Genomic DNA, 71,182 nt, shown 5'->3' on the forward strand with positions numbered 1-71,182 from the left:
AACATATGCTAACAAGTTGGCCATGCCGCACTTTGTCACTTCCATTTCCAAGAGAGCTGCAGCACAAGCTCTCCACAAAAGTGCTCTCCACAAAAGGGCAATATGGGCTGGAACCACTTTTGGGGGTGGGTCTAAGTGGTTTTTAAATGAAATTAATTTAAATTTTGTTGCGTTTGTCATTTCATTCTTTTTATGCCCGCCCCACCACACGTTCTGCCTCTTTCGCACTTCTTTGTGCCATTTAATTGTAATGAGATCATTGCTAATTTAATAAATACATGCATTGTTAATTCTACATAACTTTTGTGCTCACATGTCTATTTATAACTATGAACTTTCATGCAAATGTCGAGGGCTAGCCCAACTTTTAATATACAGACAATTCTATACCCTAGTATTATCTAGATAAACCACACACAGAAACCCTACTGTATAAAAAATGTTTCGATTTTGATATAAATGTCACACTTACTTGTACAGAAAATTAGCGTTTTTGATAAAATTTTTCAATGCAAAGTAAACCAACATTTGAAATGAAAATTATTTCATATACAAAGGGTCGGAAATTTCTCTAATTTTTTGCGGTTTTAAATGTTGAAGTTTCACTTTGTTACAAAAAGTAAAAAATAAATGTAGTCTTGATTATGTTCCCTGAAATTTTCGCGTTATGATTGATTCTAAACCAAAATAATTGACTATGAATAATTGTAAGATATAACTAACTTATCTATCTATTTTCTGTAAATAAAAGAGATTTTTGCTGAAATTTATTTTCCTCTATAGACAATTCTTAATCTTGAAAAAACACACATAATCTGAATACCAAGGATACCACATTCGGAAAGATATGTTCAACTTGCAATTTGTGGAAATATACCCCCTATGACTGGCTATTAAAGAGTATTAAACGGTTTTGTCTCGACTTAGGAGTGGTTAATTATGGATTTCCCTTAATTTAAATTGTCCAAACATTTGACTTATTTGACATTTGTCACATCTTACGCTGCTTGATAAATGCATACGAATATCAAAAGACTTAAGAAACGAACTTGACTCTTAGACTTAATCAAAAGACTTAAGACACAAACTTGACTTTCATACTCAATTAGATTAAACCTACCCCACACACATGCGCAGAGAACTGCTTTAAGTCGAGCCCATTACCAAGATTACGTCGTCGTCGCCGCCATCGTCGTCATCATCACCCACTCCCTTTCGGTCCGTCCTCTCTCATCCTCTCCCATGCATCTGTCTCTAGTTCCGCTTTCAGCTACCCAGAGGCTAGAAGCTTTTGCCTAGCTGCTGCGATAGATAATAATAGATTTTCTCACGCTTGATATTTCAGCCACTGAATGACGTTTGAACAATGTGTGCAACACGTTGGCGAGGTGCAGCTTACATCCATATGACACACACACACACACATGGAGCCAGTGATAAAGAGGAGGCGGGGGGGATTAAGGGGCCGGAAATCAAGCAGCGACGAGTTTAGAAATTACGTGCGGGAAAAATATTAATAAGTTACACATACGAGAGACTCTAGAGCTTGGCTCAGCTAATATGTTTATTGGAACAGAACAAAAACAACAATAAACAACCACAAAAAAAAAAAAAGGAATTACTAAAATGATTTGCATGATTTGGTTGAAACATTTTTGCAACTTTAAGTTTTCACACCTGCTGAAACGTTGAATGCTCCTCTATGCTACCGACTGCTATGTAATTACAGAGAGAGAGAGAGAGAGAGAGTTACATATATATTTAGAGAAACATCTTCGCTAAATTACGAATTACTTACAACACCCTGGGGAATCGGAATTGGCATAGGTATTGGAATTTTGTATGCATTTATGGCGCTTAGTCATGGCCAAGTGATTTTGCTAAACTAGTTTAGCCCCTTACTTAGCAATTTCCCAATGGGGGAATTCCAAATACTAAACTACAATAAGGAAAACAATGGCAAAAAAAAAAAAATACTTAATCTAATCTAATATTAAAAGTGAACTTTGCAATAAGCCGGATCTCTCCATTTTTCCAATGTATCGATAACGTATAGGTGATTCGGACAATTGCTAATTACTAATTGAATGCGCAAGCAAACGACGAATCATTCATTCATTGAGTTATTCAAATGAAATGCCAACTATGCGCGAGAGAAGCAACTTAATTCCATGAAGTGTTTAACTGAGGGATGAACCGAACGTTAAAGTCAAAATTGAACTACATCAATTAACACTTACCATCCGGTTAACTTCTTAAAGTAATTGGCTTTAGAATAAACTTAAAAGTAATTCCAATTGAGTGATTTATATTTTACATTCGAAAAGTTAGTTAAACTGTCTAGATAAATACAAATATCTGCCTTAAATTAAGTTTTCACCTGAAATTTGTTGATATAATTTCTGCAACTATCTTCCCAAAACTGATCAGATGAGAAAATGAGATTGATTTATATAGCAAAATGTGTTCACCTATATTGGCAAGCAAAAACAGCAACAACAACACTATCCCCAAGCCTTGGGAGGAGTTGGTAAAAGATTTATTACCCAACCTTGCGGCTATTTTCAGGAGCCGATATAGTTAGTTTATGACGAAAAGCACAATCAGTTGCAAGATTGCTTTTATTCATCAACTCTCAGAGTTGATGGCTTTTTAAGTACCGAAGGTGTTGACCTGTTGCACATACAAATACATACATCTCATTTCAAGTTCGAATAGTGGTTCAATTATACTCACTCTTAACTAGAAAATATCTTCTACAAAAGACAAAGACAAAATAAAAAGTAAATAAATTAAGAAAAACAAAAAAAAGGAATGAGTTTAAACTGATTTAAGTGTTATTTTATTTTTATATTGTAATACTGAAGATATATGGTGTTTATTACAGTGCCGGACTAAGTCAAAAATATTAGCTTTTGGTGCATAATACAAATTAGAAGATCACTATCATGAAAATTGACAAACATTTAGTTCTCGAGTTTAATGCAGATTAAATGAAATCATTCTAACTTTAAAATAAAATCATGAATTCTCAAAATACTTCAAACATTGACTGAATTAGAGCTTCATGAAATTAAGGTTTGTTGGAATAATTTTATCTTCTTTGGCATTATTGTGATTTCGATTAAAAAGATAACTTAATAATCAGCATGATTTACATTCATTTGGAAATTGAATTTAAAACCTTCAAAAAGAGATGTCACTTTTAAAATTGGATTAAAATTAGGCAAAGTTATAGATTTGCAAAGTTAAGAGTTTTTAAGAATTTTCACGACTTTAAAAAAAAAAAATGTTTGCCAACTTAACTATTTTACTCAGAACTATATTTTGGTAAATGAGTAAACAGTAATCAATTTTTCAGTAATCAATCAATCTTTTAGCATATGCTAATCCTACTATATGGCTATGAATGGAAATGACATTTAAAATTTTTGGGAAAAATCGATTAAGTGTGCGAATCATTTCAAATGGATTTATATTTAAAATATTTTTCTTTTTATATGGTGTATATTATCTCTTATGACAAAACAAACTTTGATATCCCTTTAAAATATTTCCAGTTGAGCTTTTAAAGGTGCTTGGCATACATGTGATCCTCGCCAGCTCTTGGGTGCATTGCTCGGCCATCAACTGTCTGGCTTTAGAATTAGAAATAGGTTAATTTGGCTCTAACACTTCCCATTTTCATTTACTTACCTCCCACCAAGCCCACTCATTTTCCAAAGCATGTCTGGCCGGACACCTGTCGCCAACGAGCTTCCATCTATCGAGCCATAGAAATGCTTTCATTTGACAATTATTTTGTTGTTGTTGCTGTTGTATTCATATTCCACACACGATTCATTTCATATTGTATTAATTTCTATACTTTTCATTGACACAGTTTGATTGCATAGTTCCAGTCGCAGTCACAATACCATGCCGCTCCCCCCTTTCTCTGTCCACCCTTTGAAACTGTCTAGACCACACACACACACACACACACACCCACACTCACACACAAAGAGTAAGGGAGGAAGGCAGAACGGAAGGGGAGAAATAGACGCACATTAGAGCCATTAGAGGAGAGACCCAACAACCGCTCCCAGCTCATAGATGGTGGAGACGAGGAAGCATACTCCAAATGGCAGTTTTTCTTTTTATTTTTTGATATTCGTTTGTCTTTAGCACATGCATCACAAAAGTATGATTTAGACGTTTATTAAACTATAAACAATGGAGGTGGTGGCGAGGCAGGAGGTGGAGAAGGCTGAGAAGGAGGTGGAGACTTGCAAGCTCCACTGTGGGAATTCAAATGAGAGAGACAGAGGGAAACATTTTGTTTTTGTTTTTTTTTGACAAGTTTATTCGTAAGTGTGAGTGTGTGCACAACAAGGGGAGGGTAGTTAGCACCTTTTATACTGTCTTTTGTTATTGTTTTTTGAGACCTGAACAATTTAATATAGTTATTCGATTCACATAGGAAAGTTTCCTCCCACAAAAAAACACAAAAAACAATTTACGAAAATTATTTGCTCGTTCGATTGGATCATAAAGCGGATATATACATACTACATATAAATTACAATGCCAACCTACATCTACATCTTACAAAGTACTAAACCAAAATTGTTTTTTAAAAGCATTCATACCCACCACTACCCCGCCCGACTGCCCGCCTGTCGCCATTTGCTACTTTACCGCCAAAAAACCATTTTTATGACCGTCTGATAAGTGATCTCGCGACATTTCCCATTTTAATAGGATCTCTGGAGCATCTCCTCACCATCCAGCTCCAGCTCCAGCTCCTCAGTCGGCTGCTGCAAGTTCTCAAGCTCCCACACACATTGAAAGTTTTTGCAGCGATCATTTGTCGTTGCATTAATAAAATTGCATTGAGTCTGCTTGCATTTGAAACAACTTTGGCGGTGGTCAGAAACAAACTCTCAACTTAACTCAAGTCGGCTCGGCTACGTTCGGTTTGGTTTTGGTTTGGTTCAGTTCGGTTCGCCTTGCCCGGGCTTAGGCATTATTAATAATGCAACTCTCGGGGTAGAGGCAACAAGAGGTCACCTCGAAAACGTTGCAAATAAAAACGGCAACCATTTTTAATATGATTGTATGTCATCTTAAGCCCACCAGCTAGCCAGCCAGCCAGCCAGCCAGTTAGCCAGTGAACTAGCCATAGACTTGGCAATGTGTTGTTGCCATTCGTATACTCAAATTATCAACATCCCAGTCAGGCGAGATTCATGAACGCGGGGGACGGGAACGGGAACGGTAACGGGGATGGGGACGATTGTGGTCAGGCCTTTTGGGTGTCGAAGACAATTTTTCATGAGATGAGCATTCTGCTGCCATATCAGGTGTGTCGGCGTCGTCTACATTGACGTTGCCCCGTGTGCCTTCTTCTTCTTTTTGTTGTTGTTGTTGTTTTGCTATTGCTGCTTCTTCTTCTTCTACATCATCATATAGTAAAGTATACTGGTATGTATAATGGGTTCGCCTAAATACTTTGGGCCAAAGCAGCAAACTTGTTCGGTGGTTTGTTAGTTTGGTGGTTCGATCGTTCGGCCAAGTCAAGTTAAGTCAAGTCAACTGGAGTCGAGTCGAGTGAAAATGGTTGATAATCCGTTTTGACAAATTTGCCTGCATGCTTAGCATTCATGGTCAGAGTTCAGGGATTGAAGAGAAATTTTCTTTAATGGGAGAAAATTAGGAATTATATATCTGTGAGCTATAATTTCTTTATTTATCAAATGATTCTTTTTTCTTCTTTAAATCACTTTTTATAATAGATTATTGAAAACGGTTCGTCTTTCTAACAGAAATACCAATTCAACTACTTGAATTCTCTCTGATTCACAATGTTTACCATTAATTGTGATTTTTTCTTTTTAATTTTAGCATTATATTTGGCGTCATTACTGGTACTTAAATATTTATGGCATGGCCATGGGAAATCTTTGGCGATCAATATTAAATTCTGCAAATTAAAGGAATATCAATTTTGTTTTTAACAATTTAATCCAATATTATTTACAATCTGTCAACGGCCAATAAGTTAATTTTGAGATATAAATCATAACAGAAATAAACAGACTCCATTGAGACAAATTATTATATTTTAACTCTAGATTGTTTAATTTACTTTCTTAGACATACTTGATTATATTTCTAAGGACAAATGTCTCCAGACAATTCACAGCAAAGATCCTAACGTCAATCTAAAACTTCAAAATGGATATGGTGGATTCACTTCAATATAAAGATGAGATTATGACTTCTTCATCCCGTTATAAATACATTTCTTTATAGCCATTGAAACTCAATGTAAAGGTAACAATGTTTTTTTTTGTCTGCCCTAATCTTAAGAAGTCAGGAATAATTAGCATGCAACTCATTGCGCTGACAAAAAAATCAAAGCCACACAAGGCAAATCAAAATTTTATACCCACTCGTAGTGGTATATAAATTATAATAATAATCATATATATGATTAATGCCTCGCCCGTTGAACAAAATCAAGATATCAAATAAATGTATGCTACTGGTAAGAAAAAAAATATAAAAAAGGCAAAATTCGAAAACCAAACAAATTCTTAATAAAGATAAACATAATGTATTTAGGTAAGACAGGAAAAGGATCTTTCTTTTACTCCCTCTCTCTCTCTCTATATATATGTATATATATACATATATCTCTCTCTATGTGTGGCTGTCGTCGGATTTCTGGGATCTTCCTCATTTTCATGAGCATTTTATGGTTCTGGTTCTGGTTCGATTTGATCGAACAATCTTTAAAAATCGCCTCACGTACGCGGCGTGAGCAAACTTTAAGTTAGATTAATCGTTGTATCCAACGGGAGCGAGAAAGAGAGAAAAAACAGAGAGAAGAAGAAATGTCAAAACGAAAGGATATGAGCATTTCCTTTTTTGAATTATGAGCAATTTCCGCTCGTCTAAATATGAAAAATATGACAAAACAACAAGAACACACAATCAAATCCAAGAAATTGCAAACATTTTTTAAAGATTTATTTCAATCAGCTTATGATTTGATTTATGTCTCAAAGATCTCTCACTCCAGCTCCCTCTCTCCCTCTCCTTGCCTATGCCACCTACTGTTTCACTACCAACACACAAGAAAAACTAGAAAAGCAAAAAACACAAGAATAAAAGGACCCTGGCAGCTGTCCTTTGTTACCCATTTGTTACCAATTTTCTTCTATCTATCTAACTGCTCGCTGTTGTTTGTCCTTAAACATAAAGACATAATAACCTAAATAGATCACTTGTTCGACTCACACCTACTTCAGGTTTCAACCTGAACCAGACCACACAGAGTCCTTCATAGTTTGTCCTTTTTTTTTTATTTAGTTGAGACTGGCGCCAGTTTGACACAAATATACCTATATTTTTTGTGTTCTCCTTTTTGTTTTTTGTGGTTAGTTTACCGGAATTTTCCTAGAAATTCTCATTGGCTATATCAATAGAGGCTGGCTGGGGTTTGCTTTATAAGTATTCTGTGATTCAAAAGTTTCGATTGTTTCGAAAGCAGACAAAAGCAAGGTTGCAACAAAAGTTGAAAGTCCTGCAGGCAAGCCAAGATGCCGACCAACATATACCCTGCAGTAATAGTAACAACATGGATCTTGGTTTCATTTGAAATCAAAGAGTAATGGAAAGTTTCTAACATGGTTCCTGATATTAATCTGATTTTAACTAAACCTCTTCATTTTCCATATTCGCACAATCTCTTTAATGCTTGTTTCTGTCTTCTGCATTTGATATTCCCTTTGGACAATTTGCATATAGGGTATTTATATCATTTATCAGGAATTATGAAAAGCAATTCAGAGCACGAGCTGCCAAGCCTGCAATTGATTCTGATTTCGTTTACTGATTCATCGTCTTTATCATCAACATCATCATCATCATCATCATCGTCATCATCATTGGCATTGTCATTGCCGTCAGTTCATTGTCCAGCCCACACTCAACAGAGAGACTCTGTCTCAGGTCTCCAAGTCTCAAGTCCCAAGTCTCAAGCCTAATTGAAAGCGCCTGCTTGGCGCGCTGGCAAACAAATGAGTCCAACGAAAAATTAGCTCAAATATATGCACACAAAACCAAGAAAAAGACTTATTGAGAAATAAGCAAAAAAAAGAAAAAAAACCATAACCAAAACCAAAACCGTCAAGAAATCTCAATAAGAAAGAAAAATATTATTCTTAGGCGACCGCAATATTTATCCAAAGTGCTTAAGCTTGCCCCAGAGCCACCGCGTTTACGCATAAGTGACTCAAAAACCCAAAAATATGGATAAAAAAATTCTTTCGCCAAATACTTGGGTAAACAAAATCAAAGCAAAAGTCAAAACCCTTCAAATTTGCCTTCAAGTTGACCGAGAAAACAAAAACAAAGCAAACAAGAAAAAAATAACACAGATGTCCAACATCAACTATATATATCGAAGTTTCAATACACTTGTCTGTAATTTTAGTTCCATACTATTTAATTGGAAAACTAATTAATGTCTGTTAATATTTTCTGAAAGTATAACCAAGTCTTTAATGAACTAATTTAAATGAAAATAGTCATTCTTGAGCTTGGAAAATTGAAATTTTTCATCTATAGGACTGAGTATTAAAAAGAAATGAAATTCTAAGAAATACTTATTTTATATTACAAAGCAATTTTAAGTACAATCTTTTGTCAAAATGTTAGAAAAAACAAATCCATTTTACATCAATCCATCATCAATATTTGATGTTCTCGTAAAATTATATTTCCTATTTCCCGAGTAAAGACCGCCAAGACTGTTCAGAAATAAATATGCAAACAAATTATTTTAATTAGTGCAAAGTAAACTCTTCGTTCCATTTCGTTAACAATGTATCCTGTATCCTGAAAGTCTGTTGACAACATTCAAAGAATTCAATCTTTCCAATTTTCATTCGAATTTATACCTACAGCCATTTAAAAGAGTATATGGCGTTTGAGGCAAATGAATCATAAATCAACAAATAGGTATGAACTAATTTAAAAAAAAAATAAAAGCAAATAAGAAAAAATATTGGAAGAAATGATTAAGGTTAATTTTTTTTGGACTGAAGCTACTTCATCAAGTAGGGGGAAGGGAAATTCTTGTGGTTTTTCATACCAATAGTTTAGAGGTCTTTTAGCCAATTGATTCCCCCACTTAATACATTTATCAACGCTCCAACAAGTTTTCATGACAATATCTATACTTAAACTTGGGGGGAGTCAATTAATTGCAATAATAATTTTTCAATGTAGAGCTTTTTGGCACAAAAGTTACTGAAGCGTCGACAATAATAATAATAATAACTTCCCCAACTTGACCCTGAAATATATTTTTATCTATGTCTATGTATATGTAGTATATTGTGTATGGAGAGCAAGTAGTCAAGTCATTAACGATCGCAAACAATGAACAATTTCAGTTTCAGATCGAACCACTATATGCATATGGCGTCTATAGCAACCCTGACGCCCCCACCAGTCAACGACCAACTCCTGCCTTATGGAAAAACGTTTATACGCATAACTTGGCTATTATTAGTGTGATCAAATGTGGTATGTTGCTGGTGTTTATACGTACGGACGGACAGACATGGCTAGATCGTCTCCGCTGTAGATGCTAACTAAGAATATATATACCTTATGGGGTCGGAAAAGCTTTCTTCTGCCTGTTACATACATTTTGGCGACTTTGATATACCATTTCACCCTATGGGTGTATGGTATAAAAATCGATTTTTTTTGGAGGGTGTCAGAGTGTGTCACCTCTAGTAAATATTTAAGCGATGAAATTCACTTCAAAAAGCAGGCTGTGAGACAAAAGAGAAGTATTCATACCAGATCAAAGTAGGCCTGATGTGGTAAATCAATCACATAAAGTCATACCCTAATTCATGTAGTAAGGAAACATCAGTTCACTTCTAGCTTCCAAGCAAAACACATACCTCTTCAGTAGTTGAAAATAAAAAAATATTTTTCTTAAAAATTAGTAAATAAAAACGAATATTAAATCACTTTAGTATAATTTCAAACATTCAGTTGAAAAGAAATGAAATTCATTTGGAATGTGCTGCTAAAAAGTTTTTTTTTTTTTTTTGGTTCTTGCCAGGAAACAGGACTATTTATGGCATCCTTGCGAGTAAGTAAAATCATTATAGCCACATCGATATCCTGGTAGCGGAAAAAATTCGCCTCCTTGGGATAGTGTTTGGCCATAAAGTCAACAACCTGATCCACCGACCAAGTGGAAACGTGTTGATTTTTACGTTCGATTCAGCTACAGGAGAAACAGAAGTAGTGTGTGCAGATAGGTGGCAATTCACTAGGCGATGAACAGGAAGGTGGCGGAGTAAGTTAAGGAGGTATGCATATGGGAGCATCGTCGGCGGCGGCGGCGGCGTTGACGGGTGGTTCCTCCTGTTCGTCCTCCGCCTGCTGCTGCTCTTCACTCATTGCATCGGAAATATGACTCGGGATGCACTCTTCGCTTTTGGCCCATTGCTGTTCTTGCTAGTATTCGGCCATGGCTGCCGAGGGAGCTTCACGACTTCCACTTCCGCCGCCTGGACCACGGCCTGGGACAGTAATTGCAGTTCCTAATCCTTGTCCAGTAATAGATCCAACTCTATTACCATTTGTCGGCTCTAAGAGTGAAGTTCGTTAAATGTATAAATTACACCACTTCGATGTCCTCGCAAGGCGAATATAAGAATACTATAATGGATGAGGCTATCTCAAATACCATTTGTCGGTCTTAAGACTAAACTTGGATTCAAGACGAAGAACAGATAGTAAGTTTATTTCGAAAATGAAATGTATTTGATTAAATTGTCAATTCTATTTTATTGCAGTTGGTGTCCTTGTTGAACTTGTATTTTCCTTATTATTTCAATACCAAAATCTATCTCAATTACCATTTGCCGGTCTTAAGACTAATGTTCGATTCAGAATGAAGAATAGGTAGTAAGTTTATTTCAAAAATGAAATGTATTTGATTAAATTGTCAATTTTATTTTATTGCAGTTGGTGTCCTTGTTGAACTTGTATTTTCCTTATTATTTCAATACCATTATCTATCTCAATTACCATTTGCCGGTCTTAAGACTGAAGTTTCGATTCAGAATGAAGAACAGATAGTAAGTTTATTTTAAAAATGAAATGTATTTATTTGATTAAATAGTCAATTTTATTTTATTGCAGTTGGTGTCCTTGTTGAACTTGTATTTTCCTTATTATTTCAATACCATTATCTATCTCAATTACCATGTGTCGGTCAAAAAAAATTAATACAACCTTCAGTAACGCAAAAAACAATAAATGCAAAATTTAGCAACGTAAAATTTCATCCAATTGAGGACGCCAAGACTAAACTTGGATTCAAGACGAAGAACAGATAGTAAGTTTATTTCGAAAATGAAATGTATTTGATTAAATTGTCAATTTTATTTTATTGCAGTTGGTGTCTTTGTTGAACTTGTATTTTCCTTATTATTTCAATACCATTATCTATCTCAATTACCATTTGCCGGTCTTAAGACTGAAGTTTCGATTCAGAATGAAGAACAGATAGTAAGTTTATTTTAAAAATGAAATGTATTTATTTGATTAAATAGTCAATTTTATTTTATTGCAGTTGGTGTCCTTGTTGAACTTGTATTTTCCTTATTATTTCAATACCATTATCTATCTCAATTACCATGTGTCGGTCAAAAAAAATTAATACAACCTTCAGTAACGCAAAAAATACAACCTTCAGTAACGCAAAAAACAATAAATGCAAAATTTAGCAACGTAAAATTTCATCCAATTGAGGACCCCAAGACTAAACTTGGATTCAAGACGAAGAACAGATAGTAAGTTTATTTCGAAAATGAAATGTATTTGATTAAATTATCAATTTTATTTTATTGCAGTTGGTGTCTTTGTTGAACTTGTATTTTCCTTATTATTTCAATACCAAAATCTATCTCAATTACCATTTGCCGGTCTTAAGACTGAAGTTTCGATTCAGAATGAAGAATAGGTAGTAAGTTTATTTCAAAAATGAAATGTATTTGATTAAATTGTCAATTTTATTTTATTGCAGTTGGTGTCTTTGTTGAACTTGTATTTTCCTTATTATTTCAATACCATTATCTATCTCAATTACCATTTGCCGGTCTTAAGACTGAAGTTTCGATTCAGAATGAAGAACAGATAGTAAGTTTATTTTAAAAATGAAATGTATTTATTTGATTAAATAGTCAATTTTATTTTATTGCAGTTAGTGTCCTTGTTGAACTTGTATTTTCCTTATTATTTCAATACCATTATCTATCTCAATTACCATGTGTCGGTCAAAAAAAATTAATACAACCTTCAGTAACGCAAAAAACAATAAATGCAAAATTTAGCAACGTAAAATTTCATCCAATTGAGGACCCCAAGACTAAACTTGGATTCAAGACGAAGAACAGATAGTAAGTTTATTTCGAAAATGAAATGTATTTGATTAAATTGTCAATTTTATTTTATTGCAGTTGGTGTCTTTGTTGAACTTGTATTTTCCTTATTATTTCAATACCATTATCTATCTCAATTACCATGTGTCGGTCAAAAAAAATTAATACAACCTTCAGTAACGCAAAAAATACAACCTTCAGTAACGCAAAAAACAATAAATGCAAAATTTAGCAACGTAAAATTTCATCCAATTGAGGACCCCAAGACTAAACTTGGATTCAAGACGAAGAACAGATAGTAAGTTTATTTCGAAAATGAAATGTATTTGATTAAATTATCAATTTTATTTTATTGCAGTTGGTGTCTTTGTTGAACTTGTATTTTCCTTATTATTTCAATACCAAAATCTATCTCAATTACCATTTGCCGGTCTTAAGACTGAAGTTTCGATTCAGAATGAAGAATAGGTAGTAAGTTTATTTCAAAAATGAAATGTATTTGATTAAATTGTCAATTTTATTTTATTGCAGTTGGTGTCTTTGTTGAACTTGTATTTTCCTTATTATTTCAATACCATTATCTATCTCAATTACCATTTGCCGGTCTTAAGACTGAAGTTTCGATTCAGAATGAAGAACAGATAGTAAGTTTATTTCAAAAATGAAATATATTTGATTAAATTGTCAATTTTATTTTATTGCAGTTGGTGTCTTTGTTGAACTTGTATTTTCCTTATTATTTCAATACCATAATCTATCTCAATCACCATTTGCCGGTCTTAAGACTAATGTTTCGATTCAGAATGAAGAATAGGTAGTAAGTTTATTTCAAAATGAAATGTATTTGATTAAATTGTCAATTCTATTTATTGCAGTTGGTGTCCTTGTTGAACTTGTATTTTCCTTATTATTTCAATACCAAAATCTATCTCAATTACCATTTGCCGGTCTTAAGACTGAAGTTTCGATTCAGAATGAAGAATAGGTAGTAAGTTTATTTCAAAAATGAAATGTATTTGATTAAATTGTCAATTTTATTTTATTGCAGTTGGTGTCTTTGTTGAACTTGTATTTTCCTTATTATTTCAATACCATTATCTATCTCAATTACCATGTGTCGGTCTTAAGACTAATGTTTCGATTCAGAATGAAGAACAGATAGTAAGTTTATTTCAAAAATGAAATGTATTTGATTAAATTATCAATTCTATTTTATTGCAGTTGGTGTCTTTGTTGAACTTGTATTTTCCTTATTTCAATACCATTAACTATCTCAATTACCATGTGTCGGTCAAAAAAAATTAATACAACCTTCAATAACGCAAAAAACAATAAATGCAAAATTTAGCAACGTAAAATTTCATCCAATTGAGGACCCCAAGACTAAACTTGGATTCAAGACGAAGAACAGATAGTAAGTTTATTTCGAAAATGAAATGTATTTGATTAAATTGTCAATTTTATTTTATTGCAGTTGGTGTCTTTGTTGAACTTGTATTTTCCTTATTATTTCAATACCAAAATCTATCTCAATTACCTTTTGCCGGTCTTAAGACTAAAGTTTCGATTCAGAATGAAGAATAGGTAGTAAGTTTATTTCAAAAATGAAATGTATTTGATTAAATTGTCAATTCTATTTATTGCAGTTGGTGTCCTTGTTGAACTTGTATTTTCCTTATTATTTCAATACCATTATCTATCTCAATTACCATTTGCCGGTCTTAAGACTGAAGTTTCGATTCAGAATGAAGAACAGATAGTAAGTTTATTTCAAAAATGAAATATATTTGATTAAATTGTCAATTTTATTTTATTGCAGTTGGTGTCTTTGTTGAACTTGTATTTTCCTTATTATTTCAATACCATAATCTATCTCAATCACCATTTGCCGGTCTTAAGACTAATGTTTCGATTCAGAATGAAGAATAGGTAGTAAGTTTATTTCAAAAATGAAATGTATTTGATTAAATTGTCAATTCTATTTATTGCAGTTGGTGTCCTTGTTGAACTTGTATTTTCCTTATTATTTCAATACCAAAATCTATCTCAATTACCATTTGCCGGTCTTAAGACTGAAGTTTCGATTCAGAATGAAGAATAGGTAGTAAGTTTATTTCAAAAATGAAATGTATTTGATTAAATTGTCAATTTTATTTTATTGCAGTTGGTGTCTTTGTTGAACTTGTATTTTCCTTATTATTTCAATACCATTATCTATCTCAATTACCATGTGTCGGTCTTAAGACTAATGTTTCGATTCAGAATGAAGAACAGATAGTAAGTTTATTTCAAAAATGAAATGTATTTGATTAAATTATCAATTCTATTTTATTGCAGTTGGTGTCTTTGTTGAACTTGTATTTTCCTTATTTCAATACCATTAACTATCTCAATTACCATGTGTCGGTCAAAAAAAATTAATACAACCTTCAATAACGCAAAAAACAATAAATGCAAAATTTAGCAACGTAAAATTTCATCCAATTGAGGACCCCAAGACTAAACTTGGATTCAAGACGAAGAACAGATAGTAAGTTTATTTCGAAAATGAAATGTATTTGATTAAATTGTCAATTTTATTTTATTGCAGTTGGTGTCTTTGTTGAACTTGTATTTTCCTTATTATTTCAATACCAAAATCTATCTCAATTACCTTTTGCCGGTCTTAAGACTAAAGTTTCGATTCAGAATGAAGAATAGGTAGTAAGTTTATTTCAAAAATGAAATGTATTTGATTAAATTGTCAATTCTATTTATTGCAGTTGGTGTCCTTGTTGAACTTGTATTTTCCTTATTATTTCAATACCATTATCTATCTCAATTACCATTTGCCGGTCTTAAGACTAATGTTTCGATTCAGAATGAAGAATAGGTAGTAAGTTTATTTCAAAAATGAAATGTATTTGATTAAATTGTCAATTCTATTTATTGCAGTTGGTGTCCTTGTTGAACTTGTATTTTCCTTATTATTTCAATACCATAATCTATCTCAATCACCATTTGCCGGTCTTAAGACTAAAGTTTCGATTCAGAATGAAGAATAGGTAGTAAGTTTATTTCAAAAATGAAATGTATTTGATTAAATTGTCAATTCTATTTATTGCAGTTGGTGTCCTTGTTGAACTTGTATTTTCCTTATTATTTCAATACCATTATCTATCTCAATTACCATTTGCCGGTCTTAAGACTAATGTTTCGATTCAGAATGAAGAATAGGTAGTAAGTTTATTTCAAAAATGAAATGTATTTGATTAAATTGTCAATTCTATTTACTGCAGTTGGTGTCCTTGTTGAACTTGTTTTTTCCTTATTATTTCAATACCATAATCTATCTCAATCACCATTTGCCGGTCTTAAGACTAAAGTTTCGATTCAGAATGAAGAATAGGTAGTAAGTTTATTTCAAAAATGAAATGTATTTGATTAAATTGTCAATTCTATTTATTGCAGTTGGTGTCCTTGTTGAACTTGTATTTTCCTAATTATTTCAATACCATAATCTATCTCAATCACCATTTGGCGGTCTTAAGACTAATGTTTCGATTCAGAATGAAGAATAGGTAGTAAGTTTATTTCAAAAATGAAATGTATTTGATTAAATTGTCAATTCTATTTATTGCAGTTGGTGTCCTTGTTGAACTTGTATTTTCCTTATTATTTCAATACCATAATCTATCTCAATCACCATTTGCCGGTCTTAAGACTAAAGTTTCGATTCAGAATGAAGAATAGGTAGTAAGTTTATTTCAAAAATGAAATGTATTTGATTAAATTGTCAATTCTATTTATTGCAGTTGGTGTCCTTGTTGAACTTGTATTTTCCTAATTATTTCAATACCATAATCTATCTCAATCACCATTTGCCGGTCTTAAGACTAATGTTTCGATTCAGAATGAAGAATAGGTAGTAAGTTTATTTCAAAAATGAAATGTATTTGATTAAATTGTCAATTCTATTTATTGCAGTTGGTGTCCTTGTTGAACTTGTATTTTCCTTATTATTTCAATACCATAATCTATCTCAATCACCATTTGCCGGTCTTAAGACTAAAGTTTCGATTCAGAATGAAGAATAGGTAGTAAGTTTATTTCAAAAATGAAATGTATTTGATTAAATTGTCAATTCTATTTATTGCAGTTGGTGTCCTTGTTGAACTTGTATTTTCCTTATTATTTCAATACCATAATCTATCTCAATCACCATTTGCCGGTCTTAAGACTAATGTTTCGATTCAGAATGAAGAATAGGTAGTAAGTTTATTTCAAAAATGAAATGTATTTGATTAAATTGTCAATTCTATTTATTGCAGTTGGTGTCCTTGTTGAACTTGTATTTTCCTTATTATTTCAATACCATAATCTATCTCAATCACCATTTGCCGGTCTTAAGACTAAAGTTTCGATTCAGAATGAAGAATAGGTAGTAAGTTTATTTCAAAAATGAAATGTATTTGATTAAATTGTCAATTCTATTTATTGCAGTTGGTGTCCTTGTTGAACTTGTATTTTCCTTATTATTTCAATACCATTATCTATCTCAATTACCATTTGCCGGTCTTAAGACTAATGTTTCGATTCAGAATGAAGAATAGGTAGTAAGTTTATTTCAAAAATGAAATGTATTTGATTAAATTGTCAATTCTATTTATTGCAGTTGGTGTCCTTGTTGAACTTGTATTTTCCTTATTATTTCAATACCATTATCTATCTCAATTACCATTTGCCGGTCTTAAGACCAATGTTTCGATTCAGAATGAAGAATAGGTAGTAAGTTTATTTCAAAAATGAAATGTATTTGATTAAATTGTCAATTTTATTTTATTGCAGTTGGTGTCTTTGTTGAACTTGTATTTTCCTTATTATTTCAATACCATTATCTATCTCAATTACCATTTGCCGGTCTTAAGACTAAAGTTTCGATTCAGAATGAAGAATAGGTAGTAAGTTTATTTCAAAAATGAAATGTATTTGATTAAATTGTCAATTTTATTTTATTGCAGTTGGTGTCTTTGTTGAACTTGTATTTTCCTTATTATTTCAATACCATTATCTATCTCAATTACCATGTGTCGGTCAAAAAAAATTAATACAACCTTCAATAACGCAAAAAACAATAAATGCAAAATTTAGCAACGTGAAATTTCATCCAATTGAGGACCCCAAGACTAAACTTGGACTCAAGACCAAGAACAGGTAGTAAGTTTATTTCAAAAATGAAATGTATTTGATTAAATTGTCAATTCTATTTATTGCAGTTGGTGTCCTTGTTGAACTTGTATTTTCCTTATTATTTCAATACCATTATCTATCTCAATTACCATTTGCCGGTCTTAAGACTGAAGTTTCGATGCAGAATGAAGAATAGGTAGGAAGTTTATTTCAAAAATGAAATGTATTTGATTAAATTGTCAATTTTATTTTATTGCAGTTGGTGTCCTTGTTAAACTTGTATTTTCCTTATTATTTCAATACCATTATCTATCTCAATTACCATTTGTCGGTCAAAAAAAATTTATACAACCTTCAGTAACGCAAAAAACAATAAATGCAAAATTTAGCAACGTAAAATTTCATCCAATTGAAGACCCCAAGACTAAACTTGGACTCAAGACCAAGAACAGGTAGTAAGTTTATTTCAAAAATGAAATGTATTTGATTAAATTGTCAATTCTATTTATTGCAGTTGGTGTCCTTGTTGAACTTGTATTTTCCTTATTATTTCAATACCATTATCTAACTCTATTACCATTTGTCGGTTCAAAGACTGAAGTTCGTTAAATGTATAAATTACACCACTTCTATGTCCTCGCAAGGCGAATATAAGAATACTATAATGGATGAGGCTATCTGAAATACCATTTGTCGGTCTTAAACTAAACTTGGATTCAAGACGAAGAACAGGTAGTAAGTTTATTTTAAAAATTAAATGTATTTGATTAAATTGTCAATTTTATTTTACTGCAGTTGGTGTCCTTGTTGAACTTGTATTTTCCTTATTATTTCAATACCAAAATCTATCTCAATTACCATTTGGCGGTCTTAAACTAAACTTGGATTCAAGACGAAGAACAGGTAGTAAGTTTATTTTAAAAATTAAATGTATTTGATTAAATTGTCAAATTTATTTTACTGCAGTTGGTGTCCTTGTTGAACTTGTATTTTCCTTATTATTTCAATACCAAAATCTATCTCAATTACCATTTGCCGGTCTTAAGACTGAAGTTTCGATGCAGAATGAAGAATAGGTAGGAAGTTTATTTCAAAAATGAAATGTATTTGATTAAATTGTCAATTTTATTTTATTGCAGTTGGTGTGTTTGTTGAACTTGTATTTTCCTTATTATTTCAATACCAAAATCTATCTCAATTACCATTTGCCGGTCTTAAGACTAATGTTCGATTCAGAATGAAGAATAGGTAGTAAGTTTATTTCAAAAATGAAATGTATTTGATTAAATTGTCAATTCTATTTTATTGCAGTTGGTGTCCTTGTTGAACTTGTATTTTCCTTATTATTTCAATACCAAAATCTATCTCAATTACCATGTGTCGGTCAAAAAAAATTAATACAACCTTCAGTAACGCAAAAAACTATAAATGCAAAATTTAGCAACGTAAAATTTCATCCAATTGAGGACCCCAAGACTAAACTTGGATTCAAAACGAAGAACAGATAGTAAGTTTATTTCGAAAATGAAATGTATTTATTTGATTAAATTGTCAATTTTATTTTATTGCAGTTGGTGTCCTTGTTGAACTTGTATTTTCCTTATTATTTCAATACCATTATCTATCTCAATTACCATGTGTCGGTCAAAAAAAATTAATAACGCAAAAAACAATAAATGCAAAATTTAGCAACGTAAAATTTCATCCAATTGAGGACCCCAAGACTAAACTTGGATTCAAGACGAAGAACAGATAGTAAGTTTATTTCGAAAATGAAATGTATTTGATTAAATTGTCAATTCTATTTTATTGCAGTTGGTGTCCTTGTTGAACTTGTATTTTCCTTATTATTTCAATACCATTATCTATCTCAATTACCATGTGTCGGTCAAAAAAAATTAATACAACCTTTAATAACGCAAAAAACAATAAATGCAAAATTTAGCAACGTAAAATTTCATCCAATTGAGGACCCCAAGACTAAACTTGGATTCAAGACGAAGAACAGATAGTAAGTTTATTTCGAAAATGAAATGTATTTGATTAAATTGTCAATTTTATTTTATTGCAGTTGGTGTCTTTGTTAAACTTGTATTTTCCTTATTATTTCAATACCATTATCTATCTCAATTACCATGTGTCGGTCAAAAAAAATTAATACAACCTTCAATAACGCAAAAAACAATAAATGCAAAATTTAGCAACGTAAAATTTCATCCAATTGAGGACACCAAGACTAAACTTGGATTCAAGACGAAGAACAGATAGTAAGTTTATTTCGAAAATGAAATGTATTTGATTAAATTATCAATTTTATTTTATTGCAGTTGGTGTCCTTGTTGAACTTGTATTTTCCTTATTATTTCAATACCAAAAACTATCTCAATTACCATTTGCCGGTCTTAAGACTAATGTTTCGATTCAGAATGAAGAATAGGTAGTAAGTTTATTTCAAAAATGAAATGTATTTGATTAAATTGTCAATTCTATTTTATTGCAGTTGGTGTCTTTGTTGAACTTGTATTTTCCTTATTATTTCAATACCATTATCTATCTCAATTACCATGTGTCGGTCAAAAAAAATTAATACAACCTTCAGTAACGCAAAAAACAATAAATGCAAAATTTAGCAACGTAAAATTTCATCCAATTGAGGACCCCAAGACTAAACTTGGATTCAAGACGAAGAACAGATAGTAAGTTTATTTCGAAAATGAAATGTATTTGATTAAATTGTCAATTTTATTTTATTGCAGTTGGTGTCTTTGTTGAACTTGTATTTTCCTTATTATTTCAATACCATTATCTGTCTCAATTACCATGTGTCGGTCAAAAAAAATTAATACAACCTTCAATAACGCAAAAAACAATAAATGCAAAATTTAGCAACGTAAAATTTCATCCAATTGAGGACCCCAAGACTAAACTTGGATTCAAGACGAAGAACAGATAGTAAGTTTATTTCGAAAATGAAATGTATTTGATTAAATTGTCAATTTTATTTTATTGCAGTTGGTGTCTTTGTTGAACTTGTATTTTCCTTATTATTTCAATACCATTATCTATCTCAATTACCATGTGTCGGTCAAAAAAATTAATACAACCTTCAATAACGCAAAAAACAATAAATGCAAAATTTAGCAACGTAAAATTTCATCCAATTGAGGACCCCAAGACTAAACTTGGATTCAAGACGAAGAACAGATAGTAAGTTTATTTCGAAAATGAAATGTATTTGATTAAATTGTCAATTTTATTTTATTGCAGTTGGTGTCTTTGTTGAACTTGTATTTTCCTTATTATTTCAATACCATTATCTATCTCAATTACCATGTGTCGGTCAAAAAAAATTAATACAACCTTCAATAACGCAAAAAACAATAAATGCAAAATTTAGCAACGTAAAATTTCATCCAATTGAGGACCCCAAGACTAAACTTGGATTCAAGACGAAGAACAGATAGTAAGTTTATTTCGAAAATGAAATGTATTTGATTAAATTATCAATTTTATTTTATTGCAGTTGGTGTCCTTGTTGAACTTGTATTTTCCTTATTATTTCAATACCAAAAACTATCTCAATTACCATTTGCCGGTCTTAAGACTAATGTTTCGATTCAGAATGAAGAATAGGTAGTAAGTTTATTTCAAAAATGAAATGTATTTGATTAAATTGTCAATTTTATTTTATTGCAGTTGGTGTCTTTGTTGAACTTGTATTTTCCTTATTATTTCAATACCAAAATCTATCTCAATTACCATTTGCCGGTCTTAAGACTAATGTTTCGATTCAGAATGAAGAATAGGTAGTAAGTTTATTTCAAAAATGAAATGTATTTGATTAAATTGTCAATTCTATTTTATTGCAGTTGGTGTCTTTGTTGAACTTGTATTTTCCTTATTATTTCAATACCATTATCTATCTCAATTACCATGTGTCGGTCAAAAAAAATTAATACAACCTTCAATAACGCAAAAAACAATAAATGCAAAATTTAGCAACGTAAAATTTCATCCAATTGAGGACCCCAAGACTAAACTTGGATTCAAGACGAAGAACAGATAGTAAGTTTATTTCGAAAATGAAATGTATTTGATTAAATTATCAATTCTATTTTATTGCAGTTGGTGTCCTTGTTGAACTTGTATTTTCCTTATTATTTCAATACCATTATCTATCTCAATTACCATGTGTCGGTCAAAAAAAATTAATAACGCAAAAAACAATAAATGCAAAATTTAGCAACGTAAAATTTCATCCAATTGAGGACCCCAAGACTAAACTTGGATTCAAGACGAAGAACAGATAGTAAGTTTATTTCGAAATGAAATGTATTTGATTAAATTATCAATTCTATTTTATTGCAGTTGGTGTCTTTGTTGAACTTGTATTTTCCTTATTATTTCAATACCATTATCTATCTCAATTACCATGTGTCGGTCAAAAAAAATTAATACAACCTTCAGTAACGCAAAAAACAATAAATGCAAAATTTAGCAACGTAAAATTTCATCCAATTGAGGACCCCAAGACTAAACTTGGATTCAAGACGAAGAACAGATAGTAAGTTTATTTCGAAATGAAATGTATTTGATTAAATTATCAATTCTATTTTATTGCAGTTGGTGTCTTTGTTGAACTTGTATTTTCCTTATTATTTCAATACCATTATCTATCTCAATTACCATGTGTCGGTCAAAAAAAATTAATAACGCAAAAAAACAATAAATGCAAATTTAGCAACGTAAAATTTCATCCAATTGAGGACCCCAAGACTAAACTTGGATTCAAGACGAAGAACAGATAGTAAGTTTATTTCGAAAATGAAATGTATTTGATTAAATTATCAATTCTATTTTATTGCAGTTGGTGTCTTTGTTGAACTTGTATTTTCCTTATTATTTCAATACCATTATCTATCTCAATTACCATGTGTCGGTCAAAAAAAATTAATACAACCTTCATAACGCAAAAAACAATAAATGCAAAATTTAGCAACGTAAAATTTCATCCAATTGAGGACCCCAAGACTAAACTTGGATTCAAGACGAAGAACAGATAGTAAGTTTATTTCGAAAATGAAATGTATTTGATTAAATTGTCAATTCTATTTTATTGCAGTTGGTGTCTTTGTTGAACTTGTATTTTCCTTATTATTTCAATACCATTATCTATCTCAATTACCATGTGTCGGTCAAAAAAAATTAATACAACCTTCAATAACGCAAAAAACAATAAATGCAAAATTTAGCAACGTAAAATTTCATCCAATTGAGGACCCAAGACTAAACTTGGATTCAAGACGAAGAACAGATAGTAAGTTTATTTCGAAAATGAAATGTATTTATTTGATTAAATTGTCAATTCTATTTTATTGCAGTTGGTGTCTTGTTGAACTTGTATTTTCCTTATTATTTCAATACCATTATCTATCTCAATTACATGTGTCGGTCAAAAAAATTAATACAACCTTCAGTAACGCAAAAAACAATAAATGCAAAATTTAGCAACGTAAAATTTCATCCAATTGAGGACCCAAGACTAAACTTGGATTCAAGACGAAGAACAGATAGTAAGTTTATTTCGAAAATGAAATGTATTTGATTAAATTGTCAATTTTATTTTATTGCAGTTGGTGTCTTTGTTGAACTTGTATTTTCCTTATTATTTCAATACCATTATCTATCTCAATTACCATGTGTCGGTCAAAAAAAATTATTACAACCTTCAATAACGCAAAAAACAATAAATGCAAAATTTAGCAACGTAAAATTTCATCCAATTGAGGACCCCAAGACTAAACTTGGATTCAAGACGAAGAACAGATAGTAAGTTTATTTCGAAAATGAAATGTATTTGATTAAATTATCAATTTTATTTTATTGCAGTTGGTGTCCTTGTTGAACTTGTATTTTCCTTATTATTTCAATACCAAAAACTATCTCAATTACCATTTGCCGGTCTTAAGACTAATGTTTCGATTCAGAATGAAGAATAGGTAGTAAGTTTATTTCAAAATGAAATGTATTTGATTAAATTGTCAATTTTATTTTATTGCAGTTGGTGTCTTTGTTGAACTTGTATTTTCCTTATTATTTCAATACCAAAATCTATCTCAATTACCATTTGCCGGTCTTAAGACTAATGTTTCGATTCAGAATGAAGAATAGGTAGTAAGTTTATTTCAAAATGAAATGTATTTGATTAAATTGTCAATTCTATTTTATTGCAGTTGGTGTCTTTGTTGAACTTGTATTTTCCTTATTATTTCAATACCATTATCTATCTCAATTACCATGTGTCGGTCAAAAAAAATTAATACAACCTTCAATAACGCAAAAAACAATAAATGCAAAATTTAGCAACGTAAAATTTCATCCAATTGAGGACCCCAAGACTAAACTTGGATTCAAGACGAAGAACAGATAGTAAGTTTATTTCGAAATGAAATGTATTTGATTAAATTGTCAATTCTATTTTATTGCAGTTGGTGTCTTGTTGAACTTGTATTTTCCTTATTATTTCAATACCAAAAACTATCTCAATTACCATTTGCCGGTCTTAAGACTAATGTTTCGATTCAGAATGAAGAATAGGTAGTAAGTTTATTTCAAAAATGAAATGTATTTGATTAAATTGTCAATTCTATTTTATTGCAGTTGGTGTCCTTGTTGAACTTGTATTTTCCTTATTATTTCAATACCATTATCTATCTCAATTACCATGTGTCGGTCAAAAAAAATTAATACAACCTTCAATAACGCAAAAAACAATAAATGCAAAATTTAGCAACGTAAAATTTCATCCAATTGAGGACCCCAAGACTAAACTTGGATTCAAGACGAAGAACAGATAGTAAGTTTATTTCGAAAATGAAATGTATTTATTTGATTAAATTGTCAATTTTATTTTATTGCAGTTGGTGTCCTTGTTGAACTTGTATTTTCCTTATTATTTCAATACCATTATCTATCTCAATTACCATGTGTCGGTCAAAAAAAATTAATACAACCTTCAGTAACGCAAAAAACAATAAATGCAAAATTTAGCAACGTAAAATTTCATCCAATTGAGGACCCCAAGACTAAACTTGGATTCAAGACGAAGAACAGATAGTAAGTTTATTTCGAAAATGAAATGTATTTGATTAAATTGTCAATTTTATTTTATTGCAGTTGGTGTCCTTGTTGAACTTGTATTTTCCTTATTATTTCAATACCAAAACTATCTCAATTACCATTTGCCGGTCTTAAGACTAATGTTTCGATTCAGAATGAAGAATAGGTAGTAAGTTTATTTCAAAAATGAAATGTATTTGATTAAATTGTCAATTTTATTATTTTAGCAGTTGGTGTCCTTGTTGAACTTGTATTTTCCTTATTATTTCAATACCATTATCTAACTTTATTACCATTTGTCGGTTCCAAGACTGAAGTTCGTTAAATGTATAAATTACACCACTTCTATGTCCTCGCAAGGCGAATATAAGAATACTATAATGGATGAGGCTATCTCAAATACCATTTGTCGGTCTTAAACTAAACTTGGATTCAAGACGAAAAACAGTAAGTTTATTTTAAAAATTAAATCTAATTTGATTAAATTGTCAATTTTATTTTACTGCAGTTGGTGTCCTTGTTAAATTTTTATTTACCTTATTATTTCAATACCATTATCCAACTCTATTACCATTTGTCGGTTCCAAGACTGAAGTTCGTTAAATGTATAAATTACACCACTTCGATGTCCTCGCAAGGCGAATATAAGAATACTATAATGGATGAGGCTATCTCAAATACCATTTGTCGGTCTTAAACTAAACTTGGATTCAAGACGAAGAACAGGTAGTAAGTTTATTTTAAAAATTAAATGTATTTGATTAAATTGTCAATTTTATTTTACTGCAGTTGGTGTCCTTGTTGATCTTGTATTTTCCTTATTATTTCAATACCATTATCTACCTCAATTACCATTTGCCGGTCTTAAGACAAAACTTGGATTCTGAATGAAGAACAGATAGTAAGTTTATTTTAAAAATGAAATCCGTTTTTTGCTTGAATATTGTCAATTCTATTCTTTTTACTGCTGTGCTTAATCCTTGTTGAATTTTTGTTTTCCTTATGTATTTCAGTATCATTATCTTTTTTTTTTTTTTTTTTTTTTTTTTTTTTTTTTTTTTTTTTTTTTTTTTTTTTTTTTTTTTTTTTTTTTTTTTTTTTTTTTTTTTTTTTTTTTTTTTTTTTTTTTTTTTTTTTTTTTTTTTTTTTTTTTTTTTTTTTTTTTTTTTTTTTTTTTTTTTTTTTTTTTTTTTTTTTTTTTTTTTTTTTTTTTTTTTTTTTTTTTTTTTTTTTTTTTTTTTTTTTTTTTTTTTTTTTTTTTTTTTTTTTTTTTTTTTTTTTTTTTTTTTTTTTTTTTTTTTTTTTTTTTTTTTTTTTTTTCCATTGCCACCACAGTCTTTTTACGGTTCTGACAGTTCCGAAGAGTTCTCTAAACGTATACATTTTGTATTGAAGTATCTCCACCTTATTAAGTCACCAAGGAGCTAAATCCATTGGCGGTGAATTAAAAGTGAAAACTTCTGGACCAAGGATATTTTCCAGACTATTTTTTTTTTTTTTTTTTTTTTTTTTTTTTTTTTTTTTTTTTTTTTTTTTTTTTTTTTTTTTTTTTTTTTTTTTTTTTTTTTTTTTTTTTTTTTTTTTTTTTTATTTTCCAGACTCATTATGTTTATGTGAAAATTTCTGAAGATTATTTCATAAAATTGTTAGATTCATATAAATTGTAGCAGTCAAATGTACAATAAAAGTTATTCTTGTTATTAATATCAGTGATCTTAATGCGATCCAATTCGCAGATGCATGGGTCATACCTTTGGGTTTATGGATTAACTTAAAATACTCCATAATGGTGAGATATCAATCGTTTATGAAGATGAACTGAACCCTGAAGTGTCTTTTAAGTTGGAGAGTAAGCCAAAAACAAAGGCCAATAAAAGATTTCGCATGAATCGAATTTCATTTTTCCAAATGTAATGCAATTGTATAGGGATTTCGTTCATTCAGTTCAATTGGAAATTAGATTTGACATGCATATCATTATGATCAGGGATAATGAGCATTGCAGTGATGATCATTTGTTATACTCCATCACTAACAGCAACAATAAATGCACAGACACATCATCATGCACTGTCCATTCCTTCTACTTCTCTTTTTACTTCGGAGCTCTCTGGTCAATAAACGACCACAACGAAAACAAACCAGAACACCAAGAACAAGAGCCTGAACGGGCTTTGATCTGTAACCGCCAAGAGCCAAGAACCGACTGAGCCCCCATTGCCCATTCATTGAAGTCGTCGCTGTCGAAGGTGGTGAAGGGGGGGCCAGGGAGAAGAGTTACTGACACCTTCTCAGTCTCTAAAAGGCCATTAGCCAATATAACAGCCACGCAACGCGGTTTGTATTGTATTTTATCATGTCTACAAAAGTCAAAAAGCCATATTACATCATAACCTTTGCCGCAGGCTAAAGGCTGAGGTTCCACCAAACTGCAGAGATGAAGATTTCGTGCCTAAGTGGCCTTTAGGGAGAAAAAAAAAGTGTTCTAATAACAAGCCAAAAAAATGAAAACGGGAAAACAGTTTTAACTGGAAAATGTATTGAGATGGGGTCGGTGTGTGAATGAAGGGGATAGAGAGGGGAAATGGAAATTGTTTGCATTTGTCAAATAGATGGGCAATCCGAAAAAAAGAGTTTCCTCTTTTTCAACTGACCGCCTTGGTGATGAGACAAAAGGGTTTAAACAACACCGGACACCCTCTCAAGTGGCTCACGATCTCATCTCTAAGCCGATGGCATCCTTTTATTTTTTGTTTTTTCAAATGGTCAGCAAACAAAGCCAAAGTCTCAATCCCAGAGTCGGAGTCACCCTTTAGAATTGTTCTAATAAGCCGCACTCTTAACCTGATCATGTTGTGCAAACAGCGGACTATCGACAGCAAGACACACCGACAGACACACGCCTAGGTGAGATCCAGTGAATGAGAGACAGAGAACGACTGAGACCAAAAAGGCATTCCGCCTAACAAGGCCATGAAAGGAGTTCATTGTGCGTTTGGTTTGGTTTGCATCGCCATCGCCCGTCGGTCACTTTGAGTGTCATAAAAAGAAAAAGAAGAAAAAAACAGAAGAGAAGAAAAACTTTTAAAAGCCTGCAAACAAAACGTTGCTCGCATTTTGTGTTGTTCAGCTAGAGCAGTTAATTAGAATGTGGATGAGGATCGTGAATGGAGGTGGAGATGGTGATGGAATGGAGTTGAAGTTGTAGCTGTAGTTCAAGTTGGAGTCGATGACGTACCATCCATCCATCCATCTATCCAGCCATCCATCCATCTAGTCATCTGGCCCATCCATCGATGAGGCCGCAAAGTGCACGCTAGACAAACAATCTGAACCCATTCCATAGCCAAAAGGCGGCTTGATTGAGTGGCTTGCAAAAGAGGCAAACTTTGTTTATGAAAAATCAAATCAAGTCATAGCCACATCCACACCATGCACCATAGACCATACACCATACACCGAGTGCAGTTATGGAGTCACGTCAACCATCAGCACCACCAGCAGCAGTACTAGGCAACAACAACAACAACAACGACTCTGCTCTCGAAGCCTTGGCAATATTTACCAAATGTCAATGCGAAAAAAGTAGAAGGTGCAATGCAAAAATACGACAAACTGAAAAATAAAACAACAACAAAATCAACGAAAAAATAAACCTTCAATAAAGGAAAAAAGTTAAATGTTATCACAACGACCATGTAATACTCTTATCCCCTATAAATATACATACATTTATATAGTTGAACTGGTAACTGAAAACAATTTAAATCTAAAATCAACGATTTACAGTTCTTTTTCATATATGGTGACCCCGACGTTTTGATGAAGAATAAAAATACGAAAACAATTTATGGCAAATTGATCGATTAAACCTTTTCGTACCCATATAGAGTTCCCCCAACTTATAAGAAATATAAAGACACTTAACTGCAAAGTTGAGTGTAAATTTTGACTTTAGATAATTACTAAAAGCAAGTTGATTTACATTTTAACTTTCATCTATGTATGTAACTAGAACTGTGAGGAATGGTGTTAAAAACTGTACCGCAAACGATCTACCGCCTTGGTTGCGGTTTGGTTGTATTAACAGTTAGTTGTGTCATTGGCAAACAGCCAGCGAGCACTTTAAAAGGGTATACCAAACACCAAGGAAAGAAAAAATAAATAAATATCACAAAACACAGGCGCAAACGATCGCGCACGTTTGGTAATGGATCACACGATCTTCTGCAGGCAAAGAATACAAAAAAAAACGTCTCGAGCCTCAAAGGCTTGAGAGACCAAAAAGCAGCCAAGTGCATGGCCTGACTCCAACTCCAAGTCCGACTGCAGCTTCGACTCTGAGTCTGGGGGTCTCTCTGCACAAGTAAAATGACATTGACAGTGACACTGCTCCAGCTTCAGCAGAAGCAACCTTCGAGTGTAGAGTGTGGAGTGCGGAGTCTCTTTTCGTGGGTTAATACGTGCACTAAGCATATCAGTTAACCAGACAATAACCCGAAAGATCGTTCGCATAAGTGTTGCGAGCTGCTGAAGAAGCTTTAAGTGTCAGCTCAGGTGATTGCTTCGACTCGAAGTCGCAGTAGAGTCCCAGTACTGAGACTGGGAGTCGGATTCACTGGTTCCCGATCTCCGTTCTCCGTTCTCTGTTCTCTGTCCTCGGTCCTCTGTTTCAGTTGAACTGGGAAGCATCAGGTCGTAGAGTGGCTAGCGAGCGATCTGTCCTAATGATGTCAACCCTTTTGGGTGCACTGTAGTATACTAGTGCAGTGCACTGCATTGACTTGGGACAGCTGGCCTAAGCCCCATTAGACTAATTTAACGAGCTGTAACATAAATTCTCTTTCGACCGAGAGCTCCCTGCTGTGGTGGTCGTTGCTCGTCGCTGTGATCATGATGATCGTGTGTGTTTTCCCACTAAAAAACAAAAAAACTGAAATAACCTACGTTGAAAATACATTTTTGACTGCTTTACGAGCTATCAAAATCACTTGAACCTTAAATCTAATTTCGTTTCCAAAATAAATAAGGGTAACCAGATAAGGAACCAACAGAGAGTAAATGAGAGAGTGAGTGAAAGAGAGATAGTGAAAAAACGAAGATGATGTTGCAGAAGATCAAGAAGAAGAATAGAAGCACAGGCCCTAAAAAACAAGCAATAACCAGAGGAATCATCTGAGACGCAAAGATAAGCATCAACGCGGAGCAGCAGCAGCACCACCAGAAACAGCGGTTCGTTAGGCGTTTTGTCCTCGTAAATGTTTGAGGTGATGCTAGCACAAATTAATATTGTGGAATTGCGGTCGGTGTGCGGTCCCAGTTAGGACGCTTACCTCGTATCTCGAACCTCAACGCTGTTGGATACCAAAAACTCTCTCAGACACACAAACACACAAACACACACATTCGGACATCAGAGGAAGACAAAAGGACATCATCAAGAGGCCAGTGAGAACAATGGGCAAATTTGTCGTAAAGCAGAAGGCAGACACCGCCGAATGCTATTTGGAGAGAAAGTCCATGGAAAAGGATTTATGCAGCTGTAACTGCAGACTCTGTCTCAGGTTTTGGTGGGTCATCATGATGCAGATGATCATAATGATCATCATGATGATGATGTTGCCCAGAGAGTCAACTTTATGCATTGGCATGCGTATGCTTTGACCTGTAAGTTCACTGGACACGCATAAGTCGAAAATGCAATAAGACAGAGACAAAACAAAACCAAAGTCACTACAAAAATGCAAAGTGACTGATCGATCGCCAGATTCCCCATTAAAATGAACCAACTGTTCGGATTAACTTGTATTATTTTTTGCATCCAAATGAAACCGATATATACCCCATATGTACGGGGTAAGAATCAGGTAGGAGAAGCAAAGCAAAGCAAAAAAAAACCCAAAGAAAAGAAACAGATACCACAAAAAGTCGGACCGGATCAGTTTGTACCTTAATCGCAGCACTTTAATCGACACGCAAAGTTCGTTTAAGTTAAATAAACGTTTAAACGAGAACACAAACGAGCCAAGGGAGTGGGCATGGGCATGGGCATGGGCATGGGCCGGAGGAAACTGAAGAACAAGCAAATGGCATGCGCTACACGCAGCAGTCGTCCAACAATAACGAAAAAGAACTGGAAGAGTGGATGAAGTAGGCATTGGCATTGCCATGAAGATGAGTTGAGGTATCTCCCTCTCTCTCTCTCTCGCCCTCTGTTTCTTTCTCTCTGAGTCGCGGACAACAACAAATGCGTGCCCCGGCTGGGTGTGTACAAAATGTTTAAATTAAGGTGCATATCAAGTGCACCAGATCACTAATTACCAGCGCCAGCTATGGAGCCCCAGAAAACGGGCAAAATCTCGACAAGCGAATGAGAGAGCATGCGAAGCGCCTCCAGAGCAGATCGAAAAACCAGCGAGGGCTGGGTTAAAGGTGGCATGAGAATTGAAATCAATAAAGATGAGCTCCAGATTGGACTCTGGATTCCTTTAAGTGGGTTAATGTTTACCTTTTGCTTTTGCGAACAATAGCAGCTCACACACATACGCACACACACACTCACACGCTGTCTTTGTTCTGTGTGTGTGTTTGTGTGTAAAACTATTTTAAATACTTTAGTATTGCTTTAAACCTAAATGTCGGAGTTAACTAAGTTTGTATACCCTTACATGTTTTTTTTTTGTTACGGACTTCCAAAGGACTTTCCTGCCATTGTCTGGAGAAGTTCCTACTGACTTTTTTGGGAATCTATTATATAGTTATCCGATTTTTAGCAAATTTACCAGAATTATGCATTACTATGTGTGCAAGTTAATTTCTTAGTTATGGGATAGTCGCATAGGGAGCTAATTATTATTCTGCCGATCCTGTTTAAGAGAGCCACACGATATAGTTGCCGATTTTGATGAAATTTGGCATAGTCAGCATTAAAAGATTTATTAAACTGACAAATATAGACACATTTTATGACAATAGCTTAGAAAATAATCAAGTTCTTGAAGCTATATGAGATGGTGTTTCGATCCGGCAGAATCCGATCTATACAATCCCTGACTAAGTGTCGTTTGGGGGGTCTAGAAGAAGTGAGCGTTAATCCAGACGGACCGAAATGAGTATATAAGCCTCGTCTCGTTTTGCTGATCAAGAATAAAAATATATATATATTTATCATATGATCGGAGATACTACCTTCTATGCGTTGCACACTTCTCAACAAAATGAATATAACCTTTTTCAAGGGTATATCAAACTAAAACACCAATACCAATAAATTCCTTACTCAAGTCAAGTTCGTTGCCAAAGTCTTTTGTTTCACTTTGGGGCTGTCAAACTGAAAAAGTGGTTCATTTGTATATCTCTCTGCCAATCAAAAAGCCATTTAGGCTAACACACACACACACAAAGATGAAAAAAGGAAAATCGACAAACGAAAAAAAAAGTATAACATTTCAAAATTTTATTGACTGTCAAAATGCAGGCGCCAATCGCGGGAGGGGAATTGGAGGAATTGGGCACTGGTTAGGGGGAAACTGGGGAGAGAAACCAATTGAAATTGTAGACAAGCGGGTCGATCAGGTTACCATAGACTGGCGCCATCCATGGCCAGGTGTGTGGGGTGTTTGGGGCACCTATTCCAGACCGTTTCTGTGTGTGTGTGTGTGTGTGTGCGTGTGTTGGTGTTAGTGTACCTGCTTTATTATCGTCATCAGAAAGAAGAAAAAAAAACAAAATAAAGATTTATATACCCATTAATCGCAGCAGCCCAAGCCAGACCAAGTCAAGTCAAGTCAAGTCAACTCAAGCACTCCGACTCCGACTGAGCACATCTTTAAAAATAGTTCATATGGCACCTGCACAGCAAAAATCTTCATTATGCTAATGCTAATGCTTTTGTAGCTTTCAAATTAATGCAGGCAAAGCATATATAATAATACTTGAGAACATGTTTATTAAATTAAATAATTGCAATATGCGAAATGCAAAATGAAAAAAAAAATATAGAAAAAAAATTTACATTTTGCATTTGAAATTGAAATTGATATTGAAATTGACAATGGCAATGGCAAAGTGTGTTCTTCAGTGTGTGCTTAAGTGTGTGTGTGTGTAGAAAACAATATTATTGACACATTAGAGAAAAAAGGGGAAACATGTTTTAATAAGAAATTATGCAAAAATTTGCATAAATCAGAAACAAACAAACAAAAAAAAAAGCAACAAATTCTTCGTTTCTTTATTTATTTAATTGTTCGTTTTTTTTTTTTTTGCTAAAAGGCAAAGTCAGCAGTTTTAACAAGCATCTGAAGTCCGGTAGCGACCTTAATTACGTACGTATATATGTATGTACGGTCGTCCAAAAAGAAGGCTCAACGTATACATAAAGTTGGGGAGGAGGAGTCGTTGTTGAAATGGAAGTTGGTTAGTCAAAACAAACTATGTAGATACATTTGTATGTATGTATGTATGTATATGTTGTTGGGGGTATGTCATATCTCGTTTTATTGCCATCGTTGCAGCCAGAATGTCAAGTGGTCGGACAGACGGTCATTCAGTCAGTCAGTCAGTCAGTTAGAATGTGTCTTTAGTTGAAAGTATTTACGAGTTTGCCAAGATTTAAAGAGACAAGATCATTATTATTGCCAATTGATTGGAAGACGACTAGCAGCAAATGTTAAAGACAAACTTTCAACTCTATCTTATACACATACATATATTCTCTAGATATTTGAAGAGCAGTTCTTTTGTTGAATAGGAGTAGGTGTTTTTATTTTTGGTTTGGTTTTGTGTTTCGTATGACTGTTTAATAAACTATAAAAATAAATTTAGAAACAATGACGACACAAAACACTTTGGAATGCCAACGCGCTGAGGCAGTTAACAATTTGTTTTTTTTTTCAAATACAAAACGCACAATGGCGTGCGCTGCCTGCCACCATGAACCCCCTTACTCCCCTTTTGCCATCCTTTTTTGCTGCATGAATCTCATCATGCATATTGATGGCAAACGAATATATATAAGTACTATAAACTTTACTTCTGTTACACCTTCAAAAAAATGAAGCCCCTTGTCAAGCAATTTTCCATTGTTTATAGGCGTCAAAAAGTTTATTTTATTTACAATGATCGTGGACAATGGAAAATGAAGAGATACATATATATATTTTGCATCCAATGTTCCTGCATACTTATTTACAGTAGTTCTGACACTTGTCATTTGGCTCATTCATCATGATGGTATGTATGTGTGAGTGTGTGTGTGTGTCTTGGGTGGGGGATGTGGGTCTTGGGATCCTCTCTACATACAATCCAAATGTCAACTCGTCGGACAACTGCCTAATTAAGTGATTAAAATTCTGTTCAACGGCATGGCGTATGACTTTTGTATGTGTTAATATAAAGTTTATTATTTGAAGCAGCACGTGGTTGTTGGATCGTTTGTCTGTGCTTCATTTGGGGTGTATCCAACATCCAACAAACTAGCGGCCCATATATGTATGTATGTATGTATGTATGAATCGAGGAGACGACTTAGGCCTAATGCTCATGACCATAGCATAACAATTGCTTACAAAAAATAAATATCTGAGCGTAACATTTGTGGCATTTTTAATTTACAACAATCTGATTGCAGGCCAGACACACACATACACACAAACACACACAGTGTGTCTTAACGGCTGCCTATATTGGTTTTATTATCACAACGGATTGAATCGAATCCGATCGTATCATATTGGATCGCTTAGCACTTGCAACAAAAAATGTTTGTTGATTGAATTTATGCCAAAAGCATTTTACATTTCTTACCCCCCCACACCTCACTATCCCTCTCTCCCTCTCTCTCTCTCTCTCTCTTGGTATTTCTCTCTTGTTTTAATCACATTTGGTTATTGTTGTTGTTGTGTTGGTATTGGCCAGTGATAGAACACGCCCATTTTGATTGAATAATGAAGCCAAAGGGGGCACATAAAAGCACCGCTTGGCGATTTGGATGAAAGATTAAAATAACTCTGATTTTCAATTGACGAATGACAATGGAATACTTAAAGAGCCAACCAACAATATGTATGTACATACTTTCATCTATATTTTAGAGTCCAGATTCTGCATTAGCCATATTCTTCTTCAGATATCAAAGAGCCATAGCATATATAGCTTCAAACTGATTCGAAATCATGGATCTGTTACCGATATTATATTTATATATCTTCTTTACTATTTGAGTTCTTTAGTCATTTCATATATGTATATTTACTTTTCATGATTTGATTTTCAAGTCTGTAAAGAAATTTAAATGCCATTTACATTGAATTCAATTATTTGTTTTTATATTTTATTTATAGTTTTCTTTTTATTTTCATTTTTAAATCAATTTTTTGGGATAAAAAAAAAGTTGCTTATTCTACATTTTATGATTACAATCAAAACTTATGATTAACAAAAAAAAAAAAAAAGAAAAGAAATATTTTCTTGAAATACTCAAATAATATATACAATATGAGGGGGGCGGGGATATAAGGTGGGTGGGTGGCTTGGTGGTTGGTTGATTTGGTGGTTTTATAACTAAATGAAAACTAAGATTTCCAAAATATATATACAATTTTTTTTTTCAGTGATTGATTGTGTGTTTTGTTTTTTTTTGTCTTCACTTTTTTTTCTGGTTATAAAAATAATTTTTGGATGTGAGCTCAATGTGCGTGTGTATGTGTATGTGTGTGTGTGTGCGGGTGTGGGTGTTTCCCTCTCATACACACACACACACACACACAGCGCTCTCTATCTCTCTATCTCATACTCTTTCTCGCATTCTCTAACGAACCTGTCTGTCCCAACGTCTCCGCCAATTGGTCGGCCAACGTAAGGAGAGAAAAAAAAAAATACCATTAAACTAAACGAAAACAAGCAACAACAAATTGTGAACGATGGGTGTGAGGTGGGGGTGGGGGTGGGGTAGTGTGGCAAAGCAGGGGAGGAGGAGGAGGAGGTGTCGAGACTCCACCCACTTTGATTTCTGTTTAACTTTTCTGTTTTGTTTCTGTTTTAAACGCACACGAAGATGCCGCGCATGGCACTAGCCGCAGCAAAACCGCCACGAACCGCAGATGCCGCACCGAAAGGCGTTGGAGATTCACCCAATTTCTGTCGCTTAACCATATCGTGATCGCCTGAGGAGGCGGACGACGATGCCGAAGATGAGGAGGAGGAGAAGGCTTCCGCTTCCAGTTGATAGAATTTGCGGCGAGGCGCCAGGGACAAGGCCGTGGACTCTTGCTCATCCTGAAGACTGCAGGCATCGCTGTCATTGAAACTGTGCACCGAATTGCGGGATGTCTTCATGCTCAGGTCCATGGGACCGTCTTGATCGGCCTTGGCGGGATGCAGATGGCTGGACGATGTTGTGGTCTCACCGCCGATTGAGCACACGGATACTGGGGACAGGGATTGCATTTTGGCAGCAAAACTCAAAGGACTCGACCTCTGTGACTTCTGCATGCTTACTGCTAACTGTGGTGCAGGTGCTGATACTGTTGGTGGTGCTGGAGCTGCGGCTGGTGGTGTGGCACGAATGGCAATGGGGTGCATTAGCGGCGACTGACTGTGGACAGACTCAGCCTCATCCTCAAGGCACACATCAATGGGTGACTGCCGGCAGGCGGAGGTGGGGCGTGTGGGCGGTGTGGGTGTGGTTGGCATGGCCATGGCATGTTCCGTGGCCATAGCTGTGGGTGGTGTGAACCGATTCTGCGACTCTAACGAGGCAGCTGAATCCACGCTCTGACGATGCTTGTACATCTCCTGGCGATAGGCAGCATCGGCTGCCACGGCAGCTGCCGCTGCACTGGCATGATAGCCCGGGAACAGCAGATGGGGGGGCAACTGGAAGGGCGACTGTGGTGTGGCCACCATGCTGAAGAAGGGCAAATGCTCCGGCAAGTAGCTGGGATAGCCCAATAGAGTGGGTGGCATATGTGGATGACGCTGCTGCTGCTGTTGCTGTTGTGCCAAATGCGAGTGTTGCTGCTGTTGCTGATGGTGATGCTGCTGTTGCTGTTGTTGCTGCAGATGGGCAGCCGCTGCTGCAGCCATGTCGCCGAAACCTGGTGGCGAGCCCACTGGAGATGTGGCCTTGCCGCCCACCGACTGGGCCTGTGCCTGTGCCGCCTGTTCGTGTTCTTGCAACAGACAATGGATCTTGAACCAATTGGAACGACGACCATAACGCGATCCACCCTTTGACATGCCCACATTGTAGCATTTGCGTAGTCGGCAGGCTTTGCAGGTGGTGCGATTCTTTTTATCAATGATGCACTTGCCCTCGTTTTTGCACTCGCTAATGGTGCTTATGTTGTTGTACGATCGACCAAAGAAAGACTACAATGGAAAGAGAACAACACAATGGGAGAATGACATTAACAATCGGTTGAAATTTAAAGCCTCAACTAGAATCCTCATCATAGTCATGGACAGTGTGATGAATGAAATTATGAACATGATTCTTGATGACTGTCAACTTTCTCTTTTCGGATAACTTACCTTGCATCCCTCGCATGTGAAGGCGCCAAAGTGGAAACCCGCCGCTGGCTCGCCACACACTTTGCATGTCTGATTCATCTGCAATTACAAGAAAAGGTAAAAAATCCATATTTAGTTTTTTGAATTAACGCACACACACACACACATTTAAACACTGGTAATCCATAGTAATATTAAGTATATATATATATATATTTGGGCCTGTTGGAGAACTAACCAAGTTGAACACCATTTTGTTAAGCGTCCAGTGAGTGATTTGTTTGTTATTTTTTTTAATAATTTGAAATTCTTGTAGACTTTTCTTTTTTTTCGGTTGTTGTGCTCGTTTTGAAGCCTGTGAAGCAACTGATGTCCTCTCAGAGTTATTCCACAATATTTATACAGGAAACCAAAGCAAAAAAAAAAAAACGAAACTAATGTGCGATCTGCGTTTTTTTATGATCATTCTGCAGGCAGGCAAAAAAAAAAAAAAACGAAAAAACGAAAAGGAAAAGCGTAAGAAAAAACTTAAGCTAGCGGATTATGCAACCCTATGCGAGTATCTCATAAAACTCAGGTAGAATTTCTGTGTGTCTGAGTGTGTGTGTGTGTTTTTTTTATATAGATAAAGTCATTACGAATTCTGTTTCTGCATTCCCTTAAAAAAATGCACTACTCGCGACGCACTAGACCAGACCTTGACGTCAGGTCATAAAAATGCATTTCTACATTCACCCAAAAAAAAAACAACAAAAAACAAAATTTGCCAAAAAAAAAACTGAACAGAAATTCGGTTGATTTTTTTCTTGCGAAATAGTAAAAAATCAAAGTAGTGCACAGAGGATCATAAAAAAATATACATATATATTGTTTATATTGCCGACGGTCACATATCGAAAAGGTGAATTGACTTTTCAGCGGGCGTAACTTACCTTTTTTTGTTTTTGTCTTTTTTGGTTTTTCTTTTTCTCTGCTGCACAGTTTTTTTGTGTCTATTTCGTTTCCTATATATTTTGTTTTTTTATTTTTATTATTATTATTTGCAATTTATTGTGGGTTTCGCACGTGAAAATTTGCGCGTTCACTTAGGAGATAGTTTTTCTTTGCACAGTTCTACTCTACGTTAGAGCAGTCACAATGTCTGTATATGTGAAGAGATTTTGATCTACGAGCGATCTTTTGAGATGTGATAAGTGATTTTCTTGTTTTTGGATGTTGTCTTGTTGTTTTTAATTCTTGATTTTAGTACGCACGGCTAGTGACGATGTCTGTAACTGAACACTTCGGCTACAAGCAGACGACTGATTTCTGGCTCAAACTTGTAACTGGCAAGAAGCGTTTCGTCGTCGTCGTCACTGGTCGCCCCATGCAGCAAATCTCTTGCCAGTATATAACTCACACATACACACTCGCACTCAATTATTTCCAGTTGCCGATCACCACCTTGATGATGTTGATGTTGATGCTTATGATGGTGGTGGTAAGCGAGAGAGAGAGAGCGATTAAAATTACTCAGACTTGGACTACGACTTAGACTCTGACTCGAGCTCACAATTGAATTTACGCTCTTTCTCTCTCTCACTGTAAGTCTAGCTTGCATGTACTATGGAGTGACTCTGTTAAGCTAGCTGGTACTGTTATTGCGCTACTGTTACTGTTATCGCTGAGAGCTAAGCCGCCGCTAGAGCTACTGCTGCTGCTGTTGTTGGTGCTCTCTGTTAAGCTGTGAATGAAATCGAGCTCAAAGGCAGTACTCTCCTTCTCTCTTTAACTGTCTGTCTCTCGCTCTAACACTCTGATCGCACGCTCTCTCGCTCTGGCCCATTGATTTGCATTGCTCTGATATTATTCGTTATTCGGTTATTTATTAAATACGAAACGAAGAAAGAGTCTCAAAGCGCCTGGCTAAGGGCGGTTGAATTTCTCATTGACTTCATTTTAAAGCAGTTGCTCATTTTATTTGACATGGGCGTGGCTATGTACACTCTGTTGTTGTATGGGGGCAGGGGGAATCAATGTGAAGATCGTCTTGAGATGGGGGAAAGGGACATTTTAATGCCGTCGGAGGATATTGATATAACAGTTTATTGGTGAATTAAACTTAAAACTCAATGAGTCATCAAAAGTTCTATTCTGAAATAAAAATCAATGATCCTCTCATTTTACATCCATCTCGTTCTCTTTGTGTATGTATGTAAGTGTCACTCCCTTCACCCCTTCCACAAAAACAGAAGCCTCATAAATGTTCAAATTAACTCTTTTTATGAATATTTATTATACGCATTTCTTCAAGTCTTTCATCTCTTGGGAGAAAAAACAACCCAAACAAAGGAAGTCCATCCAGAGTCTACCTGTTTGCTTGTTCTAGAAGTTAACCCTTTTATGAAGGTTGCCATTGTGTGTGTGTTTTAACCCTTTTATGCATTTTCTTTTGTCTCTCTGTGTGTTTAACCCTTTTATGATTCGATATTGTCCCAAGGACCTTGACTTTGGTTTGCCTTAAATAACGAATTATGATTATCGGCAAATATCTACATATAAGCAAATGCAATTGCATTAAATGCGGTATATGGCATTACTTATCAACTTCTTAGAACATCTTTAAGGCATTTTTTCATAGCTTTCCTAGTAAAATCCAAAAAAAGGAAGAGCAAAACGAAAAAACCGTAACAAAAGGCTTGCAAATAAAAAATAAAAAGTCAAAATCTGTTGGAATATTCTATATCCTTCTCGCTTCTCTTGAGGTTCTCCTTTATTAGTTGCTGCTCCCTTTTGTTCTAATCGATTCAGTTTTACTGACTTTGCCCATTTGTTTTTCTTCTCATTTTTTTCGCACACTAAAAAAAGGCAAATTTCGCGAATTTCCGCCAAGCTCGAAATGGGTAATTTTCCTCTCACCCACACACCCTGGCGGGGTAATTAGTTACCTCGAAGGCAAGGCAACACAAAAAAATAAGGACAATTGTTTGACTTTTAATCCGGTTTAATCCCCTCGGCTTAAGTTTTTTGCCTCACCAACATAAAAATAAAAAAAAAAACGGTGAAAAGAAAAGAAGTAGAGGAAGAGAACCACCAAAAAAGAAAAAAAGTGTCATAGAGTTGAGGCACTTTCCCTAGATGGACGCGTCGCGTCGGCGGGCTGGACTCATCATAATTATGATCCTAGGATAATCTGCAGCTTAGGTAAGCTGATCCGGCGATTAGGTAACAAAATCACATGGCTTAGGTAGCCACAAGAATTGCCCTAAAAAACGAGCTAAAAATCGCCGCGAGATTTCGGCGACCAAGTCATAAAGTCATCTCCCTTTGCCAGTCCGTTGAGGTGTCATAAAAAGTCGAGCAACAGCAGCCGCATCCTACCTTCTTCTAACCCGAGCCAAGAAACCAAAGAACAAACCCGAGCGAAACAGATCACCTCACCTCACCTCGCTTTCGCTTCGCTTCTTTTCGTTTTTTCTTCTTTCTTCTTCATTTTTTTTAAGAGGAAAAGGTTTAAAATAGATTTTCGCATATGCGACTATTGCAGTCACCTTGAGTTTTTGGCTCAATAAAAAAGTCAATTGCTTTCGCCAGAGGGTTGGTTGCGTAAAAAATGCAATCGAAATTTTCCAAGGAAAATACAAGGTCAACAGCAGAAGGACAACAAAAAAAATGGTATATGCAGAATTGCCTAGTAAAAAACAAGAAATGCATAAAAAAAAGTTTTGCAATGACTTTTTGACTTTTCAACGGTCATAAAAAAACATTAAAAAACCAAAATTAGAGAGACGGAAATAAAATAATTTCGTTTTTTTTACTTAGCCACTACAAATGACACCTAGAACTTATCTTACCCTACCTGATGATGATGATGAGCGCGGAGGAGCTGGGACTCGTGTCGACATTTCGTCGATATTTACATACTTTGCTCGATTGCATCATTTTGATCAACAAAATGACTGTATAACCAGCACATATCAATCAAGCCAACTGAGATGCCAAAAACGAAGCTGAACACACACACACACACAGACACACACACACGCACACACACACTGGAACAACCAGCTGAAAGCAAAATCTTGACTCGTGTTAAACAAAAAATTCATTTGCATATTTTTGATTTAACAGCTCGGACTTAAGAAAAAAAAGAGATATATCTGTATCTGCATACATACCAATTTGTATATATTTAAAAACAACAATAACAACAACAACAATAACAATTTGTTGTATGTGTCTGAAATATTTGCATTTTCCCATTATGTTTCATTTTCGGGGGAATACTATTGGAGATTTTGACATTTTGTGTGTATATGAATTGTGTACAGGTTTTTATTGCTCACATTACAATTAGTAAATAGATTTTTAGAAAAACATAAATAAAATAACCAAAGATTAAACCAATGAATCAGCTTTGTGTTGGATAACAAGAGAGAATCGCAGTTTTATTTGATTTTTTTCATTATTTTTATTCTGACCTGTTCATTATATATGATGACTTTTCAAGTTTTCTTTTGGAATGGTTTAGGCAACGTTAATGCTGATGATGTGGACCGTGATGATAAAGCAATGAGATGAGTTCATGAGGCACCCAATTTTATAAATAGTCTTTATATTTTCAATATTTTTTAATATGTGATTTGCCTTAACTATTATTCACAGTGCATGGAGTTGTATTGAAATGAAAATCTAATTAGTTAGCACTTACTTACACTTGTTAGATGAGGGGAATATTTCTGTTTCTAATACTTTAATTTTAGCAATGATTGCTGAATATATATAAACCATATATAATCTATATCATATCAAAGGCATAGGCATGGGCAGCTGTCCCCCTTTAGTGCGTTATATTTTCCCAGTTTTTTAAAGTTTATCTCATTTAACCCTTGGGCGCCATCAGAATTAGCGTAAAGGGCTCGCCTTAACCAACTAAGTAACTATATTTAATAATAAGCTGAGTTTGCTTCATTTAAATTAAAATGTTTTGAAAACATGAAACATAAAAAATGGTTACCATCCATAATTTTAAACCTAGCTACAAATCTTGGATCAAATACATATATCCCACCATATCATTAAATCTTAAAAGTTCAGAAAATTCAGTTTTCGACTAAACGTTTATTTAAAGACTTTTTTTTTACTCAACCAACATTTCTAGTTATTTAAATTAAATCCAAAAATTTATTATAGATTATTCATTAATTGTTTGCATTCGAAGAGAAATTCAACTGTCTTTTGAGTAAAGCTTCTTGTTCAATAGTTAATCGACTTAATGGAGTCACTTCTGTTATCTGATTGCGAGTAGTAATTATTTATTTAAGAATTGGATAGAAAAATGAAAGCCCCGGACTGAAATACTACAAATGAACCCCCTTATGAGCCTAGTATTACCATTTTTATTTAATCAGTTTTAATTTTAAGATGCAAAAATCTCTTTTATAAATAAGAAATCCAAATTTATGGTCGAAATTCAGACTGTTCAGAATTGTTCAATTTTGAAGTTAACTTGCAATTTTCATATTTTATTTTAAGATTTCAAATTTTATGCGAATATTTTGAACTATTTTCAATACCACTTCCTTTTGTATTAATATTATATTGATATTTTACAACATATTTTATATGGAAGATGGTCTCAAATAAAGATATTTATAAAGACCCATAGACCCCAACAAATTAAAAGTGATGAAAAAACAGTATTTTATCTTAAAAGTTAACAACCCAAACTAAATGACTCTAACTTATCTTTGATTAAAATATTACAAAATAAAATAAAAAATTTTTTTCAAAACGTACAAAAATTGTTGCTTCAAAAGTCCAAAAATTATCAATTATTTTAAGCAGAAAGTGATCTTTATTATGTAATTACCTTATTCTCATATATAGAACTAAACAATTATGTAATTTATAGTGTATAGGAAGACATATTATTAGTACGTATTTAATTAACATAGTTTAAGTTAGGATTTGGGAAATGCTTTTCTTTTATTTCTGATCAATATGTATCGCTTAAATTTGCACATCTTTTTAAGAGAATATTTTCTTTTGATGGATGTATTTAAATTAATCACAAACGAATTTGTATAATTGCATTTATCTGCTAAAACAATGTACTTGGCAATCAATTAAATTAGTCATAAATGATTTCATTTCAAAAATATTTGAATAATTTTATAAAATCCTTAGCAAGGGTAAGACTAAGCAAATATATATCAAGGGGGACTTAAGAAATCCTTTCAGCAAGTAATTTAATAGCACTTATTATTATAAGGATTATAAGGTTAGTTTAAGAGATGTAGAAACAAATTGATTATAATTATAGATATGATTGAATGATGTTTCGCTTTTAATCTCCAAGATTTTTGTTAATTGTTGGACTTTAAGCGTTTTATATTTGATTTGGCAAAACATTTGAAAATTGTCTGAAATTCAACGGAAGGAAAAGTCAATAAAACACGTTTAATTTGCCTTTTTGGTATTTCTTTTCTTAGTAAATCTATCACGACATGTCAAACTTCTCGTCTCTTTGGTTTTTTCCCTCTGAATTTTTGATTTGTGGTTTGTTTGGTTTATGTATTTATTTAATTTTTTGTTTTTGTTTTATCTGCTTGCTGTGGAGTGACAAATGTTTCCATGTTCGATAATGTCTTCATTACGTTTTTGAAACTCGTTCTATGATATATTGATTTCGACTTAACCAAAACAATTGATAATTCTGTTTTTTTTTTGCATGTGTGTGTGTGTGTATGTGTTTGTGATCTTTTGTATTGGAATTATGAAATTATGTAAATGAGATTAATATTTCGTTGAAGGGGTTGAAAAATTGAATTTTATGAAGAAAAGACTTTTGGCAAATATGAAAAACATATTTTTGTTGAAATTCTTTTTGAATTTTTGGAAAATGTATTCTTAAATAAAGCATGACCACATAAATAATAATTACGCTACAATTATGACATTTATGAAAGATGTGATAAAAATAAATTAAGAGATCAGTATTTCAGTCTGGGCAAATCCTTCCCCTGATGCTGGAGTTTCCGCTCATGGAATTCAGCGATAGAGATAGAGAGAGAGAGCAGATAGGAGATAGGAGAAGAAAACTTCCCACGGATCAAATGAATCACTTACGATATGTTAATATCTCCACATGTTAAAGATTAGAATCGGAAAGAGCTGCAAGCTTGGATTGAGAAAAACCCCCTAACGGAAGTGGAAACTCATTTTCTGCGGTTTGCCAATCACCGGCCAGCATGTTGGCAAAATTTTCCAAAAATTGATCGCGGTTTTTCACACACTCCACAGACTCAGTCACTACTGTTGCCTGATCTCAATTAAATCCGATCACCTTTCTCTCTCCCTCTCTCTCCCACTCCCAATGGGACTTGTTTGATGATCAGATCCTGGTTTTGGAAATTACAAAGATTGCACAAGAGACTCAACTGGCATGGACTCATGGACTAGTTGTTACTGCTGACTCGGCATAAGCATCAAACTAATCCTCGGCCTAATGCTCATTAATCTCTCCACAAAGAGAAAGAGAGAGAGAGTAAGAGAGAGAGTTTGCCAGCCAAGTTAAGCCAATCTGTGGAAAAAACGTAGTCAATGGACAGGCTGCCGGGAAAATCCAAATTCTTCACTGACATCTTGAGTGCGCGAAGTGCTTGATTATCTAAAGATTTGACTTTGGTTATACCCAAAGAATTAACGCATATCGTTAACTTGCATCTTACATATTCTTATAAGAAATCTAAATCCGCTATTCAAATATTTGTGAATATCAATATAACCCATTAAAAATGAGTAAGTCTCTGCTATGGATCAAGTAAGCTCTATAAATATGTTTAATTTATTCTGCATATTTTCGGTAAATGTTGTCTAAATAATCCACAAAATTCTACATAATTTGCTTTAGTGAAAAGAAAGCAACGATTTTGAATACCATACACAGAAGCAAATCTAAGTTACTTCGCTTCAACACAAATCATTCATTTTAATGTCATTTTAATTGCTTTTTATCTTAGAAGATCGGAAGATCTTGATTGAATCTATTGTCTGTTTTGGATTCAATCCACCGCAACTTCTTAACTTCTAACTTCTTAAAGCCCTATTCGTTTAGCCGTTTATTTGATGATTAGTCGAAACAAACGTTTTAAAACAACAACTTTGTAATATTCTAAACCGATTGTCATAATTCAAGTGGTAAATTGCATTAAAATCAAGCAACTATATCATATACCTTTGATAGAGAAGTATAATTTCAAAAAATTAATGTTAAAAAAAGAAGAGGGCCATAACTAAGATACAGAATCTGATAACCAAAGTTTGAAGATGCTTTTAATATAAGGACTTTTGTCCGCTTCTGCACATTGATACAACTATTTAAACATGACACATTCACTTCCATATATTTGAGCAAACTAAAAAAACGAGAAAAAAGAATATAACAAAATAAAATTTTAAAAAATTGAAACAATTTTGGTTTAAATTGTGTTCACTTGAGTTGTGTGTACTTTTCACGTATTTGCTGACGACGCTCCTCTTTTATTTTCTCAATTCGACGCCGATCAAGTATCATTCCGTCTATAATACGTTGCCATTCTGGCTTAATCTGGCTTGTTTTTGGAGTTGCTGTAGATTGTGTGCACGCAGGAGTTAGTCTTTCGTTTTAAATACTTGAAAGTAATTGTCTTACGTCTTGAATTGCTCGTCATTTCAGACATATTCTGCAACTTATATGCATTATTTTCCAATGCTCGCATTACCTTTTCAGGATCATTCAGTTTCAGTAGGGTTTCGAATCTGTTGACTAATTCTTTGACACTCGGTGATGGTTGCATTTTCTGTTTCTGGGATTGTTCCATGACCTTTTATTTTGTAGTTTGTATTATTTAAATTGTATCAGCTTGCTGATTCCGTTTTTGTGTTTATTCTATTGCTATTTTTAACTACATTTATTTTTAGTTGACTTTTGCTTCGTTTCAAATTCTCATGGATGAGTTGATGCCGCAAATGGAGTGCTGGATCGAAAACTTAAAGTAAACCTCTAGATATTAATTATGTCCATGAATTGTGACGAAATTTTTAGCTCAAAGATTTTAGATTGACATACAGTATCGTGCGAAAGTACGTGTACAAGTTTCTAACTTAATATTGCATAGGATTCTTAATTTTGATGCCAGTATAATACTTACACATTTGTGAACAAAAAAGTATATATAGAACATAAAAATTCTTTTAGGATAAGGACATAAAAACTAAAAACCTATCCTAACTAGCATGTACTCATGCTTTTGCTCTATGTGAAAATGAGTTATATCTGACGAATCAGCTGATATTTTTGAAAAAACGTAACTTTTAGGATCGACAACTAAAACTTTTAAGTTTTTTAACATGTCATGTCAGAACATGTCGTGGCCCCACCAAAATAGCCCTTTTTATCGTTTTAGTGTTAGACGGTTAAAAATATATTAAACTGTGGACATTTCGCCCATATAAATATCATTCCTACAATTATACAAAATGGTCGCCAAATGATACTTTTTTATACAGGTGGATTTTGATTCAAAGTCTTTAGAGTAAAAAAAAGAAAGTCTGAAAAAAAGTTAGCCACCAAAATATACTACACCACCAACTAACAAGCCCGTATACAGGTAAAAATGAGATTCACCATCTCAAAAATTTTAATATATCGAATATATAACAAAAATTTTGTTTCACTGGCATCAAAATTAAGAATCCTGTGCATAATTAAGTTAGAAACTTGCAAACATGTTCTTACTTTTGCACGCTACAAGATTTTAGTCTTAGTCCAAATTTCCTAAATTACGATTGCATGACTATGCGATATCTAAAAATAATCGACTTGGAAAATAATGTTGATCAGAAAAACTTTGTTAAGTGATCAACTGAAACTCGATAATAAACAAAATGAGTTGAGCTCCAGTGAATTTCACCCTTATATTTTTATATGCTTTTATATACTTATTTGTGATTCTCTAGTTAAGGATCTGATCTGGTTGCTGGTATTATGCAATAGTTCAATTGCAAGGATATAAGCATGGTCAGCAACCTGTTTATATACTTGTATTTGAGATCTTTGCCAAGTACCAACAAACACCTGTTATAGTTTGGAGTCCATTGGACTGGTAATGCTGCAATATTCCAACGTTTGAGTTATTATCTATATATACAAGAGGAGAAATGTTTATTAAACGCAGCTCTAGAGAAATCTTAATCCAGTAAAACAATTTAATATATAATTCTTTTTCGTTTTCGTCAATATTCAGTATCAACTTTTTGAGTTCGACAATCATTTTTCAGATTTTTAAAAATTTTATGAACTATTATAGTTTTTCTGTCTGCTTATTCCTTAGGTTAACTTCTTTCAGTATTAACGAAAAAAGTACAAATCCTTTTTTTTCCTAAAAGAGAATCGATTGGTGTAAGTTTTTGATAGAGAGAGAGAGAGAGAGAGAGAGAGAGAGAGAGAGAGAGAGAGAGAGAGAGAGAGAGAGAGAGATAGAGAGAGACAAGAAAGAGCCCCACCCAGAAAGATTTTATTAATTTTTTAATTTGTTGATTTTCCTGTGAAAAATGAATGATATAAAATACTTATAAATATGATATCGCTTATCAATTTGAATGGATCAAGCTATAAACAAGACAATAAAAATTGACCGGATGCATTCCACTCCTCCACTGCCCCCCGCCCCACTGCCACAAGCCCAAGAGGGCAGAGAAGGGCCTACGCTTGCCCACCCAATCTCTCTCATTCTCAGTGAAGGGTACTGTGGGTACTGTGTGCCGTGGCAACAAGTGCAAACGCCATCAGTGCGAGCATTATTCATTCAGTTATGCAAAACGCATTTAAGCCCCAACGATCGTCCACGACCAACAACGTTGGATCGTTGGTACGTTGGTACGTTGGGACGTTGGTAAGGCTGGTTGGGCTACGCCTTGGCATTCAGAACGCGATGCATTTCCTGCCGCCACACTCATTGTCAGAGCAGAGAGCCAGAGTTAGAGTCGGAGTCGGAGACAGAGATAGAGAGGGTCAAAAAACTTGCCCACACTTTGTGTCTAACTGTTTTTGTTTATAATGCCTAATTAATTGATTTTACCCTTTTTTTGATTGCACTTACAAATGCATCACATGGCATCGCAATTGAACGACTATAAAGACGTCTGACTGGCGCCAGTTTCTTACAATTTAAGGGGTTCAACATTGTATTCAGTTTCCAATTTCCAATTCCAATTCTAAATTCAAAACTGTCTTGCAATGGAATTCATTCATTCATTCATTCATTCGTCCATTCAACTAGTCATTCATGGGGTTTCCATTTGGTTTGTCTGTTCCATTTTCAATTAGATGCACGTTCGTTATGCTAATCGCCTCCTATGAAGTCACTGAAGTCTTCCATTGACCATTGATTTTTCACCTCATCATGTCCTTCCGCCGCCAATTTCTTCTCTCTTGGTTTCAAAACTTTTGAGCGGGCGGCGATTTTCTTTCTTTCGTTGTTTTTGTTGTTGTTTTCTTTGTTTTTTTTTTCTGTATTTTTTGACAAACTCACATGTCATTTGATTTTATGTTCACACGGGACAATTTATATGCTAATTTGCAGTGGGCATCAAAGGGCCGAAAGCCGGTTGGTTGCCTCTGATGAAGGTGTTAGAAAAGTAATTACGTTGCATTTAAATGCTCAATTAGTGCGAAGACAGCCAACAACAGCAACAACAACAACAAAACTCACGTCAACGACAACAACAACAAGCACGTCAAATGGATGGGAGATGGCAATGGCAATGGAAAAGGAGTTGGAGATACAGTTGGTTCTGAAGATGAAGAAGACAACAAGCCAAGCCGACAATTCAACAAGCCAACAAGCCGCCAATGCCAATGATGGGTGGAACCGCACGCATGTCACAAACGAGCTCAACGACCTCGGAAAATGAAGTCCAGTTTGAAATTCATTTATTTAGTTTTTGCATGACTTTGCCATCATCCAACACCACATATAACATTGTGACACAACTGTAGCTCAAGCGATTCGATTGCCTCTGAAAAAAGACTTTTTTAAAAACCCACGAAAAAATTGCTAAAATCACGAATTACTCTGGTATCGCAATTCCTTCAAAATTGGGCCACATAGTGTGGATAGCTCAATAAAAGTGGTTCCTTAAAGCGTTTATCAATTCGGCTAAAAGTACAAACTATTTAGGGGAAAATAGTTTAGAAAAATAGATTTGATTCTAGACAACAAAAAGGAAGCACATAAATGATAACTAGAGAGTGGATTCAGAGTAGATTCAAAATAACCAATTCGGGAGCTTAAACCGAATTGAAATAATCCAAAACTTTGAGTTTAGTATGTATATAAACAATTTCTTTTCAATCTTGCGCGATGATGCATAACCGAAGGCCTGAAAAAAAGTGTGGACTGTACAGCAATTTTACATGTTACGACTGCAATGATCTATGTCCTTGTTTCAAGGCTTTAAAATGAATTTCAGGTCGACAATGAAAAATGATCAGCTAAATAAACTTTTTTAGGTCTCGATATGAAGTCAGCATGAAGTAAATTTTCCTCGCTTTTTCAAAGAGTTGAAAGAGTTTAAACACTAAAGTAATATATTAATATAAATATAATTATAGATTATAATTTATGAATTAAAAAAACATTTTCATCCAAAAAAGTACGTTTAAAATTGAGCGGAAATGAGACAGTTCATACATATATTCATATCTTAATCCTCTAAGATGTGTGTATAAAAAATGTTTATTATTATAATTAAAAGAGACTTAAAATTTAAAGTCAAATGTTGAAGAAATTACAATAAATTTCAATTTTTGAATCGAAATAGAGCAATTTACGTGTAAATATGTGGGAATGCATCAAAATTCCTTAAATCAGTTGTTAGGAGCCTAATAAACCAGTTGCAAGGAGTACATTTTCAAGGAACTTTTATCGATATGTTTATATATATCGATATCTCTCTGTCTCTCTCTCTCTCTCTCTCTCTCTCTCTCTCTCTCTCTCTCTCTCTCTCTCTTGTGCAAATAGAAGTGGTAATTTAGCAACACAATGAACATTCGAAATATGTATACAGGGTGGGCCAAAAAAAGTCATCCTGGCCAAAAGAAGTCACCCGATGTTGTTTGGCTCTCATTTTTTTTTTATAAAAAACTTTGATTCTGTTTTTAAATTTTGCTTATTTAAACATTGAGAAATTTATTGGTTAAATAAACACAAGTTTTTTTTATTTAGAAAAAAATGAGAGCCAAACAACATCGGATGACTTTCTTTGGCCCGGATGACTTCTTTTGCGCCACCTTGTATATATATATCTAAAAGCTTTTAAGACGATATTCTTGGTTATTGTTTATTGTCTTAAAAAGGTTATTTGAAATTCTAAATACTTTCGGAGATATGACGTTTTTGGTGAGGCAATGTTCTCCGCTCAAAATCAAATTTGTTGTTAATGTGTTCTTAATAAAAAAAAAGAAGGCCTTTAACCAAGAATAGCTCTTTCAACAAAAGCAAAAACTATAATAAAAAAAAAACATAAGATAACATATAGATTTTCAATCTACACTTATTTCTGATTTGTATGTGTCTATTTATTGATTTGAAGCTACTATTTTTGGTAGTCATCGTATTGCAAAAACCAAACCCATATTTTGCCCAGTGATTATTCAAATGATTTAACTAGTTCAACGCCAATGTTGACCCTCAGCGAATGGTTTTCAAGTTGCAGCAGATCCATCTAAAGATCCGATTCATGGGCATTTGTGTTGCCTTCATACATCTACAAAACCTCTACGTATATGGCCCTAGGCTAGGAATAACCTAGGCAAGGAATCCAAACAACCAACCAACCAACCAACCAACTGACTGACTGACTTTAACCAACGAACTGCATTACATTTCGGCCAAGACAACAATGGCCAAAAAAAAAACTACTATCAATTTTTTCGGTTTGCCTTTTTTTCGGCGGCGTTGGGCGTTTTTATTTTTACAGATATTGTTTACAATTTTTGCCAAATGCTTGTAGGTTGGTGGACTAGACAGATAGATAGAGCTAACTTGGCCAGTTTCTATCGAGTGTCTAAGATTCTTCTCTCTCTCTCTCTCTCTCTTTCTCCCTCTCTGTCTGTCTATGTCCGCTCTCGATCTCTCAAGATCTCATTGTGTTGTGTTAGAGTTGTGTATGTGTTGCTTTAATCATCATTCTTACTCTATACATTGATTGAAGAAACCATTTCCAACTTCATTTAATATAAAAAATATATATAGACTTAGTCGTCCAATCTCAGTACGAACAAATAGCCCATATTGTCATATAAATATATCTCCTTATATTTATTACTGATATTATGAAGATCTGTCGAGAACCAAGTTAAGATAGCTAACTTATTTCTAAATTTAATGAATCCTTTGAATAATTTACAAAAGAAAAGTGTTCGGTATACAATAGACGCAAACTGGATTACTTAAATTTTAAAAAATTTTCATAATTAATTTGCAGAGAGATTTAATCAAACATCAAGTGAAACAACTCTTAATTTTCTGTCCAATGTCCATTAACTTGTAGTCCATAGTTAAGTTTACTTTTAGTTAGAGTATTTGAAAGTCATTTCTTTTATTGCTTATATAGGGAATTGTTTGTTGTTGCTGTAGATATTCGCTTGGTGATATATTTTGGGTTGAGCGCTTCCGGCAAATCGCAGAGGCACAACAGCAGACTTACCAAGAGAGTGAAAGGTCAAATTGTGGCCAAACACAAACACTGAAGACCAAAACCAAAAAAAACAAAAAAAAAGGCATCTTGACTGCTGGCCAAGGAGCTGCAGTTTTGAAGCTGGGCGAAGTCAATGTTAGAGTTGGAGTCAGAGTTTGCCTTCTTCGTGTGGCATCGAAATAAACAAATCAAAGTGAGGTTTCTTTTTGTTTTTGCTATCTATTTTTTCTCTCTTTTTGTGGCTTTGTTTTCCTTGGAATGTGCACAATTTTCTATAACATATTTGATCGCTGCGATCTTTGGCAATCGTCTTATGAGACTTTCGTTTCTCATGTGTGTGTGTGTGTGTGTGTGTGTGTGTGTGTGTGTGTGTGAAACTGACAAACCTTTTGGAATTTCAAAAGATGATCTAGCCAGGACCCTGAGTTGCGTTCCATTAATTGTTGCTCTATAAACTGCCCCAAAAAGTAAGCTGGGAAAAGTGCAGATACAAAAAAAAAAAAAGAAATAATAGTAGATGATCATTTACCCACTCCCAAAAACAAAAACAAAAAAAAAAAACCAAGACGATCACGACAATGCAGTCAGTTTGGGCCTTTTTAGAGAGTGTTGTGTGCGGGTGCGGTTCGGTTTTGAGTCTTCGACTCCAACTCTGACTCTGACTGTGACTATGACTGGAGGCCAATTTCGATATTGAACTTGTTCCACATTTGAAATGATTGTTTGCAGAAAAACGATGAGAAACATCAGTATCAGCAGCAGCAGCCACTTTTAGCATTTAAATCTCACAATCAAGTGTGGTGGCAAAAAGGGAAAGACGCAGGATGCCAGGGAAAGATGTGAAAGAAAACCCACAAATCAAAACATTTATGACCCCCCCACACCAAAATGCCTAATGAGTCGAAGCGAAGAAGTCGCTCTTGATATACATACCACCCAAGTGAACAAACCGCATAAATAGCCACAAAGTGTGTCGTAAAAGTCCAAGTCTGAACATCAAAAAAGACTGGAGACCAGGCCGTGAGAAGGAGTTGGTGAAGCTGATGCCGATGGAGCTCCTCTTGCCATGTTCGGGGCAAATTTGCTTCGTTCAGATGCTGCTAGAACAAGTGCAGAATAGAGCCTTACACCATTCCCCTCCCAACCCCCCACCATTCCAGCAGTTTATTGCGTTCGCCTGCACATTTGAATCAATCGTTGGATTGGATTTGTATTCTTGTTGTTGTTGTTATTATTATGATGATGGCCGGGACCGGTTGGTTTGTTTTTTTTTTTCTTTTCTTTTTTCTCTCTTTGATATCATTTCGATTTCAATTTTTGACATTTAGCATCGCTAATTCATGTGAAATCACCTTAAAGATTATGTTCATAAGCGCACACATTACGATTACACGTTTTTATTATAATTTAGGAGTCTATTTTACAGATCGAGACCAGTTTGCCCCACTCAGAGAGCGTGTGACAAAGGAGCCCGGCCAACAGGCACTCCACTTTGCCAACAAGACTTGAGTCGTGTGAGTTTTATTTAATATTTTTCATGATAAGTGACCCCAAAATGAAGAGAACTAAAAGGCAATACTGTTGCGGTTTTGAGTGGAAGATATGCCTGCTAAATGCCAATAGAGAAAGCCAAATTGTAAGTGAAAATCGAAATACCATTATCTTATATATGTATGTGTAAAAAACCAAAAAAAAAACCAAAATTTAAGATCAACTTTACCATTTGAAAGCAGTAAAAAGTGGACTGGACTATATGGTAAAGTCACCACAAGCTTTAACTTTATTCTCCATATAGTTCTGCTTTTTGCTTTGACCCAAAAATGGACTCCTTAATGAACTGGGAAGTATTCAATATTGTCAAAATATAGTTGATTTTTCTTATAGGGATATAAATTAGGAAAAAAGTCAGCATATCTAAATAGGTAAAAGCCTATAAACTGTTATTGCAATAAAAATTTTGCTTTGGTGTTCTTCTAACTAACTTAAGTAAGCTCTTGACTCTAATTATTCCATCTTTGAGTTAGTAAAAACTAAGACTTGCTATAATTATATGTCTATGACTCTCTCTCTCTCGGCTCATTTGAACCAAGATCATTGCAATTACTAGACTGGTTAAGCAATTCAGATTGGAATATGCAGAAAAATGTAATAAATTACTCTATTTCAATTTGGAATTGTGGCATCTTCTGTGGCTTCTGCCCCTCCTTACAAATTATGTTTAATTAAAATTTCTGTATTAAATATGACACAATGCTCCGAATTCCAAAGCGAAATCGGATTTTAGACATACGACGTTGACATAGTCGTGAACATTGGACATTGAACAGCAACAATAACAACAACAACAACAACGATATCGTGACCATCTCGGTAGCCCTGTAATTATATTATAAGGCACTTCTCGTTCGCTCTTGTCTGCATTTATGATTTTGTTTTATTTATAAAATGTGCTGCTTGCCCCAATCACAGTACATCCCCATCCCATCGCATCCCATTCCATCCCATAGCATCACATCATCTCGTCATCATCAGTAGCATTGTTGATGCAACAACAAATGATGATATTTACAATTTTTCTTTTGGTTTTTGTATGGCATAGTTTGGGTTTTTCGTCCGCTTGGCGAATATGTCCATATCGGGTGTTATGACAAATGCTGTATGTAATTATTGTATTGGAAGATGAAGAACTGGACTCACGACGCAAGGACAAAAACTGTCATTGGGGCTGGCAAAAAGATATCAGAAATGTCGCATATTAATAACGCCTTTTCGCTGCCCCAATGGAGCAGGGACGAATGGGACAGACAAAACACATTTCGTGCCTTAATTAACCCTTTTTAAATTGGGCATAATTATGGACAGAGAGTACACTTAGGAAAAATTAATCGTCTAAACAGTGCAATTTCATACATACTATGTATGTATATAGCCAATTTCTTCACATGTTTAATTTTGATGTAATTGTTTTTTAGATGGTATCTTCAAATATCTAGACCACTCCACTTTATCTAGTATCGGACAACCGTGATTATGGACAGATATCATCAAAAAAATATTTCAAAACGAGATACAATATCTGAAACCCAGCTAGACTTTAGCAAGTTTTGATCGATATCGTTTCATTTGTGAGTTATCGAAAAAAAGTGTCTCTAATGATGTATGTAAAAAACAAATCATGGAAAATATATCGATAAATCTGCCGTTGCTTTGATAAGTGCATCACTGAATAAGCGATCACAGATTAAGAGAACTTGATAATAGATTGTGAGGCTCTTCTATGTCTATAACATTATTAACACATTATTAACATAATGTGTTTCAATTCCAGTACTCCTGAAGGTATGCACTAGAAAAGAAACTAAGCAATTGATTGCAATTCCTATTAATAAACGTCTTCTTGCTCGATACGTTGATTTCTCTCAGTGCAATTGTGATCACATTCATCATTTTGCAATCATTAAACATCATTTTCACATTCGTTAATATTTTTGAAATATTTTCGCGTAATTTGTTGATATCAATTTACAGAAGCCGCGCGGCCTCCTTTTTGGTGTATATAGCTATAATTATATCATTTTCGATACGATTTAATAATGCCTGAGCAGAGGCAGACGAGCTAAGTGTGTGATATATGTATGTAAGTATTATGGGGCATGCCTTCAGCCTTCAGCCAGTCTCTGAAAAGTAAGTGGGGTATGTAGTAACATTCCAGATAGCACAAAAAGATCAACTAGCAATGTTTATTACTCCTCTCATTACCTCAGAACCGATCAAGTATCAGACCCCATAAAGCACAGCGGGTGATCTTCTCTGTCTTGGCCTTTCTGTCTACCTTGCTGTATGTATGTACGTACGTATGTATGTATAATTAAAGTCCACTTTTACTAAGACAGGTGCAGGAGGCACAGACCAAGACAGACAAACCATGTTCTATATAGTATTTTGTCTGTCTCTTCCTCTGTTCTTTGACGATGATAAATGTGTCGACTGACTTAAATGGTGCGCGCCTGTTTCGAGGCCCAGAAGTCGACATTGTCATCGCCTCATCGAAAACCATGATCATGACGACGATGACGATGGACCGAATCAAGTTACCAGTATTTAAAGCAACTTTCACACTACACTCAATTGTCGGGTCTGGTGGCAATATACCCTAAAAGGCCAAAACACGTGCAGTGCAATGCAACAAAACAAAAAACAAACAAAACATAGCAAGAAGAATCAATTCAAGTGTAACAAACAATTTTGACATTAACTGATGGCCTATGTGCATATGCTGGAAAAGCATCCTTTAAGGACTCTTTCCATACATTTTGTTGACTTGCATCTCAAATTTTCAATCAAACTAATTCACCCATACTAAAAATTTGTTCAGTAGTTTTTAGAGCTATAAATGAACTTTTCAAGTATTGTAATTAAATATTATATAAAACATAGTCTGGTTGTATTCTTAATTATAAACTACAGGGATTTTGTTTTGTTTCTAGAGATGTACTTTAATTATTTCTTTCTATTTAAATTCAAAATCTAAATCCAACTGATATTTTTCCTCTCACAGTCGATTCAACTCCACTCACTTATCCTCATCCACGTAGTGTATTTATAACAAATGTTTAGTATTCCTATTTTTTGGTATATTGGTGTACAAATTTGGACACATGCTGCATACCAAAAAGTGTTCCCAACCCAGTGTAAAGATTTAATATTAACTGTGCTGTCATTCTATACCCTTTCCTTGAACCATAGAGCATTGCGCTGAGAACATTCAAGCTGGAATAAATATCATTCGATAATATTTCCCTTTTCTCTGCAAATCTGCTGAAAAGTTCTGACATAATGGTAAAGTTTTCTGAACAATCAGTTAGGGAGGAAGAGAAAACATTACTAAATCTTGGAGCCAATATCATTAGAATATATCAATTGATATTATTTTGAATAGGATAATAAAATAAATGTATCATTTTTTTTTTTCAATTTTTTTTTAAAAAGCTTCCTTAACGATAACTGACTTTGCCTTTCTTACTGTGAGTTAGTCCCTTAGAAGTAGTTTCTATATTCTGATTTGACCTACAGAAATGACTTTCTGATCTTTGAGATCAATTTTGTTTAGCCTCAGATTAGAGAAGGATAAAGATAAGGATAAACTAAAGTATATCTAGGTATAGACTAATAAAAAATGACATTAATAAGATAAAACAAATCAACTCTTTTTACTTAAGAGTATAAAAAAGGCCAACAACAACGTAAAAGGATACTTTTTGAACCGATTCTTAATGCCCTCCTCCGATCCCAATCGAGGCAAACGCCAATAATTTATAAAGCGGACAATAAAATGTTACCAAAAAGTGAATACACCAACAACAGCAAAGGGAATGATGATAAGGAGAAAGAGAAGAATGAGGAGGAACAGGATGATGAGGGGAAGCGGGAGGGGGAGGGCAAGCAAGACAACGACGATGGACAGTCGACAGGCTGAACTAAATGCCGCACGCCTGCGCATGCTGAACAAGCTCTTGACCAAAAGGTTCCATTGCTCCTCCTTGGGGTGTCTTGCTCTCTGTCTCTTTTCCCCTGCCCTCTTGCCACTCTAGATGATGTATGAAATCATATAGCAGCAATCGACAATTACAACAACAACAACAACAACAACAACAACAACAACAGCGACGCATAAAGTGTGTGTAGTTTATTAAACGTGCCAAGCTGAAATGACAACAAAATGTTGAACCGTTTTGTTTGGGCTTCTTTTTTTTTATTTCGTTTTTGTCTTTTTATATATTTTTTTTTTTGTTCGCCTTTTGTTTTTATACTTATTTAATTTATGAGACTTCAACAGGTTAACTCTGAAAGGCGAGAATTTGCCATAACAAAATTTATGGCTCTGACAATAGCAAATGGAAGGCAACTATATTAACTAGTTATAGAGTAGAGACAATGACTGCAAGTGTATGAGGAGAGCAGGTCAAAGTCGACAGTTCGAAGGAAAAACATTGAAAACTAATGAATTCCAGTTCGAAAGAGAGGGGTATATAAGAAATTAAGATCATTTAAGTGGTTTAGAATATTCTATAAGGACAACTGTGATTCGAAGCTTTTTGTAACACAATTTACCTTCTGTCCGCCCACCATATAGAAGATTTTGCAGAAAGATCTTGGTGTACCTTCATTTATAGTCTTAATGGTGCAAAGTTAAAGCCATTGAAAGCCATATGGGGTTTAGTTAGGATAACAAAAGACTTCTGCCCATTATGCCCATGGATATGACCAAAAACCTCTATGATAACCAAATATTTTGCATTTTGGACTCATCGATGATTTTATATGAGAAGGAATTATTTTGTACTTGTTGGATATTCAAAATAATTTGCCATGAAATTCTTTAAATTGATAATTATCGAAAAATATTGCACATAATAACAAAAATTTTGTATTGACAAGTTGAGACATATTGACATGGCTTTCTGATACTTTTAGAAACAATTGCAAGAAAAGTTCAAGTTTCAATATCTATGTTCGTAACGAGTCACTTTGCTTGAGGACATCAGCAAAAAAGTCCTTGACAATCTTCTCAATTTTCTAATTCACAGATAAGGCACATTTCGGTCAATCTAGTGGACTAAATTGGAGTCTAATTTTGTTATCTATGTATCTGGGTCATTGATATATATCTTGATAGATAGATAGATTTGAGTGGAGACGCGATGCAGCTGTTTTAATACACTAGGTTGACCGGATCCTCCCTTCTTAAGACCACCAACTATGGTTTAGCCACCGAATTGATATGCCCTTGGAGTTCAGTGTCAGAGAAGTAACGTTTCTGACGTATCCTACATTCTGCAGTTCATCCAGAAGCTGTTAGTGTTGCATGGTGCATGGTATTCAATTGATTGATAATTGGATATATTTAATAATAAATCATATTAATCTCAGGTGTATTTTACAATCAACATAAAACGTTAATTAAAAATTCCAAAATTTTGTGTCTGAGTTTGCACATTTACATATATCATGCATTTAGGTGAAATTCTACAGAATGAAACTATCCAAATCCAATACGTTTAAGCGCTATGGAAAAGACAGACGATAAACAAAAAATTAAAAAAAAAAATCCTCCTTTATTTTTGGATTCATTTCCATACGATCAGGTCACCTGATATGCGAAACCGAAAGGCATACCAAGAAGCATCGAAAATTGATCGTAAAAATTAACACGGCACGTTTCGAAATTAAATCAAAAATTTGAGCTTAAGCCAAGTCCATCGTGCCATCTACCCGCCCCCTTTGACACCCAAAAGCTACCTTTTTGGCCAAGCTGGGGCCCCGCATTGGCATTTGGCTTATTAACAACGAATCTAAAGCAAAATTTGGACTTTTAAATGATTTTTATAACACTTCTACGACGATTTTTATGGCGTGGCAAAAATTTAATGACATTTTATCGAGAGCCACGAGAGAGATCCCATTGTATTATTTGTTTTAATGGATTTTTGTTTATATATATATATTGTTGTTGTTGTTGTTGTTCGTCATCGTTCGAGGCATTTGTATTTAAAAATAGACTAATGGTTCCAATACAAGCCAACGAACTTGAAGCAATAACCAAAAGCCGAAATCAAAGACAAAATAAAAACAAAATACAAACAAAACTACACAAATTGAGGGCAAAAGCCAAACGAAAAACTTGAAACGGTTTTTCTTTAATTCAGGAAAAGTCTCAAAATCGAAATAATTGAAGCTAAAACTTTCTCTACATGTCTCTCTCCGTCTCTCTATTTCTCACTCACTCACTCACTCGAGATCTATTCAAAATTAAATCACTTTACCCATTCGGTTCGCTTGGTCTAAGATAGATTTTATCTATTTCTCGTTTCATTTGCGGCGCCTTAAACAAACAACAATTTGCTGGCATTTTTTCCTCATTTTTATATACCTATGTATATATATTTTTTTCAATTTATATCAAGACACATTTGCGTGCCAATGGCGTAATTTACCACTTAACATATCAATTGTGCGGCTATTAATCAAACAACAGAGAGCCTCCAATGGCATTCAAGTCCAACTGAGAGCGCTGGCGGGTAGGGGGATGGGGGAGGCAAAGGTAATATCTCTCCCCCGATTTCATTCCTGCTTTGATTTGTACGCATCGCTTGTCAAACATGGAGAAACAAAAGAAAAGAAATAAAATACATTTTTCATATCGCAAATGTCCATCAAAATCATAATAAGAGCAAAAGCCAAAGAGTAGAATTTGTTTTGTATTGTATTTCTTTGTATTCTTTTTTATATTTTTTTATAACACCTTCATCTCCTCCACACACTTGAGAGTTCTACTCAATTCTTTTGTACAGTAGCCCCCCACCCCAAAACAAGAAGAAAAAACAAATTTGGTTGGTGTTTTTTTGTGCTCTTCATTGGCAGCTCGATCGATAAACGAGAAACTCTTTGGTCATTCCCTGTCAGATGACGCCGTCTAATTGCTTTTGTTTTGCCCTACTAAAGGTGCCTAAAAAAACTCGAGTACAACGGGCACCGACGGCCGACAACCGTCCAACCCGATACTTATATGTATAACATCTCAATGAGTCAAAAAAATAAATAAAGAAGATGACGAGTGGAGAGTGGCGGGTGAAGAGGAGCGAGGAGGGGGGGATACAACTACACACTTAAGCGCCAAAGTATATCTTTTTGATCTTTTATGAACTGACCCCACTTGACTGCCGTTGGTTGATGTTGATTGCTGGCCTGGGCCTTAACTTTGGCGTTGGCTTTGGAGCACATGGAGCAGATCTCTCTCGAGTTCAGTTGCTTGTTATTGAAAAAAACTCAAAGAATCTCTATTGTCTGACATAAGAAGGACGCACCTAGACAAAGTCAAAAGTCAACAACCAAATATCATAAACTCATAAAACATTGAATGAATAAAATGTTCTATTAACAAAGAGTTAAATAGAATCTTAATCGTTTAAATACACACTTTTAGCAGAGATAAAAAATTTTAATCTGCTGCCATTTTCCAATGAAATTTTCAATATAAATATTTTAATTATAAAAGTAGTAGAGAAAAAAATAAAATGGGAAAGTCAAATCAGTTATCACTTGAGATTATTTGAGAGCATTTTTCATTTGGCAATTTTCAATTGGCTAACAAAAATTAAAAATTTGTGTCTATCAGTATTTTAAGTTAGAATCCCTTAAGGTTTGTTGCAATGTTAAGTTGGCATCGATGATTCCGATGTGAAAATCAGTATTGGGTGACAATTCATCTCAACTGACAGCCATTGAAAATGTTTGAGATATTGGCTGAATTGGTTTCAATTGTTTTCTATCAATAATGCCTTCACAGACCAGAACAGGAGACGATTTTATCTAAACTATGTTACGAAATATTGCTTTGTATAGAACAGAATGAAAGATGACAAAGAATTAAAAGAAGATCGTAAGAACAAGTGAACAAGATTTTAATCTTTTTTAAATTCGTCAAGACACCTAACAAGTTGTTTTTCAGTGCTAAGGATTGCTTTTATGTTAAGGACCCACAAAAAGAAAAGCATAAAATTAGTTGACTAAAACTTTAATTTTAAAATTTTAACGGTAAGATATACGAAATACAAAGCTCCAAAACTTTCTAAAACCTAATTCACCGATATAGGAGCAGAAAAAATAAAAATCATGACATTACCTTCTTCTATCAAAGGAAAATTCTTAGTTTTTTTGAGGATGACAGAAACCACCCACTGCCTTTTGGGCGGCCAGCAAGCGTTTGCATCTTTTTTAACTACTGGAAAACCAAAGCAAAAATATTGATAACCACAAAGGGAGTGCAATCGATACAAATATCAAACTAAATCGCCGAACCCCAATGGAAAGTTTGCTCGCCTGAGGGCAGACGACAATCCGGCGCCCTAGGATTATATATTAGACAATATATTTTTCCAATAATGTAAGAAAATTACGTTCTATGTGATTCCTCAAAAGAAATTAAACATAAAAAGCAAAGAAGACAAATGGAGCATGTTTTGTCATATATTTTCCGATTGAAAGTACTGCGATATTGGATTTTTTAAACCATTGTAGTTTCAATAAAAACGACACAATAATACCTGAGAATTAAAACTGCAAGCGATTTTTGTAAATATTTCGATACCCTTACGGCAAGATCCTTACCATACAAACCGTCGCGAATATGCTTCTCTAACTTGTTCTTGATTTCTTCAGAGTTTTTAAAACTAAAAAAGCATCTTACAAATCAAATGTACAAAGTTGTTCAAGAAAACCTTAATTTCAATTTAATTTATTCAATTTTTCCTACAGTACTCAAAAATTCAACTGCCCCAAACAGTATGCTATACTTTTTTAAATTTAAAACCAACCAACTACATTCATTGATGGATCCAAACCCGCAAAACGGGATAGTGTTGGGTTTTTTTTTTCAATTATTTAATAGTTAATGTTAATTGCAAAATATCTAAATTTCAACAATTGAATATACTTTGTTTAAGGCGAAACGTTTATAAAGGAATTACATTGTGGGCGCCAAAGCAGCGCCCTCTGTAGGGCAATAGATTGCTACATCAAGTTCACAAAAGGTGCTGTTAACTGCATAGGCATGTTAACAGTGAACTGTTAACCGTTGTCAGTTACAAATTCAAATCGAATGGTCAGCCATTCTACTAAAATCAAACGATCTATGCAATTTCGTGTCGATTTAAATAGTTTTGCAAAAAATTTGTCATTTATTTGTATTATTGTTATATTTAATACCAACATTCTGCACATGTTTTATTTTTTGTTTTTGTTTTTTGTTAATGTTTCTAAAGCAACAACATTCGTAAAATGCTTTCAATTTTATTGTTATTCTGTTTTTTATTTTGTATTCTGTACTCGTATTTAGCTGTAATCGAATTCAAACTCAAATGGCGCACTTGAAACTCAAAACCAATAATGTAACAAATATCTTATAGGATATACATATGCGATTTGAGTTTGTTTTGTTTGCGATTTCTCTATGTATTTTCGTTTTCTTGTGTATTCCATATGTATATATGTATTGTATATGTAAATGTATCTGTTGTTGTTGTTTTTTTTTGTTTTTCTTTGTCTGCATTTGATTTTATTCGTAATATAGAGCCATATTTTATATAGAAGTATAAGCGTTACTATCTGTACAAGACTTGATTTTTTTTTTTTTTTTAGTTTTGTTTAGTTTTCTTAAAGTTTCTTAGTTCTTTTAATATATATATATAGAGAGAGAGAGTTAAAGGGGGACGAATTCAGGATGAGGATTGGGTGGATAGAAGACTTCTCAATCGTCCAAAATGATTCTGCAAATTCAAAGAGAAATTCAATTTATTACATTTAAATAATTATTACAATTAAATAATTTCAATTAGTTGGTTTATTGTACGGCAACGGAAGTATTTGTAAATACATTACAAAATCCAATGAAATTTGATTTGTATTCGGTTTAAAACATGCAAAACAAAAACAAAAAAAAATTGATATTTTCTTTAATACTTTCGACCAAATTGAAATATTCTATGAAACATGAAAACAAGATCAAACTTTTCTTTCTTTTTATTTAATTCTATATTTTATATTTGTTTTTCTTAAAAGAGGATTATAATATGAGATAATTTTTTTTAATAAAGATCCACAATTTACAATTGAAAAATATTTTCAAAAAATTTGAGACATCAAAACTAGTCTAAATAGCAGAAAAAAGTATGTATTAATAAGGTATAAATATACAACCCAAAGAATCGAATCGACTATAAACCAACCGACACATATAATATTTTTGTGTGCTTATAGTTTGAAAAATAAATAAACAGTCCACAATTTGACATAAATAAAACTAAAACTTTTTTATGTACTTTACCATTGATAATTAAATAAGACAATTTTATTTAAATATCATTTTAAAACAAAACTTTCCTAATAATTTGAAAACAAAATTAGCTATATACATACATAACAAGAGAAAACTTGAGCTAAGTTAATTTTAAAAATATCAAAGAAGCTAACATCGGCTATGCCGAAGTTTATACACCCTTGCAGTCCTTGGTAATAATAATTTTACATGTTCAAAATTTGTTTTCTGCAACTCAATTCATCAATATACAAACAAAACAATTTTACTCTCTATTTTACAATATGTTCTTCTTCTTCCCTTCATGAGCTGGAAGCAGAGCCGATTATTATATTGACTGTGACTTGTGTTATATTTATCCGATCACATTCAAATTTTGGGGTTTTATATCCAATATTATCACATATGTAAATTTCATAGCATACTCCGATTTTTATGAAAATGTTTCTTCTAGTTCTTCTAGAGCTATATGATATAGTGGTCCGCTCCTGATGGTTTTCATACTTTATTTTTCCCGGGTAATAAAAAACCCCGAAAAAAAATTTCAGCCCGATAGCTCTTAAGAAGGCTGAGTAAAACGCATTCGCACAGACGGACGGACGGACGCACAGACGGACATGGCTATATCAACTCAGCTTCTCATGCTGATCAAGAATATATATACTTTATGGGGTCGGAAACGTCTCCTTCTGTGCGTTACAAACATCTGACCAATTTTATAATACCCTCTGCAAGGGTATAAAATTTTAACACATATCGAATCAATGACAGAGAACTTAGTCAGTCCCCTCAAATTCACAGTCACTGTATATTGAAATCACAAGGAATTGAAATATTTTTACATTTGCCTAGCAACAATTAAACTAACTTTCCACTTTGAATCATTTACAATTTTTAAGCAAACGAATTAGGCCAAAAAGTATATTTTTAAAAATCAATTATACTGGAAAATCATACATAAATCAAATTTCTATACAAAATCCAAATCGAATTTAAAGAATTTTTTACTCAAATACTCTTATAGGAGTCAAAATCTTTTTGCAAAATTTTCAAATCAAACGTCAAGGTAAATTAAATTTCAACTTAAAATAAACTGAAGCTAATTTCAAGTTAACTGAATGAATTGACAATCATTAAACTAAAAAATAATATATTTAATTTAAATAAAATGATTTAACAATTTCTATATTCTTGTACACTTACAAACGTTTCCTCAGCGATTTTCGCTTTCTGCGTAATTTTTTATATGTAAATTTGCTCGGTGAGATTTTGTAGTCTTCATCGAATTCCAATTCGAGTTTAATAAGATTTTGCAAATTTAATTGGCAGTCCTGCAGGATGTTAACAGATTTCATAGATAAATAATTTTCTTACTTCCAAGATATTCGCATACGAACCTCTAAATTCTTGAAATGCCAGCGTGAATCCTGCAAAGAACCACCACTGCCACCGACTCCTGCTGCCGTGCCGCCCGTCTCACTCAGCTGAGTGAGGCAGGTCCGCATGATGGGCCAACATTGACAACGTTTGTTGGTTATCTCACAGCCCGGCTCCAATACGATACTTTCGCCCTCAGTGCAATTATTTATCTGGCTATAGGTGAGTGCGGTCAAGTGTTGTAAATCTGCCGGAAGCGATAGAAGGGCGGACCCATATAAACAGAAAACAACAAAAAAGACAATGTATATACATACATACATATGTACATATATACAAATGGATATGCAAATCAGTTAAATGGATTTTAAAAATCAAAATACAAAAAAGCAACAAATTAATAGTCAGACAAAATGTGTGGGAGAGGCAAAGCTGGATGGCTGGCTGATGTTTGCTTAATATACAGATTAAATGTACATTAAGCTACAAACCACTTGATACCGATTATAAAGTTATTAAATATATATTTGTGTACCATCAAACGATTTGCATAAAAAGGCGGGCAAATGTTTCCAGAAAATGCATAACAAAAACCGAAATGTTTCATTTGGGAGAACTCATCTTACTGCTCTTAGTAAATGGATTTGTATTGGTCTTGGCTAAGGTAAGTATAATTAAGTTTTGGTAATTACAATTTGTTGTTTTTCTCTGATTAATACATTTTCTAGAACAACTACGAGGTCCGTTTGAATAAATTTCAGTGCGATACACCAAAGGGCATTTATGTCAATGAATTGAATTGCATTTTACATCGTCAGAGTAAGCCGCCATTACTCTCGGTGCGATTTAATCTGAATGAGACAATCGAACGCTTTGATATGCAATTAATTTTTGATCTGATCAAAAAGGATAATAGTCGCATGAATGTGGCCGATATTAAAATGGATGGATGCAAATATCTTTCATCGTATTATGAAACACAATTCTTTGGTAAATTTTATAAGCGCATTATGGCCGTCAGTGTATTACCAAAATCATGTCCCATCGAAGCGGTAAGTTGAATAACAAAAAAAAAAAAAATATATATATATATATTTATGCTTGATTTCCCTCTGCTATTGACATCATCATTGATAATTCATTTTGTTCTAATTATGCAGAAAAAATTATTTAGTATACGCAACTATACAATTATTGCGGATGATTTTCCCCCGGGAGCTCCGCAATCTAAATGGCAAATGCGATTGAAAATTCTACATAAAATGCAACTATATGCGAATGTATTATTCGAGGGAGCTGTGGTCTATAATACGTGATGTAGTCGTATTCTCTCTCTCTCTCTCTCTCTCACTCTCTCTTTCTATCTCTATGGTATCGCGGTATTATGTATCCCTATTGCTATCTCTATCTCTACTAAATACAATCAGCAATCAGTCCAAACTACTGCACTGCACTCCACTGCACTTACCCATGCAAACGCCCAATCCGCTGCTAATGGGCAACTTTGTCACACACTGCAATGGAGGCTCACATTGACCGGAAAATCCTCCCAGACCACCGCAGGATTCACCCAAAGTTTTGGCGCAGATGCGACAACATCTGCAAATGAATAAACATATATATACAAACGTTATACCAAGTGTATTCATCTTGTTTCTCTCTGTGTGTGTGTGTGTGTGTGTGTATCTGTGTGTGTTATCCATAAATTAATTGATTCGAACCCTTAACTAAGCGCTGAAAATTGTTCAGTTGCTTGCGTATTTAGGGCAAAAGTTGTTTAAATTGGTTTATATATGAGGAAAAAAACAAAAAAAAAAGAGGAAAAACACTCACACAAAACTAAGTGCAGTTTTCCCCTGCTGATTGCCTGCCTGTCCGAATGCATAATTTAAATTGAATTGATGGTGGACAATATTTTAAACATCAATGTGCTTAGTTTTGGAAACAAATATTTAACATACAATTCTAAGTAATTTTTGCTCTTTTTGCTTTCATTTATTAGCCGGAAATACTTATGAAGAAAATAAAGAAGATTAGATAGCCTTTTAAACTCAATAGAAAGTACATATTCTTGGAAAACATACATATTTTACCAACTAAACATACTTATTATTTCTAGAATAGAGACAAATACATATGTTGCATTAAAATACTCTTACAAAAATTTTAGAATTTATTCGATAATTGAAGTTCATCCAAAGATAAAGCACAACAAAGTCTCGACATTTTCTTAAATCGATAAAAACAAAATCAGTGAAATTTTAATATAGAAAATAAACAATAGGTATGTTTCGGTTTAAATTTCCTTTGTGCGAACGCATAAACTTACTTTATCTATTTATTTATTTTCTTTTAGGAAAGAGTTTTGAATGGGAAATTCATTGTAAATGTATTCATAGAAACTTGGTCAGTTTTTGGCTCTTTTCATACTGAAATCAATTTGTTAATTACATAAACTTACCAACATTGCGGATACGTAATTTCCCTCTGTAAAAGTATGCAAAGCTTACCCATGTAAAATCAGTAGCTTAATATTTTGGTAAGATAAATATCTCATTTGTGGAAGCTAATCGGTTATTTTAATCGTAATTTAATAAGTTTTAGAAGTGAAATCTTATTTCTGAAGGCATGAGATGAATAATTCATAGGTCGGGTAAGAAGCTTATGGGCTAGTTTTAAGCAAGCTCACTTCCGAGCTAAATGGAATTGTTTTGGCATCTATTTAGACTAGCCCATTCCCTGGACGGCAAGTTAGTTTAATTAAACGAATAAGCTATTCGTGTTTTAAAATATTTTAAAATCATTAAACTGTACTGAGTTTATCGACTCTTCAAGTCAAGTTGAGATAAAAGAATTAATCGCTTGTATTAAATAATTTTTTTTGTTGACTTTCATTTATGAAATTGTCGGAAAATAAATTGAGTTGCATTGCTCGGCATTCCATTGATCGATAGTGCTGCAAATTCCACCACTTCCCCTAACCCCATAACATCCGCTTGCTAAATCTCCATATCAATTAACCTACATATTTGTGTGTGGACCTTTCTGTATGTGTGTGTGTGTGTGTGTATGTATATATGTGGGGTCGTTAGTAGGAATCATCTTCATCATCTCAGCACTTACTTGCACGGATCCCACAGCATCAGGCCCTTGCCCGGGCAGTCCAGTGAGCGGATTACATCGCATTCCTTGGGATTGCAATAGCATTTGAGGCCATTTACTACATTGGAGTTGGAGTTGGAGCTGGAGCTGGATATGGAGCTGGATATGGAGATGGAATTGGTATTTGAGCTGGCGCTAGAGCCACCAGCTGCTGCCATTATCAGAAGCACATAGCAAGACAAGTAGATGAGATAGACGTGGCGCACATTTAATGTTCGACGACCAAAATAACTTCCGTTCCGGCGCATCCTATGCGGAAGTGAAGCTTTGTTGTTGCTGTTGCTATGGCAATGCCTTGTTGTTGTTCTTGTTGTTGTTCTTGTTGTTGTTCTTGTTGTTGTTGCTGTTGCTATCGTTGTCCTTGTGCGTATATTCATGCTTTGGCCTCCTCTTTTACCATCATCATCACCATCACCAACAGCAGCAGCAGCAGCAACAGCAGCGATGCCGTAATCTCCGGCCGCTGCCCCTACCCCTGCCCACACCACGACACCAGACCGAGACCCAGAACCAAAAGCAGAACCAGCACCATTCGCTGCTCTTCCTTTTGCTCTTCCGCCCATTTATAGGCAATTTTTATTGTTGTGCTGCTCCACTTGGTGGCTGTTTTGAGTTTGCCCTGGAAATTTGCATGTTGAACTGTCTGTAAAAAGGAGGCGGTAATATTGTAGACATTGTTGTTGCTGTTTGCTCTTGTTATTGTTAAATGATTAAAAAGCCATAAACTAGTGTACTATACAATTCCGCCCATCCAACAAACACCATCAACAAACGGCCACCGTCCATCCACCGTCCTTTCTCCCCTCCCCAACATGAATGACAAGCGGCCGCTCCCATTCGTTTTTAATGAGATTTTTACAATTGAAATTGATTTGTGGCGGAAATCGCTCTGTTTGTCTGTCAAATTTTGTATGTATATATATATGTGTGTCTGTGTGTGTGTGTAACATGAATAATTATTATAAGCATAAAATTGCCTTTTATGGAGACATTGACAACAACAAAATTAAAAGACTTTTTGTACAAATTAAACAAATTACGAAATTAATCTTAAACATACAAAAGAAACTCACTTACACTTTACAAATAAGATCTATTATTGGAATTCCCATTCCCATTCCCATTTGAACTTATTTGTAGATTTAATTTATCCGATTTGGGAAAAAGTTAAGTTAAACTTTCTTGCATTCTCTGGTCAAGTTAGGTTAAAACTGAGATCTTTCTTCTTCACGGGAAAAGTTTCAGTTTTGTAATTAAAACATGTAAGTCCATCTTAAGTCCCAACAAAATTCTTTTCAAACTTTGTGATAAGGCAACATCAAGAAAGAAACCTACTTCAATTTATTGATAACAACTAATCATAATTGCATATTGTTATCTTCGTTAAATTCAGGTTTTCTAATCAAAGAAATAGCTGAAAACTCATTGAACATTAAACATTATAAAGCGGTTTCTATTTTCAATCGCTTACAATCGTTTTCAATCGTCATACGATTGATATTTATGAAGGAAACATTTAAACTTAATCTAAATGGATCAAATTCATTTTTTAACTACTTTCAATAAAATTCAAGTCCATCAGGATAATCAAAGCTTAGTTTATAAAATCATTCTCACTTATCGAGTAGTAATTTCAGTATTGGTTCTAAATACTTTAACTTTTTAGCCCTATATAAAACCAACTACAATAAAGTTCTAAACAAACGATTTACAGAACAAGTAGAAGAATTAAAAAAATTAAAATCAATCTGAACTTATTCTTAAATCTTTCCTTAAAATGCAATTTAACTCTAACTAAGTCTTGCCAAAAATAACTAATTGGCAAGCTGAACAAATTTAAAGCGAATCCGCTAGCATAGCATACTTATGGGGGCTGAGAGGTAATTAATTAGTTTGTAGTGAAGTGAACTTGATATATTTAATTGGTGAAAATTCGCACTTCAAACTAAATTATTGAGCAAAGGAAGTAAGTTTTAATTGGATTTAAGTTACACTTGGTGTTTTCCCATTTCGAGCTAGCCAAATAGGGAGAAACATTTCCCTTGAGCAAAGAACACACTCTGTATGCTTTTACTTGACTATCATTAAAATGGCGATTGCAATTTAAATCTGATTTCTATTCATATCTGTACAAATTGAACAAGTAATTCGATATCCTTTCGATATTCCCACCTACTCTCACGCTCAATGCACAAAAATTTTTTGGCAACTTAATTAACATTCATAACGAAATCAAAAAACAACAAAACTTTGTCTTAATTAAAGAAAAAAAAAACCAGAGAAGCAAAAATAACAACGACAATACAAAATAACAACAAAAACAACAGGAAAAGGCAAGAGAAATGAAATGAAAAAAGCAGCCAAAAAGTATGCCACAAAAAAAGTTGCGTCAGCTGAAACGAGCAAAGAGAGAAAATCAAATTTGTGGAAACACATGCCCAACTAATTTGTATTTAACGATTGAAGTGTTTTATGGTAGCCCCCTCCCTCTCCACCTCACCTACCTTCTGCTCCAAACCACCCCACCCCACCCACACATCCAAAATGCCACAAATTGTTGCGCAGTTTATATACTCTGGACACAATCAATGGAAAAATAATAAACTTTTTTTTTTTTGACCAATATTTTGTCATTTGTTTGTTTTTTTGTGTTGGTTTTGTTGTTTTTAGTTTTACTTTCACTTGGCAAATTTATTTAAAAAACAAACTCAAAAAAAAAAAAGAAACAACAGAAAGTAAAAACATTTGCTCGATAGTGTTGTAGTTGTTGTTGATGTTGCTA

General features: G+C 33.9%; 4 protein-coding genes and 6 long non-coding RNA genes across 73 annotated transcripts in view; 7 read left to right on the forward strand and 3 right to left on the reverse strand.

The window, feature by feature from the left end:
- The first annotated feature begins 9,953 nt into the window (after window positions 1-9,953).
- LOC124460639 lies at window positions 9,954-15,764 on the forward strand. Of its 37 annotated transcripts, XR_006954618.1 has the most exons (28): window positions 9,954-10,165; window positions 10,304-10,817; window positions 10,878-10,989; window positions 11,050-11,162; window positions 11,227-11,422; window positions 11,483-11,595; window positions 11,660-11,879; window positions 11,940-12,052; window positions 12,113-12,225; window positions 12,290-12,485; window positions 12,546-12,765; window positions 12,826-12,938; window positions 12,999-13,111; window positions 13,172-13,284; window positions 13,343-13,455; window positions 13,516-13,628; window positions 13,689-13,881; window positions 13,942-14,054; window positions 14,114-14,226; window positions 14,287-14,399; window positions 14,459-14,571; window positions 14,632-14,744; window positions 14,805-14,997; window positions 15,058-15,170; window positions 15,230-15,342; window positions 15,402-15,514; window positions 15,574-15,683; window positions 15,746-15,764. It is a non-coding gene; the product is annotated as an uncharacterized LOC124460639 (long non-coding RNA). The 37 variants fall into 37 exon arrangements; XR_006954606.1 differs by having other exon boundaries at window positions 9,954-10,817; XR_006954613.1 differs by having other exon boundaries at window positions 9,954-10,817; window positions 15,402-15,511.
- Window positions 15,765-18,781: 3,017 nt separating this feature from the next.
- On the forward strand, window positions 18,782-22,300 carry LOC124460638. 15 transcript variants are annotated; one of them, XR_006954591.1, is made up of 13 exons: window positions 19,543-19,647; window positions 19,708-19,903; window positions 19,964-20,076; window positions 20,137-20,332; window positions 20,393-20,588; window positions 20,649-20,843; window positions 20,904-21,099; window positions 21,160-21,272; window positions 21,333-21,445; window positions 21,506-21,701; window positions 21,762-21,945; window positions 22,005-22,200; window positions 22,260-22,300. It is a non-coding gene; the product is annotated as an uncharacterized LOC124460638 (long non-coding RNA). The 15 variants fall into 15 exon arrangements; XR_006954596.1 differs by having other exon boundaries at window positions 21,333-21,442; XR_006954595.1 differs by having other exon boundaries at window positions 21,160-21,269.
- Window positions 22,301-22,348: 48 nt separating this feature from the next.
- On the forward strand, window positions 22,349-22,544 carry LOC124460642. Its single transcript, XR_006954651.1, has 2 exons — window positions 22,349-22,443; window positions 22,504-22,544. It is a non-coding gene; the product is annotated as an uncharacterized LOC124460642 (long non-coding RNA).
- A 64-nt stretch (window positions 22,545-22,608) lies between these two features.
- LOC124460641 lies at window positions 22,609-22,799 on the forward strand. Its single transcript, XR_006954650.1, has 2 exons — window positions 22,609-22,698; window positions 22,759-22,799. It is a non-coding gene; the product is annotated as an uncharacterized LOC124460641 (long non-coding RNA).
- Window positions 22,800-22,940: 141 nt separating this feature from the next.
- LOC124460640 lies at window positions 22,941-24,861 on the forward strand. 7 transcript variants are annotated; one of them, XR_006954645.1, is made up of 8 exons: window positions 22,941-22,953; window positions 23,270-23,465; window positions 23,526-23,638; window positions 23,698-23,810; window positions 23,870-24,065; window positions 24,297-24,492; window positions 24,557-24,752; window positions 24,813-24,861. It is a non-coding gene; the product is annotated as an uncharacterized LOC124460640 (long non-coding RNA). The 7 variants fall into 7 exon arrangements; XR_006954644.1 differs by lacking the exon at window positions 22,941-22,953 and adding an exon at window positions 23,172-23,209; XR_006954647.1 differs by lacking the exon at window positions 22,941-22,953 and adding an exon at window positions 23,172-23,209 and having other exon boundaries at window positions 23,698-23,807.
- Window positions 24,862-24,863: 2 nt separating this feature from the next.
- Window positions 24,864-26,234, forward strand: LOC124460643. 8 transcript variants are annotated; one of them, XR_006954657.1, is made up of 5 exons: window positions 24,864-24,924; window positions 24,986-25,202; window positions 25,264-25,484; window positions 25,545-25,656; window positions 26,091-26,234. It is a non-coding gene; the product is annotated as an uncharacterized LOC124460643 (long non-coding RNA). The 8 variants fall into 8 exon arrangements; XR_006954654.1 differs by lacking the exon at window positions 26,091-26,234 and adding an exon at window positions 25,769-25,784 and having other exon boundaries at window positions 24,983-25,202; XR_006954652.1 differs by lacking the exon at window positions 26,091-26,234 and adding an exon at window positions 25,769-25,784.
- A 9,261-nt stretch (window positions 26,235-35,495) lies between these two features.
- On the reverse strand, window positions 35,496-37,556 carry LOC6645378 (zygotic gap protein knirps). Its single transcript, XM_023177434.2, has 3 exons — window positions 37,504-37,556; window positions 37,287-37,364; window positions 35,496-37,124 (listed from the first exon to the last, which is right to left on the reverse strand). The coding sequence occupies exons 1-3, from the start codon at window positions 37,516-37,518 to the stop codon at window positions 35,793-35,795; spliced, it is 1,425 nt and encodes a 474-aa protein (XP_023033202.2). The 5' UTR covers window positions 37,519-37,556; the 3' UTR covers window positions 35,496-35,792.
- Window positions 37,557-45,625: 8,069 nt separating this feature from the next.
- On the reverse strand, window positions 45,626-46,203 carry LOC111519014. Its single transcript, XM_023177533.2, has 2 exons — window positions 45,940-46,203; window positions 45,626-45,875 (listed from the first exon to the last, which is right to left on the reverse strand). The coding sequence occupies exons 1-2, from the start codon at window positions 46,106-46,108 to the stop codon at window positions 45,739-45,741; spliced, it is 306 nt and encodes a 101-aa protein (XP_023033301.1). The 5' UTR covers window positions 46,109-46,203; the 3' UTR covers window positions 45,626-45,738.
- A 16,834-nt stretch (window positions 46,204-63,037) lies between these two features.
- Window positions 63,038-71,182, reverse strand: part of LOC6645379 — an 8,444-nt gene continuing 299 nt past the window's right edge. The window contains exons 2-6 of the mRNA XM_002068041.4: window positions 68,362-69,043; window positions 66,707-66,837; window positions 65,259-65,485; window positions 65,065-65,192; window positions 63,038-63,313 (exon numbers count right to left, since the gene is read on the reverse strand). Coding sequence (XP_002068077.3) covers window positions 63,295-63,313; window positions 65,065-65,192; window positions 65,259-65,485; window positions 66,707-66,837; window positions 68,362-68,963 — 1,107 coding nt within the window. The 5' untranslated portion in view covers window positions 68,964-69,043 and the 3' untranslated portion in view covers window positions 63,038-63,294. The remainder of the gene's footprint in view (window positions 63,314-65,064; window positions 65,193-65,258; window positions 65,486-66,706; window positions 66,838-68,361; window positions 69,044-71,182) is intronic.
- On the forward strand, window positions 65,837-66,593 carry LOC26529121. Its single transcript, XM_015177831.2, has 3 exons — window positions 65,837-65,902; window positions 65,967-66,290; window positions 66,399-66,593. The coding sequence occupies exons 1-3, from the start codon at window positions 65,837-65,839 to the stop codon at window positions 66,552-66,554; spliced, it is 546 nt and encodes a 181-aa protein (XP_015033317.1). The 3' UTR covers window positions 66,555-66,593.

This window comes from Drosophila willistoni, assembly GCF_018902025.1.
Source record: "Drosophila willistoni isolate 14030-0811.24 chromosome XR unlocalized genomic scaffold, UCI_dwil_1.1 Seg143, whole genome shotgun sequence".
Lineage (NCBI taxonomy): Eukaryota > Metazoa > Arthropoda > Insecta > Diptera > Drosophilidae > Drosophila > Drosophila willistoni.

Excerpts from the sequence above, each read along its gene's own strand:
- LOC26529121 (XM_015177831.2), top strand. The coding sequence starts at position 65,837 with ATGTTTCATTTGGGAGAACTCATCTTACTGCTCTTAGTAAATGGATTT. Across the intron at positions 65,903-65,966 it reads TTGTATTGGTCTTGGCTAAG|AACAACTACGAGGTCCGTTT; the intron begins GTAAGTATAATT and ends TACATTTTCTAG. Across the intron at positions 66,291-66,398 it reads AATCATGTCCCATCGAAGCG|AAAAAATTATTTAGTATACG; the intron begins GTAAGTTGAATA and ends CTAATTATGCAG.
- LOC6645378 (XM_023177434.2), bottom strand. Across the intron at positions 37,125-37,286 it reads TCACATGCGAGGGATGCAAG|TCTTTCTTTGGTCGATCGTA; the intron begins GTAAGTTATCCG and ends TTTCCATTGTAG.
- LOC111519014 (XM_023177533.2), bottom strand. The coding sequence starts at position 46,108 with ATGGAACAATCCCAGAAACAGAAAATGCAACCATCACCGAGTGTCAAA. Across the intron at positions 45,876-45,939 it reads AATGACGAGCAATTCAAGAC|CAACTCCAAAAACAAGCCAG; the intron begins GTAAGACAATTA and ends CACAATCTACAG.